This window comes from Podarcis vaucheri (genome assembly GCF_965113315.1).
Source record: "Podarcis vaucheri genome assembly, chromosome: 10".
NCBI lineage: Eukaryota > Metazoa > Chordata > Lepidosauria > Squamata > Lacertidae > Podarcis > Podarcis vaucheri.
The window spans coordinates 46,884,115-46,945,062 of record NC_138748.1 but is presented as its reverse complement, the minus strand read 5'-3'; the positions used below and the strand labels follow the sequence as shown (position 1 = coordinate 46,945,062).

At 44.9% G+C, this 60,948-nt stretch overlaps 2 protein-coding genes and 1 long non-coding RNA gene across 4 annotated transcripts in view; 1 reads left to right on the top strand and 2 right to left on the bottom strand.

Annotated features, from left to right (window-relative positions):
* Positions 1-1,051: 1,051 nt before the first annotated feature.
* PVALB (parvalbumin) lies at positions 1,052-44,511 on the bottom strand. 2 transcript variants are annotated; one of them, XM_082240289.1, is made up of 5 exons: positions 44,487-44,511; positions 11,628-11,696; positions 7,815-7,947; positions 4,071-4,180; positions 1,052-1,276 (listed from the first exon to the last, which is right to left on the bottom strand). In XM_082240289.1, the coding sequence occupies exons 2-5, from the start codon at positions 11,686-11,688 to the stop codon at positions 1,248-1,250; spliced, it is 333 nt and encodes a 110-aa protein (XP_082096415.1). In that variant the 5' UTR covers positions 11,689-11,696; positions 44,487-44,511; the 3' UTR covers positions 1,052-1,247. The 2 variants fall into 2 exon arrangements, with proteins under 2 accessions (XP_082096415.1, XP_082096414.1); XM_082240288.1 differs by lacking the exon at positions 44,487-44,511 and adding an exon at positions 20,696-20,852.
* LOC309541812 lies at positions 38,299-39,527 on the bottom strand. Its single transcript, XR_014223959.1, has 2 exons — positions 39,263-39,527; positions 38,299-38,555 (listed from the first exon to the last, which is right to left on the bottom strand). It is a non-coding gene; the product is annotated as an uncharacterized lncRNA (long non-coding RNA).
* Positions 44,512-58,732: 14,221 nt separating the features above from the next.
* Positions 58,733-60,948, top strand: part of NCF4 (neutrophil cytosolic factor 4) — a 14,568-nt gene continuing 12,352 nt past the window's right edge. Inside the window, exon 1 of the mRNA XM_082238666.1 lies at positions 58,733-58,927. Within this exon, the coding sequence (XP_082094792.1) occupies positions 58,902-58,927 (26 nt within the window). The 5' untranslated portion in view covers positions 58,733-58,901. The remainder of the gene's footprint in view (positions 58,928-60,948) is intronic.

The window sequence follows — 60,948 nt, the reverse complement described above, 5'->3', positions numbered from 1 at the left end:
TCCTACTGCCACCGTGCCGCCGGAGCACGATTTCTGTTCTTATCCTGAAGCAAAGTTCTTAACCTGAAGCACTATTTCTAGGTTAGCGGAGTCTGTAACCTGAAGTGTATGTAACCTGAGGTACCACTGTACCAAGGAGCTATGAGCCCTTGTGCTGGAGAATGGAAACAGTGGAGAAAATAATTCCCTTTTCCAGGTTTCTGACAATAGCACTTATGCTTTGTTGCTGCAGAACAGTAGCAAAGATCCAGGAAGAAGCTGCTTTTCAGCTTCAGAAACAGCCTTTATATTGGATCAGATTTAAAAGCAAAACCTTGCTTGTTGTCAAGGATAAAAAGAACCCTACATTATTTTTTCATGGGGCAGGAGTGTTACTAGTTATGCTGAGGTCTCAGTGAAGTGATTTCTTTTCTAATCTAAATTTCTTCATAGCATGAGTCACTTTATTTCCTGTCCTAAGTTACTAACTAGTACTACTGGTTGACACACTCTGTGTCCCATCCTGCATTACAGCCATTTGTGAAACGATATTTGAGTTTGATCGACACAGACTGATGTAGCTGTATGGCCTTTTTGTTCATATGGCTCCCTGCATTTGGGAAATGTAATGTGCTGAATGTATTGGGGAAGATTTACTGAGCATTTAAAAAAATGTTTGGGGGGAAATCCGAGGCAAGCCATTAAAACATGTTTTACAGCTTCAAGAACAGTTAAATCAAAGGAATCGGCTGCCAAATGAAGTTGTGTAATTGGTATCACTAGAGATTTGTCAAGGCTAAGTGTGCGCATGCGCATGAGTGTGTGTATCTGGGAGAGTATGAAATCAGTCTTGCCGCAAAGTGAAATGAGATGAAATCATTTGCCATTGGCATATCCCTACTGAAATAATTTCCTCGGTGCTGCTCACCTTATACCAGCCTGAGCTGCTTCGGCAAAGGGGTATCCAGATAGCCAAGAGGATTATATTCCTAACCTCATCCTTCTTTTCTTTGCCTTCCCTCCATCCTTTCAAGTCGGAATAAAATGAAACACATGTGAAAGGCAAGGAAAATGGAGCCCAGATTGATGTGACCTTTATTATTTTAACAGCATCTTTCAGCACAATTTACAGAGTTGCAGGGCTGCAAGGAACAGAGTTGGAGTATAAAATAACATAAATAAATAGAAGAGGAACCAAGGAGGTCAGCAAAAAACAGTTGGAATCAGGCAATGAAGGGTGCATGAAGGGTTGAGATTGGTCAATGCCTTTATGCTTCAGCCACCAAGGTTGAGAATTCTGGAGGAAAAAGAGAGAGGAAGAGGAGACAGTCAAGTTTGCACCCTATGAGGGCTGTGATGAAAAGGACCAGCCTCGTTGTTCATGTCTTCTGAGATCCAGTTGTCAAATCACCAATTTCACTGGTGTCAGGAGCACAAGCAGGGAGTAAATGAGTAAATGTTTTAAGGCAGTCTTCGCTAACCTGATCCCTCTCCGATGTTTTGGACTAAAACTTCCATGATCAGCCTCTGTCAGCATAGCTGTGGGGCCCGGGGCTGATGGGAGTTGTAGTCCAAAGCATCTGGAGGTGGTAGGTTTTATTTCTCTTTACTCCTTACTCTTTACACTTATTTCACTTCGTCGTTTCCTTACAATTCATAGAATTGTAGAGTTGGAGTGGACCGAAAGGATCATCTAGTCCCACCCCCAGTTAAGTTGCCAGGTTGGGATGCAAGAGATTTGGCATTGTTAGGTCTGTACACAGCTCCCACCCTGCAAGCCAGGCTGACCTGGGGGAGCCTCAACCTGAGGGCTGGGCTAATGTTTAATTAGGGTTCACAATTCAACATATGGTCAGGCAAGGAGCAGGGTGGGGAAGGAGGTGCAGCCTCTCCCCATCATCACCATTGTGCTGAGAATAGGTCGGTCAAATCCTGCAGAGTGGTACTTCACAAGTACCTTCTCTGCAGGGAAGCCACTTCTGAAGGAGTACCCTGTAGTCTACAGGATTGAATTTTTCGGGGGGCCTGCATCTCCACAGCACGTTCCTGTGGGTTTTGTGTGTGCCTCACTTTCTCTTTGGTTTCTCAGCTGCTTTCCTTTACCTCTATGGAATCTTAGGGCAGAAGGGTTCCTGCACATACCACCCAATTCAAAGCAACCAGGAAAAGGTTAGTGACCTTAGCTCCTAACAATATTGACACCCTCGTTTCCTAGTCACTATGCAAATCGAGAGGCCCATCTAGACTGACTTTTATTGGCTTGCTTAGAGATCTGTTTGGAAGGGCCACCTTAGTAGATCTCCATCTCCTTCTTGGACTCGTTTTTGCCTCTTAATGGCCATGGAAGACTGCCAGATCAGCACATGACATGTCTCTCACTGTTCCCATGGCCAAAGACACAACTGAAGTGCTGGCTCTGGGACACATGCCAACTCCTGTTTCTAGTACACCAATATGACCTAGATTTATGAATCATGCATTTCCCCTGGCATGCTTCATGGAAAGAGGTGGTGGCACAAGAATACAAACATGGTCACAGTAGAGCCAAAAGGGTGGAGGAGGGTGTCTTTTTTGCAATGTATGCGTATACCTAACACATATACCTACATGCTGTCCTGGCAGATTAATCAACAGCAGGAAGCTAAAGCCATGTCCCTTTGCCTTACTTCACATCCTTCACCCTCAGCTGTGGGTAGCAAAGGTGGCAATGATGCTAAATTGCCAACTGCATGTGAACTGGCATTAACTCTTTGCTCAGACCCTTTGGCAGCTGCTAGGACCCACTGGTGCTGACACCTGCCCTGGGCTGCCTGACTTGGTCTAGGAGCCACATTTTTAGTTTCCTCCAATGCCCATAATGTAACAGTGCTCTGTGGGATATTTTATGCAGTCAAAACAACAATACATGTTTTGCCAGATAGGCACAAGAAAGGGCTGAGGCTCACAGAGCTTTCCTGTAAACCTGCTAGAGAGAACTGCCTGAAGTCAGCTGTGCTTTTTCCCTGAAGCCTGCCCTTTCACCCAAGTCCCATCACTTTAGACTAGCATTTCTCACCTTCTGATAACTGTGCCCCACTTACGTTCTGAATTCAAAATGGAGATACACCTCACCCTTATACCCGGGAGACTCTTTAGACAATGACAGAATGAGAGGAAGTCACTCTCTGAGGTATATCTTTGCATGACTGACTGTTCTGCCCCAAAAGATGTGACCCCAAAGCCACGACTCTTGCAGAGATGCAGTGGGCAGCCTCCTGCAAAGAGAGGTGAGTGTCCTGCTGCACCTTTGCAGCGTAAATGATTGCACTTGGGAAGACAGGCAAACCTAATATCAGTGTACTGGAAGAAGCAAAGATCACTAGTGTTGAAGCAATGATTCTTCAACATCATCTCCGTTGGACTGGTCATGTTGTGCGGATGCCTGATGATCGTCTTCCAAAGCAACTACTCTATTCCGAACTTAGAAATGGAAAGCGCAATGCTGGTGGTCAACAAAATAGGTTTAAGGACTGTCTCAAGGCAAATTAAAAAAAATGTAGTATAAACATTGACAACTGGGAAACACTGGCCTGCGAGCGCCCCAGTTGGAGAACAGCCTTTACCAAAGGTGTCATGTGCTTTGAAGACGCTCAAACTCAGGACGCAAGGGAGAAATGTACTAAGAGGGAGGCACGCTTGGCAAATCCACACCATGATCAACTCCCACCAATGTCCCCACTGTGGAAGGACATGTGGATCCAGAATTGGCCTCCACAGTCACTTACGGACTCACTGTTAAGACCGTATTTATGGAAGACAATCTTACTCGGCTACAAGTGATCGCCAAAGAAGAAGAAGACCTTCCAGTGCAATGATGTGGTAGAATGACTGATTGGAAGGAGATTGCAGAGACGCAGTGGACAGTCTCCTTGGAAACTAGCAGCCTTGGGGCAACAGGAGTATCAAATTACTGAATTAACATCTTTCTTGTGTCTTGTTTCTTGTGCCCAGCATACATTTTGAAAATCATTCCTTTTCAATGCATGGTTGTTCTTGGTACTATTTCTGACCTGCTGGTGTTACATTTGAACTCTCCAGGGCAAAGCACCTACCATCAACACCGATTTTGCCATCTCCATCCTTATCTCCAGCGGCCAAGAATTCCTTGGTTTCTTTATCAGTCAGGTCCCTGGCGTCAGGGGTAAAGCCCTTCAATACAAACCTATCAATGAGAAGAATGGGGGAGGGGGAGAGGAAGCTAAGTCATGAGAACTCCGAGTTACCCAGTTTTTAAATTTCATGCATGTAGCACATATTTGCTATCTAAATGTACGGACAGCTTTTCCTCTGAAAGGTGCTCCAAAGTGGTTCAAAGCACAGAATAAAAACACAATCAAACATAATTTTGTTCAGTTTTTAAAACATTTCACAATAAAAAGTAGGGCAGCACTAAAAATGGTAGAAAAGGAATTAAGCCATATGTGAGGGTCAGGTAGAGCAAATGCACATCCACCAGATACTGAAAGGCCTTGGGGTTTGTACTGCAGGTCTATTTGGTGAAGGAATACCATACCTCAGGCATAATCATAAAAATAAAACAAAATACCAATTTTTGGCCACAGGTGGCATCACTTCAGATGATGGTGGCATCTGGAGCAACATCTCAATTTATAGGGGTGTGTGTTGTATATGTGACAAGGTGCTTCCTAAGTTTCAAAGGGCTTTCAAGGTCAAAACTAGTGCTTGAATTTAGCCCAGAAGCAGACTAGTATAAAGGTAGCCAATGTGGTGCCTTCCAGATGTCAGAGTACAACTCTCATAACCCCTGTCCATTGGCTACCCTAGGTGGAGATGATGAGTGTTGTTGTCCCACAACAACTGGCTACTCCTGGACAAGGAACTAGTGGAGCTTTCAGAGGATCAGTGTTACACCATCCCCCCCCCCCCGTGGATAGTAACATGTAAAGGTCACACTGCCTCCTTCTAGACCATCTGATGTTTCCAAATTGTCTTCAAGAAGAGCCTCGTAGAAGGTATGTTCCTATAGACAAGTTGAGTGGTTTACTATATAACATGCATAATGATGGCTAAGTCCCTGGTCTCCAGGAAAGGGTACAACTGGCAGATCAACCACAGGTGAGGGAACACACTCCTGGCTAGAGTTGTCACCTGAAAATCTGAAGCGCCCCTTAACCTGCAAACTTAAGGAGGTGTGCGACCCTTTTCACAAAGCAGCATTTCCCCCAAGAACCACCATCAACACCTCTACCTCTGCCTTTGCCTTGCCTGGATTGAGTTGATTTGCTCTCATTCTGTAGCACAACAGGCTAACATGGCCCTGTCCTGCCTTGTGAGGGTGACCTTCCTAATGTCGCTGAAAGAGAGGAAATTGTCACTTGAGGCTGCTTCAGGTGGAAGAGAGTCTCACAAGGGAAAGCTCTATTTCAGATGCTTCAGCAGTTATTTCAAGCCACGTTACAGATTCCTTCCATCCGTTCTCTTTTGAGAATACTCCTCTTTTTAAGTGCTTACTTCATGAGCTCAGCCCCTGCAAGCAGGGCTGTAGCTGGGTGGGGGCAAGGGCTGCGAGACCCCCTCGGGGGATAATCCAGATCCCCTTCCTTGAATTTTCATCTTTCATCTAAAAAATAAAAAGGCTAAAGCCCTCTTACTTGCAAAGATATAAGGGAAAATAACATGCAGGCAATATTTGATCCAGTAAGAAGGCAAACAACTCCAACCCAATCAGCACTTGACACTGACTTTTTAATTTTTTTCTATTAACATGAAATGTTATTAAAATGTTTAAATAAATGATATACCTTTAGGCTGCAGTCCTAAACAGTAAGCCTGATTTAACTCAATGGACTTACTTCTATATAGGCTAACTTTAGGCTGGAGAAGAAAAGACTGAGAGGGGAGACATGATGACACTCTTCCAATACCTGAAGGATTGTCCCACTATAGAGAACAAAGACTTGTTTTCCAGTACCCTGGAGGGCAGGACATACCTAATGGGCTTCTGTGAGATGAGGGTAGATTTTGGTTGATCATCAAGAGAAACTTCTAAAAATCAAGAACAGTTTGATGTTGAAACTAAATACTGGGGGTGGGAGTCTCCCTCCCCAGAAGTCTTCATGCAGAAGCTGGACATCCAACTCCTGGAGATGCTCTTGCTTTGGATTTCCAGCCTCAAGAAGGTTGGGCAAGATGGCCTACAATATTCCTCCAAGTATATGATTCTTTGACATAGGACTTGAATGGAGAACCTTTGGCCCTCCAGAAGTTCCTGAACTACAACTCCTATCAACCCCAGCAAGCATGGTCAATGGCTAGGGATGATGGGAGTTGTAGTTCAGCAACATCTTGAGGGGCAAAGGTTCCCCACACCTGATTTAGGATTACCCTTAGGATGAGAGCCCTTAGGATGACTTAGGATGTAACTTTAGCCTTTCTTCCCCCATGTCTGGCTACAGAACTGAATTTAAAATCACCGGCTCTTACTCTTGGTTGAGCTCTTGGATCTGCATTAGTTGTATTTCACCAGTCAAGAACATTGAATAAGCTTAGCTTATCCTGGTTGGACAAGTGACAACAATTTTTCATAAAGCAGGCCTTATCACAAAACAAGATATCTCTTTGGGTCCTAAAATGGCACTTAAACAGCTCAGAACCACTTGCAATACCTAAAGGATTGCCTCTCCCCATATAAACCACCCCAGACCCTGAGATCATCATCGGAGGCCCTTCTTCATGTGCCTCCTTCACAAGAGGAACATGAGTTTTCTGCAGTGGCTCCCCAATTGTGCAATGCTCTCTGCAAGGTTTGTCTGGCACCTTCATTATACACCTTTAGGTGCCAGGTAAAAATGTCCCTTTTCAGCAAGGCCTTTGGCTGATTAACATCCTACATCATTTAAATGTGTGTGTTTTTCGTGTGTGTGTGTGTGTGTGTGTGTGTGTGTGTGTGTGCTATTGGCTTGTTTTGTTCTTGTTTTTATTATGCACTTTATGGTTTTATTCCTGTGATCTTTGGATGAAGGACAGTATACAAATATAAACAAACAACTATTCAGAAACAGTTCCACAACTTTCCCACAAGGATCTCATTACTCACCTGATGACTGAAGTTTGGCTTACTATTGCAAGGTATTGGAAGACACTAAATGCAGACTTACTGCGTTTGAGTTCTGGATCTCACAACTCTGGGACTTACCGGTAATATTACTGGAGAAACTGACAACCCTTGTCCAAGAGAGTTGAACAGAAAAGAAAACTACTAGTTTCTGATTAACCCGGCATAGTTTTATTACATTGTTGTTGTTGTTTAGTTATTTAGTCATGTCCGACTCTTTGTGACCCCATGGACCAGAGCACGCCAGGCACCCCTGTCCTCCACCGCCTCCCACAGCTTGGTCAAACTGTTTTGTTACATATGCAACATCAATAGAACATTGTTATAGGCTTCCAAGGATACATGGCAACCTGTGGAATGTTACCTTTGATTAAAAACTGAAATGACTTAAAAGCTAAATGGAATTAAATAGACATTTGGTGCTTCTGCTGGGGGTGGGTGTGGTGCTTGATTGTTGATTGCTTCTCCTTGTTTAAATAAGTGAAAACAAAATATTTTGAGGGTGGGGAGCAAAAAGATCAATTAATGTTTAGGTATGGGGCATGTGGATTGTCTTTTCTGTTGGCTGATATTAGTCATATGATGGCTGGTAGCTTAACATCTTCTATGCATATATTGATATGACCAGATGCTGCAATGTTTAAGACCAGTCCATGCTGCACATTATTTTTACAACCCATATTTTAGTTGGTATATGAGAGGAACATGAATCTTTCCTTACTTTAGTTCATCCTCCTCAATGTAACCGCTTTTATCTTTGTCCAGAATGTGGAAACATTTCTTCACATCTTCTTTGCTCTTAGCTTTCAATCCCACCAGCTGAATGAACTTCTTGTAGTTAAAAGAATCGGCAGCTGCAGGAAGATGGAGAATTGAAGAGGGCACCTCAGTTTTAGAGTGGCTGACAAGGCACTTTAGCAACCTTAACTCTGTAAACAGGCCCATTCATCTTTCACTTTTCAGATGGCATGGGGTTGGTTAATTCATGCCTGCTCATTGCTAGTGACAGCAACAACACCAGTGGATGCTTGCATGTGCGAATGGGCCACCGTAGGTCTGGCACCACAAATCATTTCAAACGCAGTGCTTTCCAGTGGAGTCAGTTCACGCATTCTGTGGCAGGCAGCTAAGTACAGAGAAAATTATTATCTATATTGGAGCAGGAAATAGATCTGTTTGAAAGGCCAGCTCCTTGTCTCTCCCACCCTGTGGGCCTAGTTTGACAAGTGGGCAGCTCTGCTCACCTGTCATTCACCCAATGTCACAATGACATCAGGTGATCCATTTTGGCCTCTGGTGACAATCAGTTGATTGTCAGGCCTTGCAAAGTGCCTGCAATTTGTTGCTGGAGCTTGCAAAGCACCAGAGAATTCATATGTATAGATTCCCTTCTCTCCCTGTTGACGGAGGCGCAACTAAGTATCTGAGAGGATTACAACAAATATGTCTCCTTTCTTCAGCTATGGAGCTCAATAGCAGGATCCTTGAGAGTCCCAAGTAGTGTTCTATCCAAATAGTGACTAGAACCAGAGCTTCTAAGCTTTAGCAAAGTTGCTGCATTGTCTAACACCATGGACATAACTGGGAAACTGCACCAGAATGACTATGGTAATCTGGAAGGTAACTAGTTTCTGCCCCACACCCATCCCCCTTGGGGCTGTTGAGAAAATAATAGAATTGTAATGTTGAAATGGACTCTGAGGGTCATCTAGTCCAACCTCCCGCAATGCTGGAATATTTTTGCCCAGTTGGGGCTCGAACCCACAACCCTGAGATTAAGAGTTTCATGCTTGATGTGCCACAAATGTCTAACAGAGGTCTGTGTGAGCCGGGAACCTAGAAGAAATATTTGTGGGCTAGTCACTTTTGTGGCCGAGAGTGGTGGAAATTATTGATTTTATTATAGCATTTCTGTCCCATGTTTCCCAATGGTTTGAAGCAGTTGGACATCATGGGCTGGGTGGTGGGTGAGAGATACAACTTAAATATAAGCCAAGGGTGACTTTGACTTTATTTGGAAGAGACTCCCAGAGGTATTCTAGCTCCTCACCCACAACCAACACACACATTTCAGGAACCAAGACTGACATTTTTCTGGTCCTTGCTGGCTGTCCATGAGACAGGCACATTTGTAAAGCAGAGACAGGACAGGAAAGACAGGCTTTTGAAAAAGGGTGACTCGGGTAGCTCTGAATGTGGTATGACCTGGGAGCAAGGGGTGGTGGAATTCACAACATTTCAAACACACCTCCCTTCCCTAAGCATCACTGTAGCAGCCCTGCTGCCAGGGAAGACAACAGAGGCCTGCTGTTTTGCTTGTCATATTTTGAGTCTGTAACCTGCCCTGCACACCTAAGCAGCGGGGTGGTGGAGGAAGTGGAATAGAGATAATAAATAGCCCCACAACTCGTAGTCAGGTGTGCTGATAGATCAAGGTTTTCTCCAAAGGCTCCCCCCCTTATCATTCCTTGGTATGCATATTATTTAGGGCAGTTACCCAGAGACTGCTGTAGCACAGCACAGTTTCTTTTTCTCACTCTTGCAAATAAAGGACATCAGAAGCTTAAACGCTTCTGAAATGAAACTTCCAGACGCGTCTCGCCAAGGGCTCTAAATCCGGGGGAGGCGCTAGGGAAATCGAACGCAGTGACCTCTAAGAAGTGCTCTGATTAGGCCGGCCTCCTTTGATGTGGGCAGCAGCCTTTGTCCGCCGCTGCATGCAAATCAAGAGAGAATCAATGAATGAAAAAGAGGGAGAGAGGAGCGGGGTGGGGAATCAGCCTGGTCTTCATATTGGCCCGTATTTCCCGCGGGAGCCAGACTTGCGAGAGCAATGAAGTGCCAAGGACTAAAGTGATTTGCAGACGAGCGCGCCTTCCCTTCGAGTTTTTGGGCTGCTACTGCGATGAGTTTCCTTCCGAGCTCAGCCCTTGGCTTGGGCGTTCTCGGCAAGGTCGCCGCGTGAGCAGGGAGAAGGAGGCAAAGAGGACATCGTAGTGGTTTAGGGTTGGGGGGGAGGGGAGGTGGGTTGTAGCATGTCCATTCGGGTCGAGGCCAGAAATGTCCTGTTGGTTGGAAGTTGCTTAGAACACAGATAGCTGGGCAAAGCAAATATCTTGTGCAGGCGCTAAGCTCCGGAGAGCTACAGACACCTGGGAAAGGTGGATCTGGCCTAACTGGGGTGTCTCTGCCTTGTGATCCTGGTTTTGCATGCCCACATGTTTGAGGGTATCATGGATTGCAGAGTTGGAAGGGTCCCTGAGGATCATCTAATCCAACCCTCCTGCAATGCAGGGATATGCAGCTGTCCCATACAGGGATCGAACCTGCAACCTTGGCGTTAGTCTGCGTATGTGTGTGAACAGGGCCGAATTAAAGGTTTCTCTGTTCAGTTCTGTCATCGCAAGCTGCCTTACGGAGTCAAACCATTGGCTCAATATTGTCTACACGGACTGGCAGCGGCTCTCCAGGGTTTCAGACAGGAATCTCGCCCAGATTTACCTGGAGATGCCGGAGCAAGCACCGACCCTGGGACCTTCTGCAATCAAGGCAGGCACTCTAGCCACTGAGCTATGGCTCTTCCCAGGCCAATGATCTTCACTGACCTTTATTCAGACCCTCACCTTTCTTCCATAAGGGAACCCAAAGCGGCGTAGATGTGGCTCCCAGGAAGTCTCCTCCACCCCAGGCACTGGCCAGACCCTGGCTTGCTTAGCTTCAGCAAGGCGGTGACCTTACATGCCTCCAGACCCTGACTTGGGACCGAAGGCGTGCTTCCAAGGAGGGAGCTGCCCGAGTGGGAAATTGGAAGGTTGGTGCCTCACATCTAAGCAGTGGGGCTGCCAAATCCTGCAGCCGGGGGTGGGTGGGTGGTGGATCGAGACACTTGAGTTAACCCTGTCCTGCCCACAGTCCTGAACCGTGGACGGCAGCTTGCATGTTCAAAAAGCGGGAGGAAGCCTCTCTTGCAGGCGAAGTTTGGACCTTTGCAGCCACCACACCCGCAGCCCCGCTTGACTGAAACCCACGGAATGTCTTGAAAAAGTTATGCATCCTGAAAAGCAGACACAAGCAGAGCAAGGGATGCGAGTCCTTGGAAAGATGGATAAGGAGGGGAGGTCGTAGCTGGGGGTGGGGGGTGGGGTGCTGCCTTGCTGCCAGAAGGGCTCCAGATTACTCAGGGCTCCCTATGCCAATCTTTGGGGCTGTCCAAATGTGGGGAGTTCTCCGCTAGCTGCGGCGCAGAGCCCTCCCGCAGTGGATTCTCTTAGCAGTAAAATCAACGAAGCATTGCCTTGCCTTGCTAGAGGTGTTCCGAGGAAGTTAGCAAGCAGAGGAGGACGTGAGCCCCGGACTTGGACCGCTCAGCTTGGCAATCTGCGCTTGCAAAACCCCAGCCGCCCCCTTCTCACCGCATCTCCTTGGGCCGGACCTCGGAAGATATGCGCCCCACTCTCCGCAATGCCTCCCCCACCCCACCCCCCGGCCACCCCATCTATCCCGCCGGTACTTGGAAGTCTCCGGCGTGGCTCACCTGCAAAGGCTGCCACCGCCTTCTTGATATCGTCAGCGCTGAGCACGTCAGTCATCGCCATCCTTGCAACTGTTGGGAGGGAAAGTGCCAAAAGATTTAAGAAGAAGAAGACGGGAGAGGAGGGTGTGGGGAGGGGGGCGGAAAGGGAGGGAGGGAGGGGGGAGTGCCCTCCTCATCATTTCTGCTCATATGACCAAAACTGCAGTGCCGGGCGGGGATGGCACACCGGGAGAAGGGCTGGAGGGGTGCCAGCTACAAGCAGCAGCAGCAGCAGAAGGAAAAGAGCCACGAGGCTGTGTGTGTGTGTGCGCGCATCTCTGCCAGACGAGCACCAGTTTGCAAAAAAAGAGAGGGGCCGGTGCAGGCTAAAGGGGTTGTGGCCGGGACAAGAGGTTTGGGTACTTTCTCTGCACCCGCAGTCCCAAGCAGCACCTGGTGTGGCGGGAAAGAGTTGCAGGCAGGAAGTGAGAGACAGTCATGTCAAGGTCAACCTGCCGGCCGGTCCAGGGAAAGATAATGTGGTGGGACAAAAAAACTAGAGGGAGACAGGACTGCCTTTGGAGCATCTCTTGATGGAGATGAGAGGGACAGCGATGTCTATAGACACATCCCTATCTTGGATGGAAGGGTTTCTAGATTTATATCTAGGACTGGAGCGATATCTATCTATAGATAGATGAAAGCTAGGATGAAAGGGGTGGCTATCTATCTAGGATGGGAGGGATCTATCTACAGTGGTACCTCGGGTTAAGAATTTAATTCGTTCCAGAGGTCCGTTCTTAACCTGAAACTGTTCTTAACCTGAAGCACCACTTTAGCTAATGGGGCCTCCTGCTGCCGCTGTGCCCCCGGAGCACGATTTCTGTTCTCATCCTGAAGCAAAGTTCTTAACCCGAGGCACTATTTCTGGGTTAGCGAAGTCTGTAACCTGAAGCATCTGTAACCTGAAGCATCTGTAACCAGAGGTACCACTGTATATCTCTATATACGGTACATCTAAGATGGAAAAGAGCTATGTCGAACTATCATCTATCTATCAGCTATCTCTAAAATATATAGCTGCATCTAGGTTGGGACTGATACCTCTTGTCCTGGATGGGAGGGAGGGATGTAGGATGTATCTCTAGGTTGAGGGCCATAGATTCTCCTCTCCTTCCTTCCCAATGAATCCTCACAACAAATCCATAAAGTAGTTTTGTGGTGGAGCTTAGCTCTCCCCCCCCCGTTGTTTTTTTTTAAACAGAGCTTACTGATTGGCCAAAGTTCACTATCACTGTGAAGATTTGAACCCAAGCCCTCCAGTCAAAGTCCCCCTGCTCTAAGTAGGAGACTTTGTTTATTGATTCTAGAGAAAGGAGAGGATTTCTGCAGGTATAGCTTTCCCCCAGCCCTGCACACCTTTCCAAATCCCTCTTTCTGCACAGTTATATAACTTCCCATCCAGTCACCTTGCGGTGGTTCCACCTGTTAGCAAACCAGCAATGGAAACGGTAGAAAACCTACAGGTGAACAACAGCATCTCCTGTGTGATCTAGGATCCAAACTGCTATCCTGGACTGAGGCGTAAAACCCCACTGGATACAGTGTGGCTTCCTTCTGAGTAAATATGCATAGCATTGGGGTTCACAAGAGTCTACTACTTCATAGGCTTGTTGGATCATGCCAAGGGATCTATCTCATTCAGCGTTCAAACAGTGAATAAACCATGTGTTTCTAGGAAGTTCACAAACAGGGCATGGAGACATTTGTCTCGGTTGCCCTCCAGCAGCTGATATTGAGACAATTTGCTTCTGGTCATAGAGGATCTGTTGAGTTATTATGGCTAATAACCATGAATTTCATCCATGCATTTGTCCTTTTCAAAGCCCACATCCTGTGGCAGAGGGGTTCCACAGGAATCTTCTCACATTTACTTTTATTAGGTGTCATTGAGTTCTAATATGACAAGAAAAATGTCTCCCTATGAACTTACTTGCCAAGAAAACTCAATGGACATAAAAAATGAGAAGCTTTGAGAAGAAAGTGAGAGTTTCCAAGGCATCCTCTGGTTCATGGGGTCACAGAGAGTCGAACACGACTAAGACGACTAAACAACAACAAATGCACTTACTGCTCATCACTCAATATTTTAAAAATATTGACCATGCAACTACCCTAAACTTATACTAAAAAGCTCAGAATGGTTTAGCCTTTGCTACTAGGGGAGGTTCAGAAAAGGGCAACCAACTCCTTAATCATCATGGCTGTCCCTCTCTGCATCTTTCTCAGCTACAGGGTATCTATTTTTAAATTAAGTGATCAGAAGCCCATGTGATATTTCAGATGTGCTATAGATTTTTATAAACAAAACATGAAACACAGCATTTGATTTTCAGTCATTTCCTAATGACCCCCAACACAGAGCGTAACATTCAACTAATGTTTACTCAGAGTAGACCTATTGACATTAATAGACCCAAATTAGACATGGCCATTGGTCATTAATTTCAGTGGGTTAATGTTAGCTGAATACAACTCAGTATTTGATTTTTCAAAACACCTGCTGCTCACTGAGTGATGTATCCATCAAAACATCAGTATCTTTTTTCTTGATGAGTGTCAGCCAGTTCAGAACCATCCTATGTATACAGAATCATAGAATCTTAGAGTTGGAAGGTAGCCAAGGGTCATCTAGTCCAACCCCCTGCAATCCAGGAATCTCAACTACAGCATCCATGACAGATGGCCACCCAATCTCTGCTTAAAAACCTCCAAGGAAGGAGAGTCCACCACCTCCCGAGGGAGACTGTTCCACTTTTGAACAGCTCTTAGTATCAGAAATTTTTTCCATAAGTTTAGTCGGAATCTCCTTTCTTGTAACTTGAAGCCATTGGTTCGAGTCCTACCTTGCAGAGCAGGAGAAAACAAGCTTGGAAGTATAAATCATTGTTTTTTGACCATAGTTTCCTTTTCACCCAACCTGGAGAGCGCTTCCTGTCTGTTTGGTTATCTGATAGCAAAGAGCTCTCAAAACTGGGTGAAAAGGAAACAGAAAGGTACTCCCTGCCCCAACTGCAAATACAGTGGTGCCTTGGGTTAAGAACTTAATTCATTCTGGAGGTCTGTTCTTAACCTGAAACTGTTCTTAACCTGAAGCATCACTTTAGCTAATGGGGCCTCCCGCTGCCGCCACACCGCTGGAGCATGATTTCTGTTCTCATCCTGAAGCAAAGTTCTTAACCTGAGGTTCTATTTCTGGGTTAGCGGAGTCTGTAATCCGCAGACCTGCCCATCTCATTACTTACCTCATATCATATCATTTATAAACAGATTAACTCTTTTCTTTCTTTACTACTTTTATAAATTGCCCTTCCTCCGAAAGGAACACAGGGTAAAAGATAAAGCAGCAAGACACATCAGTAAGCAAAGCACATACGCACACAGCAATCACAGCTTTTCAGTGTTAAAACAACAAAATATTGATCTGCAAAGGTATCATCCCTAAGCCACTGTGGGGTAGTGGTTAGAGGTTCAAATCGCCCACTAGGCCACAAAGCTCACTGTGTGATTGGGCTGAAAAATAAATAAAACATTATTAAAGCTGGGTGACCTTGGGCCAGTCACTGCCTCTCAGTCTAACCTACCTCACAGGTACAGACAGGTAGCCGTGTTGGTCTGCCATAGTAAAAAAAAAAAAAAAATTCCTTCCAGTAGCACCTTAAAGACCAACTAAGTTAGTTCTTGGTATGAGCTTTCGTGTGCATGCACACTTCTTCAGATACACTGAAACAGAAGTTGCCAGGTCCTTCTATATAGTGAGAAGGTGGGGAGGGGTATTACTCAGAAGGGTGGTGGGAATGGGAGATTGGCAGATAGCTGAGATGAGCCTGTTGACGACTCTTAACGACTGCAATAGGTCTTACAGGAAAAGGCAAGGGGTGAGAAGGTGAAAAATGGCTTAGTCAGTCTAACCTACCTCACAGGATCGTTGTGGTGATTAAATGAAGAAGGGAAGAACTATGTATTCCACCTTGAGCTTCGTGGAGAAAAGATGGAATGTGCATTAAATACATAATAATTAACACTAAAACACTGTTTAGCAGTGATAAGTGGGGAAAGTGAAAGAAGCTGGGCAGAGAAAGGGGAGGGAGACACAATGAGTTTTAAGAAGCCATTTGAGCATGGGCAAAGGAGCAGCAGATCCCAAAACGAGAAAGGAATCACATTCTGGAAGTGATAACTGATAACAGAGAGGAGGAGAAACAAGGACACTTATTCCAGAAAAGAACGAGCAGGAACATAGCAGCCAAAGCAGAAGGTGCATGTAAGCGAAGCAATTGCAAAGATGAAAAGTAGAATTTTGTATGCCATGTTGAAAATCAGCAAAAGATAATGAAGCCCATAAAGCAAAAGAAAACATTTGCATTGCGGGAAATCAGGAAATAAATTGTGTGACAGCATTTGCTATGTGTTGACCACTGAGGGGAGTCATGTAACTCTTTCTATTTTCTCTCCCTCCCTCAATATCACCTTCAGAAATGTGGTCAAGGGGTGACAGTAGGCTCCCAATATTATATTACTTTTCTGAGCCTGCTGTTTCCATCCACAGTGATTCTGCATCCTTTCTATAGCGTTTATGTCCAGGGAAAACTGTATTCTGTTGAGTTCTCCTTGTTCCACCAGGTCTCTGATATGCACCACTATCCTCTTTTAGTACCAAACATTCCACTGTTTCCATTTTATTTTTGAGGCTTCTGGCACTAACACAGAAGCGCCTTTAAATTGTGTTGCTCTCCAAACAAAATTTCCATGTGCAGTTTTGCCATATCATTCTTTGGTCTCCTTTTGTTTTTATTACATTTATATTGCTCCAAGGAGTTCATTTTATCCCCACAACAGCCCTGCAAAGAAGGTTTGGCTGAAAGAGAGTGACTAGCTCAAGGCCACTCAAGTGAGTTTCACTGATGATTAGAGAAATGAAATCGGGTTTCCCAGGTCCTAGTCCAGTACTCAAACCACTTGGCCACTGTGTCTGCAGAAATATTTGGCTCTGTTTGTGTCAATTTTGCCTTATTCCAGAAGAATCAAGTAGCTGCATTCTACACTAGCCCACTGGCCTCTACATCACCTATGCTTGCAGCAAGGCAGGCCACAGATGGATCAAGCTGCCTTTCAACGGTACACAGTAAATATGTCCATCTGCTAGCAAACAGAGGAAGGTCCGGATGGGAGAATCTGCTAACGGGCATTACATGCCTCTCTGCAGTTCCTCAGTGGAGGGGCTGATCCCAAAACAAGAGAGTCTCTTGGAAAGGCTGCTCACAATGTGCAGAAATGCTTTCCAACACTGTGAAATCAATCCTTGGGGAATGAACGCCTCATTTATTTTATGGCTTCCAATAAAAATGCAATGTGGGGCTCCAAGATCACTGGGATCTAAAGAGATACCTATGTCAGCAGTAGGCCCAGGAAGAGAATCATAGGGCAGGGCTGTAGCAGACTGCCAAGGCTGTGGATCTGACAGCATAACCCTGGCTTTGGCAGTCATTTCTGTGCTGAAGTTAACAATATGAAACAGCAGAGTGACTCTTCTGCATCGTCTTGCAGCACCTTTTATTATTTTCCATGAGATTTGCAGGCAATGGCAAACGGGTGGTGCTGTGGTCTAAACCACTGAGCTTCTTGGGCTTGCCAATCAGAAGGTCCACGGTTTGAATCCCCACGACAGGGTAAGCTCCCGTTGGTTGGTCCCAACTCCTGCCAACCTAGCAGTTTAAAAGCACATCAATGCAAGTAGATAAATAGGTACCACTCTGGTGGGAAGGTAAACAGCGTTTCTGTGTGCTGCTCTGGTTTTGGTGTTCCGTTGCTCCAGAAGCGGCTTAGTCATGCTGACCACATGACCTGGAAACACTGTCTCCGGACAAATGCCAGCTCCCTTGGCCTGTAAAGCGAGATGAGCGCCACAACCCCAGAGTCATCTGCGACTGGACTTAACTGTCAAGGGTCCTTTACCTTTTAGCACAGCTATAGGTTCTTGCTTAGAAGAACCTGTGATATATGCATGTTTAATCTTAAAGGCAGGGCTGGGGTGAGGAACCTGCTACCCATCAAATGTTATTGGGACTACAACTCCCATCATCCTAGGTGATTGCTTGGGGTTGATGGAATTTGGAGTCCAACAATATCAGGGGGGGACCACAGGTTCTCCTGCTACACTTTAAAACATGACAGCCCCTTTTGCAGCTACTGTGGACCACATCACTCTTCCATGCTTTCAAGGATGAAGCGGTTTCAGAAGTACAGTAGAGGAAGCTGAGGACCGGGATTTTATCCATCCTCTTCTCCCCGTTATGCACTCTCATCCAGTCCAGGAGTTTCCAATCATCTTCATATGCCAAACTGCACCCAACATTAAATACCCCTTTAAAAAGTGCTTCAGCTGGCCACTTTTACTTTGAAGAAAAAACTGCCATGGAGCATCCAGTCCAGATCTGATGTGGTCCACACGAGTTTGCCTCTTGAAAACCCTCCCTAGCTATTGTCAAACACACCTAACTACATAGGAAACGCACCCAGGGAAGGTGACCCGCAATGGTTCTCCTCCTGCCACTGCTTGCTGTTACAAGGCAGAGGAAGAGCTCTGTGAAACTCCCGAACCGTGTGAAATTCGGGTCAAACATAACTTTCATGCTACCACCAGCTGTTCCTCTGCCTGGTATGAGGTTGCAAAATAGGGGTGTGTGTGTAAAACTATCGCTGCTTTATTGCGGATCTGTAGGAGAATGCAGGTTTTCCAGTGACACAGAACTCTTTGTCGGGCAGAAACGTGGTCCACCACAAATCACATCTCGAGATCCTATTTTAACAGAGAAAGGGCGTGTTGGGGATGCAGATCACTCACCATGGTTTGCCTCTCTTTCCCCAGTGCTTTACCCCCCCCCCTTCAGTACAGAAGAGAGAAAAAGGCTTGGGGTCTCCGCGGAAGCAGTGAGGACGCCCATGGGGACAGGGAGAAGTTTCACTTGCACCCTTTACCCGCGCGTCCCCTTTGCTGTTAAAACCAGAGCCCCCCACCTCGTTTCTTTCTACACGATCGTGTCAGCAGATCCTGGTTTAAACACAGTTTGACTTGTCGCCGTGGCGTCTGGTTTCCCTCCAAAGCACCCTAGGCTGTAACTTCGGTCTCTTTCTCTCCCACTCGCCCCCCACTGCTCTCGATTTGGAGAAGGCGGCTAAGTAGACCCTTGCTTGAAAACTCCGTCTTTCCATCCAGAGAAAGAGGGAGAGAGAGAGAGAAGCGGGAAGGAAGGAGCTTGGTGGTGTTGATACAGCAGCACCTGTTCCCTACGATACACCCGATACTTTCTGCCCTGGTTGCCGAGGCCCTTACTCAGCAACCCCTCGCACTCAGGCGCCGCCTCGGGTCACGGTGCGCCAGATCTTCCCTTGACCGCCCGCCAGACCGCAGAGATGCTCGGCTTGACGCTTGCTGCTGCTGCTGCTGCTGCTGCTGCTGCGAGCAGGACTCGAGTTTCGCACCCACTCCGCTCAGCTGAAGGTGCGATTGCCTTTAGAGGACTGCAACCCCAGGCCCGCCTCCAGCCTGCTCTGCTTTTGCTAGCCCATCCGCAAGTAGCCAAACCGGGCTGGCGCTCCTCCTGCGCAAGCCTTTACTTAACAGGAAAGATGGAGGTGATAGGAGGCCGAGGAGATGCCCTTTATCCCCCTGCTCCCGTTTCCGAGGTTAACAAGGAGTTACCAACGCCCCCAAGGGGGGACTAGAAAGAAAGCAAAGCAATTACATAAAGAAAAATCCAGCGGAAGGCGGGTCTTTGACATGAAACCAAATGATGTGGGCGATGGTTGAGCCACCTTTGCAGGCAAAGTTAGGAAAGCAAGCTTTAGGATTCTTCGTCAAGGAACAATCGTTTCTTTAGGCTTTAAGGATCTGGTGCAAGGAAAAATGCTGGACCTTACATTAATTTAAAAACTACATAACAACTGTTCTGGTAACCGTCTGTGCAATCTGCTCCAGTCCAACTTATTTTGGGGGTGAGTGGGGAAGCCTCTTTCAAGTAGGGCAACGTAAAGCGTTGGAAAAGCTAACAGGGTTCTATCACCTACGCACTCACGAAAAGCGAACATAAAGCATTGCTCTTCCTGTTTTTGCAAACTGAGAGCTGGGCTCGAACCTCTGAGGCTTCAAGAGGACCGCCGCAGCATGCATTGCGCTCCGCAGGCCCTCTGCGCTCTCTTTCTGTCTCTCTCTCGACACCTGAGCGCTCTTTGGTCCAAGCCGCAAGCAGAGATGGAAGAATACGCCTGCCTCATCTTTGCAGTTCTCAGTTTTCCTGCCTGCCTCTTTTGAAACCATCTCCAAACTTTGCACCCTTGACTTTAAACACATACACACACGCTTTTTCCCCTGAAGAAATGTGGCAAGTGCCGCTCACGTTTATATGCAGGGTTTTTACGAAAGAAAAATATATCCCCGAGAGCAAATCGGGGGCAAAACGCACCCAAAACATTCGGGTTGCCATCATCTTCGGGGTTACAAGAGAGCACGAGGGCCCAGCTAAACAGGCAGCCGATGAGGGCGCTTGGCAATCCCTTACTCAAAGCGATTGTTCGTTCCCTGATCTCGGACTTTCCACGCACAAATACGCACCGAGATCAGATGCTCGCCTCCGCCCTTCTCTCTAGCTTCAAAAAAGGTCCTTTTAAGGCACACCCTGGTTGAATTATTCCTCCCCTTCCCATGCTTTCTCAATAAATCCCGCTTCTCGCTTCCCCATGCCAGTTCCACCGCCCTCTCCTCCCTCCTCCCTTTGAAGTTTCCTCCTTTTTGGATTTCCCCCCTTCACCTGTTCCGATTGCCTTGCTGGGGAAGGAGAAAAAAGAAGCAGCCCCGAGCTGCTTCTAACGCGGGGGATACTTCTGTTTTATTGGGGTGGGAGAGTTGTCCCCTACAGGTAGAGAGAGACACCGCACCTTTAGAGACCCACCCCCTCGTCCCCCAAACCCACAGATGAATCCTTCTTGGAGTAACGGGATCCACTCTCTCTGCCTCCATTCCTGAAACTTACCTGTCTAATGTTTGTGCCAGGCGAGCTAGGAAAGGCTGGTGGGTTTTTGAAGGTGCTCACACAGGAAGGTGTAACCCCGGGTGGGCACCCCACTTATATAGGCTCCTTGCCTCTTCTATTTCGGGAAGGCGATGTCCCCCTCCTCGCCGGTGTCAGATACTCAGGGACGGTGATGGCAGTATCACATTTACCTTTCCCTAACTAATCAAGCGGCACTATTAATAATCCTTGGCACCCACCTTCCTCTCGCTCCCGAAACCTATTACATCGGCAATCTGGCGGGACGCTCTGATGAAACTTCCATTTATTTGTCCCCGGAGAATCGAAATGACATCCCGTCCCCGCGCGGCTATTTAAACTGTGTGCCAAACGGGAGGGAGGATGGGATTGATTGGAGGAGCCCCCGCGCAGAGCGGCCACACCTGGGTGGGGAGGAAGGAACCAGGGCAGAGCCGCGCCTCTGTCAAGGCAGGTACGGTGGTGGGTGTATTATGGAGCCGAATCTGAGCTCAAAACACTCACCCCCGGATACTGGGCATCAGGAAAAGCAAAGATCTGTGAAATAATAATAATATAATAACAACAACAACAACAATAATAATAATAATGAAAATTAAGCTAATTTGTATGTATTTGCTTAATTGGCTTCTACTAGACACCAGGAGGGTCAGGGAACACCATCTCATCCCATGGAACTTTCCTGTAGAAAGAAGAGAATTATACAAATATTACATGTTCTTGCCTGGTGCTTCACGACATATATTTAGTTGCCAGGCTGAAACGTTTCTTTGTAACGAGGCATTTGGCCTTCTATGACCTTTGAAATTGGGGTTTTTTCGGTCTTGTTTATGTTTTTGGAGAGGGGCTTTTTAGTTTGTTTTTGTTTTATTATGTATTTTGCGTTCTCATTTCGTATTTTTATGTTGTGAACTGCTCAGTGATCTTCAGGTGAAGGGTGGTATACAAATTACATACATACATGCTATTGCTTAGCACTTTTTTGGCTTCTGAATTTTTTTTAATTGTTCAAGTTCATTTCCCCAGTCATAAGGACTAGGAACTTTTAAACAATGGAGGGGAAAAAGAAGTCCTTTTAGGAAAGTGGGAAAGTGCTTCCTACCAGGATCGGACTGTTTGTCCCTCTGCCCTGAATGGCACTGGCTTTCCAGGGTCTCAGGAAAAGATCTTTCCCCATCACCTGTAACCCAATCCTTTTAACTGGAGATTCCCAGGATTGAACTTGCAGCCTTCTGCTTGCAAAGCACCTGCTCCTGAGCTGTGGTCCTTTCCTCCTAACCCCAGTGTAAATTGCAGACATCTAGTATCCTCATAATCCATGGTAAAGATGAATGGCCAGAGGACCTTTGCTCCCTTTGCCCTTCTCCAAAGTGTCTTGCTTATCCCTGTTTCGTAGTCATCATGCACCAAATACAGAAGTCTGCCTTTACTCATCTCTGTTGGTGGTCTCTTGGACATGTGGCAGGCTTGAGCCCAATACTAAGGAGCAGACCATGCACTTCCTGTTACTGAGAGTGTGCTGGAGTGCAAAACAGGAAGTGGAAGTCGCCTTTGCCTTCTTTTTGCCCCCCAGGTCTCCAACCATCTGAAGCCAATCTGAGGATTTTAGCATTAGCTTTATAAGTCAAAAGAGCTGTGAGTCAAGAAGATCAGAGTGTTGGGACATTCCTGTGATAGCAACAATGCTGGAAGATGCTGCGATAGGATCTACAGCCTCTGTTCAGAACTGGGTGAGTGTGGGAGAGTCACAGTACGCCGTAGTGTGTTCAGATGAATGAGTACTGCCATGCAAACAATTTCCCTCTATTGGGCTCTGTGTCCGCAGGAAACTGCTGCACATACACCTGATTAAATAAATGGTGCCTGTAGACCGCATTGATTCAAGGCTAACTAATCTAGTCCCTCATGCGGCCCTCAAGGACTTTTGGGTGGCCCTCGGCAATATTTGACATTCCACCTCCTCCCCCGCCAGCCCTTGTGCTTCTTTCCCAAAGCTGGGTAAGCAAGGTGCTGGGCTTTGGGGAGGAGGTGTGAGGGCTCTGATAGGGTCCTAGAGTCTTCCAGTCTCCTTCCCAAAGCCTAGTTAGTACTTTCCCAGTTTTGGGAAGGCTCTCAGACTCTGCCAGAGCCCTGTGCATTCTCCCAAAAGTCTGTCACCTCCCTTATCTGGCTTTGGGAAGGCAGCATGGGGAGGGCGTCAAATTTCGGCTTCACTTCCTTTGCCCCCTACATGACAAGGCAGTGTGCAACCCATGGGTTTCATGTTCAAGTACTCTTGCGGCCCATTTGGTATGAGGACTGCCCTGTTCAAGAATCATAGAATCACAGAATTGTAGAGTTGGAAGGGATCCCAAAGGCCAATCTAGTCCAACCCCCTGCAATGTATTATGATCAGAACTCAAGGGCACCTTCTAGTCAGGCACCTTGACTGCAAAGCACAGCCAGTGAAGGGGGTGGCTGGGGGAGAATTCCGAGGGCCAGACAGAGATGGCTGCATTTGGCTCCTGGACATGAGTTTCTCTACCTCTGCTCTGTTTATTATGTCACACACCCCTGGACCTCGTCACATGGACCTGCCACAAAAACAAGCAGCTTAAACCAACCCTCTTTATATGTGTGCACTTTGATTTCTATCCCTAGGGCAATGGGGAAATTTGTTTTCCTTTGGATTAGGGAGGGATATCGTGGAGAGATCCTCTATTACTTACAGGTGATTGCTAATCACATTTGTCTGCAGGCTGTTGTCTTTGACAACTCGGGGAGGAGGGCGAGTTCCAGTTCCCCTCTTGCAAGCCAATGCAAGATGTATCTGTATAAAATCAATGGCCTTCAAGCACTGGTTTCCTTGCTACTTAGGACAGCTGCAGCGATGGCTACGGCAGGCACATCTGGAAGTTCCAAAGAAGAAAATCCCAAAGCCAGGATGCAGGGCTTGCTGCTCTAATAGAAAGCAGCATTGCTCAGTGAGAGTTTTGTTGAGCAGTACATACTACACAAGCACACAAAACCCACCCAAATCCATGGGTAATCAGAGGAACAGACTGAAATAGTTCCTTACCCTTTGAAAGCAGTCCTTCAGTGTGGCTTATCGGCAGCGCAGCTCTCTGTGAAGGAAATAAAATCTATAACTTCCATCAGCCAGGGAGAGAGGGAGAGGACTCTGTCAAATGCTAATTTACCTGGCAATATTTCACGAGCCAGCAAGCACTTTTTCCACCTGGCAGGACTGAGAATGAGATGCAGAATTTGACATCTCTAGGTCACCCTTATGAATCCAGCTCTAGTTAGGAGTCATTGAAAACTGTCTCTGACATCGGTCTAGGTGGCGACATTAGATGGACATGGAGGGAGGAGGTCATTGTACAATGGTTTACTGTTCGACGCTTCTCAAACTTCTTGGTACTGGGGTCTTGTCACATGAGCAACTTTAGGACTTTGTAACCCTTGGAGGAAACACTACCACATTCAAAGGGATAGGAGTACCACATTCCCAACCTAGCAGATACCATGGGGCAGGGGCAAATTCAGGAGGAGACAAGAGTACCAGGCTCAGGGTGAACCAGGCTTGGGGGTTCCTGGTACTTTGCCTTCTATTCAACTATCCTGTCAGTAGCAAGAAGAAATAATACCAACAGTTAATCTTCATCTTGAACTTTGTGACCGGTGTTAATGTATTAAAAATTATTTGCAGGGCTGGCAAAAGGTTTAGGGTATTGCAGTAGATGGTGGCCCGTTATGATTAATGGGGCACTGCCAGACTAACTCAGTTTGTCCTCAGTCCTGTAGGAATATGCACCCAAAATCTAACAATGTGTGTTTGCTAATAAGGATACAAAAGGGTTAAGACTCACAGAGTTCCTGATTACTAGAGAGGGCACTGTGTGACATCACTTCCCTTGAGTTCTCTGGTAGGAAAAAGACAAAAGAGTTTAATCTTTTCTACTGTCCCTGCCTCAGAACTCAGCCTCTTTTTCACAAGGCTTCTCAGGCAGACGGATGTCTGTATGATCTCCGCTCAAGCAGAGATTTCATTTTGAAGTCAAATATGAATTTTATAACCTAGTAGCTGAATTTGCCCACCTTGTTTTCATTAATGTTACTGCTGGCATCAAGTGCAAGTAAGTAAACACTATTTGTATGCTTAATCTACTGTCTGTTGCACTATTCTTTTAATTAAGAGGGAAAGGGGGGATAATCCAGTCTGTTACAGCAATAAGGCTACACGGCCTAATCCCAAAATTTCCACTTTAATGCTGCCTATAAACCCCATCCAAAAGCTCCCACCCATCTGCCTTCTTACTTCCATCCAGTGTCTGCCAGCTACTTCCTCCTTAGTCTAAGGATGGAGAGAAAGATGCTCTGGCTCCACTGCTCTGCCCTATGTGAGGATGGCACATAGCACCAGAATCCAGTAGATTGAGGCCAGGTACAAGCCATGTGTACCCTGCGATATATTGTCATCTGTCCACCACCCCACCCTTTTATCTCCATTAAATACTACATGACATGAACACAAGCCTCCTGTCTTTATTTGCAGCAGAACAAACAGACAATAACACTGGCAGACTTGAAATATGGCCCCGTGATGTATGCCTTGACGATTTTTTTATCTAGTCCTGGCTAGAAGTTAATTTCCCCCGATTATAGATTATTCATGGCAAGGCTAGGAATAGATCAAGGGATTGCTTATTGAAAAACATGTTAAGGCATCTGAAGTGAAGCTGCACATCTACCCAGGGGCATAAAAAATTGAACCTTAAGGAGAGTATTGTCTCATCATGGGTCAGCTATCATTTGAGGTCACTAAAGAAACCCTCCCTCAGGCACACACAGCTAGCTATAAGAGGTAAAAGTGTATTGAAGTGGTTAGTCTTTGAATTGTTAATTAGCTGTTTTCCTTTGAATTGTTAAATAGTCTTTGAATTGTTAATTAGATCCATCATGCCTCTTTCACTCTGAGCACAAGGGCAGCTTTTGTTAGATTCAAAGCCAGGCAGCTTTGGAGAGTGGTTTCTGATGCTTCAAGTGCAGAGCTGAGAAACACAGAACCTTCTGGTTGCTTCTGGTTAAGCCCTCTTCTGCACACTTGCATCCTTCCAGTGGCAAGGAGTTCCTCAGTGAGAACCAGAAAAAGGTAAAACCTAACTATCTGTCTTTATTTTCTGGGAAATTGTATGACACATATCATACTCCCAAACCTCTCATTATCCTCCTTCTAGCATAGGGCATTTCAAAACCTTTAGATCTATAATCTAATGCAACTGCAGTTTTATTTATTCCTGTGGCTAGGCGTAGTTTAGTCATAACACTCCACTGTGTGACTTATATGCTTTATTATTTAGTTTCAATAAATGAAGGTTTCATTTTTCAGTCTTGGTTTGCATGTTCTTTCTTGGTTCACACCTCACTCAGGCACACTTAGAGAGGCACGCTTCTCATTTTCCGTTGAGGTCCCATCCTTCTCTGTGAGATGGGTTTTTGAGGGATCCAGTGAGCAGTGGGTGAAGTCAGACATTCCTAATGCCCACCAGTCTCAATGAGCATCGGCCTCTGTTGGGCGATTGCTGACATGGCTCAATAGACATCTCCCCTGGCAGAAGTGGCTATGGGAAGCCAGCACCAAAGTACTACAACTTGCAGGACAGCAACAAACCACTTGCCTTTTTAAATTTTCCACAGTGCCCTGATCACAGAATCACCAGTATGTTTCCGAGCACAATTCAAAGTGTTGGTGCTGGCATTTAAAGCCCTAAACGGCCTCGGCCCAGTATACCTGAAGGAGCGTCTCCACCCCCATCGTTCAGCCCGGACACTGAGAGTTCAACTCCAAGGGCCTTCTGGTGGTTCCCACACTGCAAGAAGTGAGGTTGTAGGGAACCAGGCAGAGGGCCTTCTCGGTAGTGCCATCCACCCTGTGGAATGCCCTCCCACCAGATGTCAAGGAAATAAACTAGCCAGTGTGGTGTAGTGGTTAAGAGCAGTAGACTCGTAATCTGGTGAACCGGGTTCAATTCCCTGTCCCTCCACATGCAGCTGCTGGGTGACCTTGGGCTAGTCACACTTCTCTGAAGTCTCTCAGTCTCACTCACCTCACAGAGTGTTTGTTGTGGGGGAGGAAGGGAAAGGAGATTGTTAGCTGCTTTGAGACTCCTTAGGATAGTGATAAAGCAGGTTATCAAATCCTAACTCTTCTTCTATCTGACTTTTAGAAGACATCCCTGGGAACAGTTGCTGGATTTGCGAATAAGTCCCTGGACAAATTCCATCCCCAGAATGTCCCCGGATTTCATCTCATGTCCCTGGGAAATGCAGCAGCAGCAGTCTCAGCAGCCTGGAGCAGTTGGCTCTGGCTGGCTTCAGGAGCAGCTCGGAAGTCCTCATATGATGGTGGTGCAGGGGCTCAAAGATGCAGCTTCCGGGCTGCCTCCACCTTTCCTGACCCCAGCAACTATGCTGTGAAAGGAGGCTTCATGCTGCCTATCGGAGCAGCCCCATCCCAACTCCTACTTGTGTGCAAGCAGGAGGGGGTAGGGATCTCTCACTTAGGCAATGGGGAGCCCGCCTTCCCAGCTGAGGGATCCCTGCCCCCTCCTGCTTGCACGCAAGTAGGAATGGGATTGTGGTTACTCCGATGGGAAGGGAGGCATCGCACTGCCCAAGCCTCACTGCGACCGCCGCTCTCAGCTCTCCTTCTCTGCCTTGCATGCTTGACCCACTGCACACCACTTCCCCACCACCACCACTGAAGAACCAACAACTCAGGGGCTGCCCAGGCTAATGGAGAAAGGAGATAGAAGCCTCAGAGGAAGGGGAAACGTGGCGGTTGAGGTCAAGGCAGCAGCTGCTCCTCTGCCTCCACCATCGCTGCAGCATCAACGTCCTGAACGTGTAGTAATTAATTAATTAAAGTGTCCCCGGATTCATTGAAAAAAACTCTGGTAACCTTAATCTAGAATATATCCAATAATGGTCCTTTCAGCCTTGCTGAGCATTGCCTTCCCACTGAAATCATGCTGCTGTCAGATCGCCTCATTTGCCTGTTTCTGGAAATGCGAAGAAATCTAAGGCCCAAGAAATTGAATGTCTTTGCACCTGTTCACAATGAGATACCCCCCTCCCCTGTCTGCTACTCTTAGTTGTGGTTTTATGCTTTGGATCATGTGAGGGAAATGCACACCGTTATGCAAATGGCTCAAATTGAAAGACATCACATGGCTGTTAACCTTACAGCAGCTTAATTTCTTTGGTTGAAACATTTCGGGTCCACCTTTCAATAAAATAACAACCAGCGATAAAACAACGCAGAAAGCCACAACAAAAAATGAACGCAAAACGTAAGTTTGGCAAACCGTTTGGAGGTTTATTTGTTTTTACAATCAAGCAGCATATAAATTTTCTGAAATAAATAAATAGCCAACAAATAACCACTTTGAACCCAAGTGGCAAACTAAGGTTGCAGCTCCAACAAGCAAATTCAGGATTTGCAAGCTAGTCTGAAAAGAAGACTTTGAAGTTTTGCGTAAAGTGTCTAATATTCCTCTTTGCCCAGGCCTTTAGCTAATTAAACAATTGATAGCATTTTAAACTCTGTGTGTATTATTTTTGTTTGTTAATATGTGATGCATTTTTGTGGTTTTTTTATATTGTAAACTGTCCTGTGATCTTCGGGTGAAGGGCGGTATAGAAATTTAAATAAATAAACAATAGACTTCTTAGGGTTGTTCAGACTCCCCACTCCACATTTCGTGAACATGTGAGGAAGAGGAAGCAATTGTGGCTACCAACCAAGTTCTGTTTGAGGCTGACACACTAGTGATGACGCTCTGTTGTGGCTGAACGTTTGTTAATAGTATGAAGGGAGCACTGATGTTAGTGTGAGGGGGCATGACAATTCCATTCATGACTCAGTTCACTCATTCACCACTCAGAGTTGTCAGTGGTGATGGATCCATAATTTTAGAATTGTAACAGAAAAAGGCTTCATTCACATGGCAGCTTATTCTGTTTCCATGAAGTTTCCCTAGCTTTTAATTTCCACATTTGAGCTTCTACACAATGTAAAAGCCACTTCCAGAACTATGGTGGGTGTATAGTAGAATAAAAGTCAAGTTGAGCACTCATATTATTTGCAAATGGATTCTGGAAGCAAATAATATGGAAATTAAACTTGCACTATATTCTATTATAGTTCCAGAAGTGCCTTTAATGTCATGTGGCAGTGCAAATATAATACTGAACTTAACAGTTAGGGGGAAAATTATGAAAGTAGAATAAATTGCCATGTGAATGCAGCCTAATACTATATCATAGAAATCATAGAATTGTAGAGTTGCAAGGGACCCTGAAGATTATCTAGTTCAACCCCTTGCAGGGCAGCTGGAACATGCAGCTGTCCCTTCTGGGGATTGAACCTGCAACCCTGGCGTTATCAGCACCACATTTTAACCAACAGAGCTACCCACATCCCTGTGCCCCCCCAGAAAAAAGCACTGCCCACATCCATATTGTTGCTGCTATATCTTATTGCATAGGAAGGTATAACAAGGTACTCATGGAATGAATTTAACCTTGCTGTGAATGTCCTGAATCATGGAATTTTTTTTTGCATTTTTAACTGGTAGTATGCAATGCTTCTCAGGAAGTCCTGACACTGAACTACATCTAGCCTATTTTAATATTCCGAAGCAGTGCTGAGGAAAAACATCAACAACTATTGATATTACTTTAGTGGCCTTGTGTGCAATGCTGCTGTATATATACTGTGTTCAGATATAGATCTAACCTTGATTTGTCATAAACTATCAGACACAGGCAGCTGTCACATACTGTCAAATATCAAACATTAAAATCAAACTGCAAAGTCAAATATCTAAATCAAAGCATGATTAGTTGTCAAATAGTGACACCAGATATTTTGTGAATATTCAGCAGACACCTGAACATTCTGAGAACATCTCATGAAAATTTGATGTCCATTTGCAGAGGAGAGTACAAAGGAGATAATTTGCAAACAAAATAGTTTCCATTGTATTTTGCAACCATTCACTATTTTCTCAGTCCTTCCCTTCTTTTGTTCTCTCTTTCTCTCAACACTCTGCAATATCATTCCCCCCCTCTTTCTGCAAGCTGTAGCCTCTGTGCTCTTTGGTCACACCATCTTTCTACATATAAAAAACAGTCACAGAACATAAACATTCACAGGGGTCATCTAGCCCAGACTTCAATCCCTAGATGTTCTTGGACTCCAACTCCCATCATGTATGACCACTGGCTAAGCTAATTCGAGATAATGTGAGTTGTAGTCCAACGGCAGTTGAGCATGAGACTCTTAATGTCAGGGTCTTGGGTTTGAGCCCCACGTTGGGCAAAAGATTCCTGCATTGCAGGAGGTTGGACAAGATGACCCTCGTGGGTCCTTCCAGCTCTACAATCCCCTGATTCTATGAGCAACTGATGTTGTCTATTTCTGTTCCAAGAATCATCTTCCCTGTGTTTGCTTGAAAACTTGCAAAGTGGCAGATCTCTTGCATTCCATTCCCTATATAAATATGGCTATAAAAATTATTTCCCCTAATATAACCTAATTCTACTTCAGGGGTACAGAACCTGTAGTCCTCCAGGTGTTGCTAGACTACAATTCCCATCATCCGTAACTTTTGGCTGTGTCTGATGGAAGTTGGGGTCCAACAACATTTGAAAGCCTACTGGTTTCCCACTCCTTTTCTACTTTCTTGTATGTAAGGTGCCAGAGGACTTAACCTGGGGTTTCTTATAACCAAATGTAGGTAATTTACTCTCTGCACCACCATGACAGCCTGTCATAAGAGGGAGCTGACGACCTTCCCTTTGTTGCGCTTTGGTACTATAGCTTCTATTTCAGCAGGTGACAGAAAAAGGCAGATGAGGTTCCACCTGGCACATTAAAAAGCCCCAGAATCTGATTTGGCTCCTCAGAGTGAAGACTGCCTACAGTATTTGCCAAACTACCCATGCCTCTGCCTGCTGATAGTTTGCATTGCCTTCAGATAGACAGCCCTGCCGCTGCAATGAAAAAACCCCAATAATTTGCCATACACCTAGCAGAGAGGGAATGTGATTGTGTCTTTCTGAAATCCTTGTAAGGCTGCAATCCTAGGCACGTTTACCTTGGAATAATTCCAAATGAGCGTACCTGGACATAGTTCTGAAAAAGCATGCATAGGACTGGGTTGCATATTTAACATCATCAACCGCTAAATATACTTTCATCAGAATAAGTTCCATCAATCTTCCCCCACAGGATTTCCATTCAAGACCCATTCCCTCAAGATCCTTTCTTGGATGATTATGATGCTCACTTTTCAACATGAGCTTTTCCCAGTAAGACTATGTTCTTGCTACCTTTTTATGTATGATTCAACCTTTAAGTCCTTATGATTCTTCCTAGGCATTTATTTCCTATTTTATATTCTGAAAGATTTATTGCTTTATTACCCTCCTGGAATCTGATTCAAAACCTGATCATGAAATGTGGCTGTTCATATGAGGTCACCAATGGGTCACTACTGTGATGGGAAATTTGTTTCTTCCTTTTCATAATTCATTTTAAATCACAGAGAGTGCTGACCCAGGCATTGGCGGGTTGTTCTCAATCAGCACATGGAAAACCAGCCTTCCCCCACCATACAATTCTTTTTGTGAACTTTCCCCCCATGTGAAATTTTCAGTGTATGACTTTTGACACCGACCCTTCACCCTGAGCAGTTGAAACAATTGTGAACATTCTGTAATATCATCAATAGCTGGGGGGAAAGAAACAGATAACCCTTGCCTTTTGCCTGTTAAATACAAATTCATTGATAGCTTGCAAGCACCCTCAGGGTCCCTTCCAACTCTACAGTGCTATGATTTTGCTATGATTCTGCTAAGCATGGATGCATACCATTCTCCCCATTTTGCAGCTGCTTCAAGGGTATGAAGGGGAAACTTTTACAGCTCAGTATTCTGTCCTGTCTTATGCCTTGATCTTGTACAAGTGCTGGCTGGAATGATGATGCAGCTTCCCCAGAAGGGGGGTTTTGAGTGTGGGTGCAGCCTCTGAGGATCAATAGGTTAGGTGATCTATGAGAAACAGTTAGTGAACCTGATGGTGATGTTCCATAGTGTGGTGTTGATGTGAAAAGTAGGGATGTCAATAACTCTTGTAACAGCTAGGGTTCATTCAGTGAACTATAGTTGGTGATGGGTCAGCCAGAGTATTTGGGTGTCTCCTAGTTTGACTTGTTTTTCTTGTATCAATATAGGATTGCCTTTTTGCAGAAGTCTGTAAGGTGGTGAAAACCTTTGGCTTGCCATTTCTTTACTTGGAAGCTTTAGAATGCATTGTGGAATGGTGGGTGGTGGACATGGGGAATTAGTGGGGATAGGGTTGGGGACTGTTTCCCCACTTTTTCTTTCCATGCTTTAAACATGGCCTGTGTGAACCTTTTGTTGTTGTTGTTGTGGGGGTTTTCTTTAGTTTGTTTTGGAGAAATGGATACACTGTCACAGGGGGTGTTTCCAATTATATCTGTCTCCATTTATGCCCCCCCCCTTTGCTTCATTTTCTAAGATGTATGGAATTAGGTGGCATACTTGGTTGGGGGGTGCAGTATAAGTCTATATTGGGGGTGCGGGTGGCTCTGTGATCTAAGCCACTGAGCCTCTTGGGCTTGCCGTTTGGAAGGTCGGCGGTTCGAATCCCCACTAAGCTCCCGTTGCTCTGTCTGAGCTCCTGCCAACCTAGCAGTTCGAAAGCACGCCAGTGCAAGTAGATAAATAGGTACTGCTGTGGTGGGAAGGTAAACAGCATTTCCATGCGCTCTAGTTTCCGTCACAGTGTTCTGTTGCACCAGAAGCAGTTTAGTTATGCTGGCCACATGACCCGGAAAGCTGTCTGTGGACAAACACTGGCTCCCTTGGCCGGAAAGCTAGATGAGCGCTGCAACCTTATAGTTGCCTTTGACATAGTTGCCTTTGACCGCGTCCAGGGGTCCATATATATATATATATATATATATATATATATATATACACACACACACACACACACACACACATACACACACACACACACACACAGAGAGAGAGAGAGAGAGAGAGAGATATGATTCCCCAGCCTCCTTCTGAGGAAGGGAAGTGCAGGAACTTGGGAGCTTATCGGTTGCTTTTTATGTGAGAAGATAAATGAACGGAAAAGAGCCAGTTATATAAGCAAAAAGGAGCTATGTGTCTGCCAGATGTTTGGTGTAATTGCCACTGTGGCTTTATTCACACCAGGCTAGAAAAGCCCATGTAATTATTGCTGCAGGGGTTTCCAGGCCAGGATAAACTAGCTCAGCAGAAGCCAGCTACATTGCTTAACCCCCTGCCTACTTGAGACTGAGTGACGATTAAAAAGATTTCAATCGGGGGAAATATAGTTGGTTGGGATTTTCTCATGCATCCATTTTTTGTGACAGGTGGACATGGGCACTATGAGAAAATGAATAGGCAAACTTTGCCAAAAGTGTCCCCTCCCTCCATGCTGGACTTTATTATGCTGCTATGACCAAGTGGGAACCTGTTGCACTGGTCATTAGAGCTGTCTGCCAGTTCTTCTGCACTTCCTTTGCCTTCTAATTAATGAGGACCAGTTACATCAAGCATATTGAGGCCACCTCATGGGGGGATGACAATGTCAGTGTGATATATTAGTTAGTTACATCTGGAGGGTCACAGGCTCCCCGTTCTTGTGGTAGACAATGCTACAGTACACCATGGATCCATGGTCTGACTGGATGTATGCAGTGCTCACCCCCCAAAAATGTTTAGGAGTACTCTCATTTTGACTCAAGAAAATCAGCATTTTATAGTTCAAATCGGGAAAAATAAATACAGTAAATGGACAAAAGTACAAAGATTCACAAAATGTTTAGGGATATGTGTACCCCTGTATCACCCCAGAAAAAAGCACTGGATGTATATATCCATGTAGTGATAAAATGAACCTACAAAATTGAGATGGAGAAAATGATCACGATTAATTAAAGCCTCTCTGCTATTTTACATGATCTGTTCAAAATCACTTTGTCCAGCAGCCAACTACTGAACTTCATATAGCTCAAGTCACAGCAAAGCATGGTTTGACTACCCTTCCCTATGCATTCACTGTAATTTTTGAATGTACTGTATTTTTCGCTCTATAAGACACACCAGACCACAAGACGCACCTAGTTTTTGGAGGAGGAAAACAAGAAAAAAATATTCTGAATCTCAGAAGCCAGAACAGCAAGAGGGATCGTTGCGCAGTGAAAGCAGCAATCCCTCTTGCTGTTCTGGCTTCTGGGATAGCTGCACAGCCTGCATTCGCTCCATAAGACGCACACACATTTCCCCTTACTTTTTAGAAGGGAAAAAGTGAGTCTTATAGAGCAAAAAATACGATATATTCCTCAAGGACAGAAGAGCTGGATTATGAAGTGTGCGCACAAGATCAGATGCTAGTGTAAAGTGGAATAAATTATTTCATGCCACCCCAATCCTTGAGTGGTGCGAGATTCCAGGGGTTCCGGGCATTTCCCCAGGGTTTCCTTTGGAATGAGGTACAGTGGAGTCTTTGTGATATATGGCTAGCATATAAATAGCCTGCGATGGAGGAATAATGCTCGCAGCATTAACACCCCAAGAAGCTCTTGCTTCTCCCATAGCCACAGCCTTGGATTCAAGCAGAAATCAGGCATGACTCCATCTCTCAGCTACCCAACCAGCTGCAGGCTTCTTACTTCTAGCTCACACACCTCAACTCTGACTCTTTGTCATTCTAACTACCAGACAGTTGAGGGAGGGAGGCCCACCCATTTGCCCTCTGACACAGGGCTACTTCCTTTGTTACCTTAAAGACCCAAACTTAGGGGGCCATTATGGCCCTTGGCTGGCTAATTCAGCAACTGAATCCCCACAGAAGGGATTCTGGCATGCGGCCAACCCCCCCCCCCCCAACTCATAACAATATCTGTCACAACCCTTTTAGGTTTGCTGAATGCAACTGCCATCACCTGGATTGATCAGCTTCATAGTGGCAGCTAATGGCATCTTCAGTCAAAGAGTTAGCATAGGCCTGGTGCCTTCCAGATGTTTTGAACTACAACTCCCTTCATCCCCAGCCAGCAGAGCTTATGGGTCAACACCATCTTTGTAAGGAAGAGAATGGCCGATGCAAAATGGGCTTGGCAGAGTATGCCCTTTAAATAATGGAGAGGAAATAAGATCATCACATAACATTAATTCTGAGAAGTGCTGGCCGATTTGGACTATCTTGCTGCTTTTTCACATTACAGTAATGATGCTTTGATGTGCTTCTGTAGATTTCTACAATTCCCATCAGTCCCAGCCAGCAGAGCTACACAGTTGTAGTCTGAAACATCCGGAGGGCACCAGATTGGCTACAGGAGTACTGACCAATTCAAGTTCCTTTGAAAACTAGGTATTTGTGAATATGCATATCATGGCCACCTGCATCTTAAATAAGAGTAAGAGAAAACAAACACCAGAAGCTTTGAGAAATTAAATCATAGGAAATGAAATAAACAGAAAGGGCTGTAAACTTTTCCAGTATGCAGTAACAGCGGCAAGAATATTAATGGCCCAGAGATGGAAACAGGAACAAGTACCTACTTTGGAGGAGTGGAGAATGAAGCTGATGGACTATGCAGAACTTGATAAAATGACAGGGAAGGCCAGATACCAACGAGATCAAAAGTTTATTGAGGACTGGGGAAAACTAGTCGAGTATTGGGGAGGTTTAAGTGATAATGAAATAACGTTTGCAGCATTCAAGGAAGCTCTGTAAAAACTTAAGAAATAGTGTAAGAAAGAAAAACAGGTGTGAATGGGTTTGTTAAAAGGCGATAGGAAATGTAGGAAATGTGTAACTAAAAAGTTTAATTCGGATGATTGTCAGAATGGCTGGTGGAAGTCCAAAAAACGAGAAAATTTGTAAAGTGGAAATGTTTATCTATTTTTCTTTTGGTGAAAATTAATATTTTTTTATTTAAAAAAAGAGAAATTAAATCAAAAGGAACTTGCAACATTCGAAAGTGGTACATACCCTCATTACCAGTTATGTGGAACAGGGAGCATAACTTGCAAAACATTCGTTTGGTCCCAAATGCTATTCATAGTACAAAGCAAAATTGGATTGATTATAGATGTTTACAAATATTCTGTGGTTTTTTTTAATGCATTCATTTTATATCTCTTAAAAATGCTGTAAGCCACCTTGAGCAGTGCAAATGCATTTGACCATGACTGCAGCCTTTAAAATCCTGGTGCTTCTACAGGAGATGGCTGGAGCTGCACTAAGGAGAACATCATAGCTCTGATCCCAGAATTTTGATCCGGGGGATTTCCTGCCAACATCCCAAGTGAAAAGTGCTGGCTAAGAAAGTCTAAAACTAGCATGAGGCAATGAGTGAGGATTCCGTCAGCTGGCAATGCACCTTAGCAATATTTCACTGGTCAACAGTTCCCCCCCCCTTAAGTGACAGGCTCAAGAAAGTGGGCTATATCAGCCAAGCGTGCAGCAGGTTTTGCAACAAGGGCATGCTACTTGGGCTCAGCCGTGCGATTGTTAGCCCATCCTCCTTGCTGTGCCCTCCCACCAAACACTTGGGAGCACTGCAAGGAAGTCATATGACAGCTGGCGCTGGAACAGAAGTGATGCAAACAGTGATGACTGGTGCCCATTGTAAATGATTGTGCAGAAAGCACGGAGGTCAAGGGTAGGTGGAGCAAGAACCAGCTACTTCTAGGTTTGTTCTTATCCTCTTCTCTCATGAGTTCTACAAGGGCAACACTGAAGAAAGAGTAGGAAGCCTACAACCAATGTCACCCACCAATCCCGGACTAGTCCATAGACTCGTAGAATTGTAGAGTTGGAGGGGACTCCCGAGGGTCATCTGGTGTAGGAATGCTGCCCACAGCAATCCCCGGGTGGGCTCAAACCACCAACCTTCTGGTTAACAGCCAGAGGCATTGACCCATTGTGCCACAGGACTAGTTGTAACTAAGAAGGCAAGCAGGTGGGTGAGGAGAGACTAAGGTTGGTAGACAAAACCCCGTTTGCTTTAATGAACCAGCTTCACTGGATGCAAATACAGTGGTACCTCGGGTTACATACACTTCAGGTTACAGACGCTTCAGGTTACAGACTCTGCTAACCCAGAAATAGTCCCTCGAGTTAAGAACTTTGCTTCAGGATGAGAACAGAAATCGTGCTCTGGCGGTGCAGCAGCAGCAGGAGGCCCCATTAGCTAAAGTGGTGCTTCAGGTTAAGAACAGTTTCGGGTTAAGAACGGACCTCCGGAACGAATTAAGTACTTAACGCGGGGTACCACTGTAGTCTACTGGATGAAAATGACCTGTTCATGCAGAGGAGGAGCTTATTGCCAGGACACAACTGAGATTTAGAAAGAACGCCCCTCCCCAGTGTGATCATTCTCCATTGTGTTATTTTTGGAAGTCTTAATCCATCCTTCTTGCGGATCCACTGAATGCCAAAAGCAGCAGAGAAGGTGTATTAGGGGTTGCACTAGGTCTAGCTCTGTGGCTCTCTCAACCATCTGTGGTTCCTTGGCAGCTGTGGTGCTGGTCTAGCATCCTTTGGCCGTTCACTGCTTTGCATCCTGCCTAAGCTGATGGTTACTAAAACATTATATTTAGCATTATAGGAGCCAACTCCTAGGGCCCGAGGTCCCTTTGGCCCCCTCAATAAAATATTTGAGGTGGCCAGGCTCCCCCAAAGTGCATCAGCATTGCCATTCAAATGGTGTGCATGCACTGCGCCTTGTGATTATGTGGGGCGGGGCTTATCTGCCCACCCCCTATATTATTCAAGTTGTCAATCCTGTTTAGCATATATGCCACACTTGAGAATGCTCAAAGCCATTTGCACACATTGTCTCAGTAAACCTTGCAAGAACCTAACCCAGATTTTGGGGCTATAAAGCTCTCCTCTTTGAGGTAGGTTGTTATGAGTCCCTCCAAATTCCTTCCATAGCCCGAGATCAGAGAGCCTTTCTGGCAGCACTAGTTGATTCCATGCATGCTTTCCAAACAGCAGCAAGTCTGGAATCATGCTAATTGGATTGCAAAATGTCTGGCCTTCCTGGAGACATCACATTATCACCTTTGAAAAGGGGTGGAGCTCAGTAGCAGGAGGTCCCAGGTCCAATTCTTGGCATCTCCAGGTAGAGCTTGGAAGCACTGCCTGCCTGAAACCCTGGTGAGCTGCTGCCAGTCAGTGTAGACAAAACTGAGCCAGATGGACCACTGGTCTGGCCCAGTACAAGGCAGCTTCCCATGCTCCTATTGCAACTCCAGAAACAAGGGACCCTCTTTAAAAAACAACAACAACAACCCTAAGGTGTATGTGAAAAATCTCCAGCAGGGAAATACATATGTAGAGTTTGGAAAACTAGTGATTTTTCCCCTTGAGTGCTGATGGGCCAACAGATCTTTGTAAGGCAGAGAATGGCTGATGCAAAATGGGCTCGGCAGAGTATGCCTTTTAAATAATGGAGAGAAAATAGGATCATTACATAAGGTTAATTCAGAAAAGCCCTGGCAGATTTGGACTATCTTGCTGCTTTTTTGCATTACAATAATGATGCTTTGATGTGCTTCAGTCTTCTGTAGATTTCTCAGTAGTGAATTACTTAGTTCCTCTGGCAGAAAGCACTAGCGGGCGTCTTCTGTGATATGAAATCTCCATATTCTTTGAGTGTCCATGCAAAAAATCAGATATGCAATTCTTTTTCTTTATTTTTTCACCCCTTTGTTGTACCTTTTGACAGGGACAGAAAACGATGCGCCTGTTATTACAACATGCAATTTTGCCTCCTTAAGAAGCATTCCTGCTCTAATCATGCAGTTGCTTTCACTGTAATTGCAAGTTTATCCTAATAAAGGATCAATCCATCTTGTTTTCTAAACTACTTTCTTTATGACATACAATTATTGGTGCTAGTGGTTTCCATTGTTGGTTCCAAAGATATGACTAATAGTAAGAGTAGCAGCAGCTATCAGTCCACTGTCATGACCCCAGAGCAGTAGCAGTTGGTTGGACAGGGTGGCCGTCCTTGTGGTGTAGTGGGAAGGTGAGGGGCTAGGCAGCAGTGTGGATGGTGTGGTGCAAACTCACCAACAGAACAAATCTGGCAATGAGATTTATTCTCCCCTTCTCCTTGATTGGACAGTGCATCACACCAACAGTGGTGATGGGAAATTAGGTAAGCAGTGTTCCTTCAGCCCACCTATAGCTACTGCCCCAGAGTCCAGCACTGAGTCAGAAGCTCAGTATCACCAACAGAGCAGCTACCCCACATTTCAGGTTATATCTAATACTGGTGATCAGGGGAAGACAGAACCTGAAGCCGGCAGGCACAAGTTCATTGAACCAAATCCTACCTTACCAAGGCCCATTGAACCCTACCCGGACCTTTCTGGGTGCCTTTTTTCCAGATCCAAAGAACTGAGTGCCTCCTACATTACCTTGCCAGTCTAATGGGACTGGGAGTGCACCAGGCAGGTCATGGAGCATCGGAGAAGTGCCCATCTTCATGCCAGAGAGTTGGCCCTTTAAGAGAGTCTATTTCTTTAACAGTGGGTGAAGCCCAAGAGAGGTGGACTGGAGACAGAGGTTCAAAATACCTCAGATGACTTCTAATCCTTGCCAGAGCAGGTTGCTAACGAGGAGCTCTCGTTGGTGCTGCAACAATGGAACTGCCTTGCCCTGTGGGCTCCTCTGCAGGACCAGAACTGGACACCCAGAGCAATTGTGATGCCATTGATGTCACAGGAGTGTGGACTGCATGACATGCATTTTAGAATGTTTATTTTGCATGGCCTTCATACAGCCCTGGGTCAGTCTGAAACCACAAACATTGGCAACCAAATGAGCAACAAGCCAGACTTGGTATATGACTATTGGTATGACCAATTAAGGAGGGAAATTGGGAAGGGAGTAGGATGTCAAAATATGCCTAGCTGATGATGAATAGATGTCTCCTCTTCATAAGTTGATGCTTTTCACCTCAAATAAATTGATGGACAATTCTACAGTTTTTCTAAAAGAAATGGACAGCTCATAATTACGAACTATCCCTAACCATAAAGAGAGGGTCCACATAGCTCAGTGGCAGAATGCATGCTAGGTCCAATCACTAGCAATTCCAGGCAAACAGCAGCTGGATCAGGTACCAGGTACCTGAGATAATGAACTGAGCCTGGAAAAATGAAGGCAGACAGTGCAGATCCTTCAGAATCGGTGTTACGTGATTCTAGCAGAATGAACTGCTCAGCATTCCGGCTGCACCAGTTGTAGTTTCTGGGCCATCTTCAAGGGCAGCCCCATGTAGCAGGGACCATTTCAGTAATCAAGTCATCAGGCATGGATTATCGTGTCTGGGCTATCTCTGTCCAGGAATGGCTGTAGTTTGTGAGCAGACTATAGTTAGAAATAAGCACACTACCACTAACACCACTTGGGTCTCCTATGACAAAGCTGGATTGAGAACTACTGCCAAGCTTGGAGTGTCTGCTCAAAATGTGTGCAACTCTGCCAAACCAATTCCTAGTTCTGAGAATCACAACCCCAAAGTGCCTCCACCTTGTTGAGTTCCAGCCTCAGTTTATGGGTCCTCATACAGTCCACTACAGTGGTACCTCGGGTTAAGTACCGTATTTTTTGCACCATAACACTCACTTTTTTCCTCCTAGAAAGTAAGGGGAAATGTCTGTGCGTCTTACGGAGGAAATGCCTACGGGTGGCATGCCTACGGATTTTCCTCTTCTAAAAACTATGTGCGTGTTAAGGTCGGGTGCGTGTTATAGAGCGAAAAATACGGTACTTAATTTGTTCTGGAGGTCCGTACTTAACCTGAAACTGCTCTTAACCTGAAGCACCACTTTAGCTAATGGGGCCTCCCACTACTGCCGCCCCGCCGGAGCACGATTTCTGTTCTCATCCTGAAGCAAAGTTATTAACCTGAAGCACTATTTCTGGGTTAGTGGAGTCTGTAACCTGAAGCGTATGTAACCTGAAGTGTATGTAACCCGAGGTACCACTGTATTGCCTCCAGACCACAACAGCCCCACTGAATGCAGTGGAATATTGAGATACACAGAATTACACTGCACATGTCCCAATTGCCCAAGGGACTCAATCAGCCTAGTGCAAAATATATTTCTGCTTATTGGATGGAGAGGCATCTGTTTCAGTGGACAGGCTGGTCATTTTGCTCTCAAGTTACTCACACTCCTAATCCCTCTCAAGCTTCACATGTAGACTCTAGCAAAAGAAAAGTAAGCACTATCCAAAAGGCCTTCTCCCCCTCCTGATTCTTTTTTTGCTTTATGGACACAATTTATTACTTTTTTGGGGTAAATCTGAATGACCAGTTAGCACATCCTATTTTCAGAGATAGACATTTCACCTGCATTTCTGGCTAAGGAGAGGAGGTTCCTCCATTCTCCAATTGCTGGTCTATTGAGGCCATAGAGTTTCTTTTGGAGGTCACTACTCAGTCTAGAAAACCATTTCAATCATAGAATCATAGAATCATAGAGTTGGAAGAGACCACAAGGGCCATCGAGTCCAACCCCCTGCCAAGCAGGAAACACCATCAGAGCACTCCTGACATATGGTTGTCAAGCCTCTGCTTAAAGACCTCCAAAGAAGGAGACTCCACCACACTCCTTGGCAGCAAATTCCACTGTCGAACCTCTTCTCACCCAGCAATTCTCCAGTCAAATATGCTGTTTCAGTTAGTGATGCAGGTTCAGTTAGTGCGTATTGGGACATTGATCCCAGGAAATGATCGTTCTCAGTTCTTTCTAGCATTTTAAAGGTATTCCATTAAAAAATAATGATGATAGTGAGATCACTATGTGGTCAGTGGCATCACCTTCACGTTTGCTCAGGTAAGCATAATGCATATGCAAATTCTAAAAATGTTAGTTCCCTTGCTGATTTTATTTACTATCCATGGAATTACGCAACGTTAGAAAACTGTCTTCCAACTCTAAACCTAATGGTTGCAAAAGACCCGCTGAGACTGCTCCAATTCAAGCACTGAAGTCCCCACAAAAGAAATATATGTGCTTTGCAGAATGTGAGATGAGTCCATTCCAGTAGAAATCTCTCCATATCACAGCAGTCACTGGGAAACAATTAGTAGGGGGGAAGAACCATTGAGACTATGTAAGAACTCTTGCCTGGAGGAGAGGAGATAATAAACAGAACAGCGCCACAAGACCAGGCACCAGTGCTTCTGCTGAAGCCATTTACTGACCTGTGACTAGCATGGGGGGGGGGGGCTCTGGCATAACTCCCTCAATGTGACCCTTACCATGGAAAAGGCAGGATATACAAACTGGGAATTCTCCTAGGCTGCATCTGATTATCTGGGACATTCTGTGCAAAGTGGGAAAGGTAGTATTATGATTAGGACCGTGGGCCCTCTGCTGGTCTTGGGGCTCTGACGAAAGCCCAGCTTGGCCACCCTTCAGAGGCAGATCAGGAGGGTAGCTACAGGTGGAAGCAAAGTCTTTGAAACCAGGTGATCTGATTTATTCTTGATGGCCCCTGCCACTGATTTTCGAGAACAGGTGATTTACTTAATTTAACTAATTATTGTAATATTAATAAATAGTAATAATAATAATAAAGAACTCTACAGCTTTTCTGCAGTTCTCACCTCAGCGTGGAGCAGGGTAGAGTGCAAGCTGGGAGTCACCCTTTTGGATCATTGTTAAGGGCCAAATTAGACTGAGAGGGAAAAAGAGAGAAGGGCAGAAGGGCTGCCTTTTAATATTTAATTCCTTTGAACAACAACAACACCAACACCCATCCCATCTGGCTGGGTTGCCCTGGCCACTCCAACAATTAAAAGTAGGGGTGAGAGCTCTTAGCCCAAAATGTCATAAACTATTTTTCAATTTTTATTGGACTCATGGAATAAATTACAGTATTAAATTGAAAAAAAAATCAGTTGTTTAATATGGAAAAATATACATCTGCAGAGCCAAAATTCAGTGCACAGAGAAGCAATCCATTGGAGAATCTACTAATATATTTTACCAGCCTTTTTTCAAAAATAAAATAAGTTTTTAGTCCTCATGTGGTCAGTATATCAAAAGTTCAGAAGGCATATGTCTGCACACTTCCTCATCCTTTCCAGGAGCCCCAGACCACCTCCCTCAGATATTAGAAATACATTCCCCACTTAATATCTCACAAATCCTTTTCTATCCTCAATCCTTGTTGAAAATTAAGCAATTTCACATATGCTTGGAATTCACTGTTGCTCTTAAGAGGAAAAGAGTCATAACTGGTGATTTCTAGTTTCAGAAGCAGAGCATTTCAATGCACAGATTTCAAGCCTCCATTAATTTTCCCGCGAATCCCTTCTGAGGGAATCCCTTCTGCGAATCCCTTCTGAGGGAAGGGGAAAGATGTTTTGCTGCATGCACTGGAAGTCAGGTGTTTGTGTCCACATATGCTCACATGTCGGGGCCACTTTTTTGCATTACACTTTCAGGTCTGTGCCTGTTTTAAGCGCAGATCTAAATACAAAATGTATGAATGTGACAAACACATTTCATCTAACCAAGGCTTTTCCCCCAGTCAGAACTCAGTTCTGGCACCTCTCAGGCGGGGACCATTGCCTTTATAAGAGAACAAGGGAGGCATTCATGGTGAGTTCTGGCACCTCTTTTCGTAGAAAAATAGCACTGCATCTAACACATGTACAACACAAGGACATTAATCTGCGTATCTGCCTGCAGTTTCCTATTGATCCAGCTTTGCCCCTGTCTAATGTGAGAAATGGCTTTGGATAGCAGAGGATAAGTGTGTGAGAGACTACATCTGAGTAAATTATGGGAAAGGGCACAGGCATCATCTTTCTTATTTTTTTATTATTAATTGACATCCAAGGATATCATACACAATCTTAAATACATGTACACAGAAAAGGTAAAACTAATAATAATATTAGTAAAAATAAATAATTATACCATTAAATAATTATACCATTAAATAATTATACCATTAAATAATTATACCATTAAATATTGATTTAAACTTGTACTTATACGTGCTCTTTTCTTATACTTTCTAACTAGACAAAAATAAACCAAAGTAAAATCCAATAAACTAAATTATGTCAAAATAGACTTCCCGTCATTTCCCGATGTAAGTTACATTTACAACATTGAATGTACTTATACTTCTTACCTTACTCTTACTATATTTTCTAATACTTTCTTATAACACACCGTACCATTTTTCCTTATTTCATAATATTTAATTTACACAAGGGTCATTCAAATGCTGCCATAGATGTTATGTCGTTATTGTATTTTTGTAGGTTTTTCTTGAACATCTCCCATTTTTGCATGAATGACTGTTTTGTATTTCCCCCTAATCTTTTTGTCAATCGAGCCATTTCTGCATAGTCTAATAACTTATTCTGCCATTCCCTTACTGTTGGTACTTCCCCCCCTTTCCAGTTCAATGCAATTAATAACCAGGCAGCGGCTGTCGCATATAAAATGATTTCTCTTACATTTTTCTCATGCATGCACACTTGCTATCAAAGACCACAAATTTGTCGTTAGATCACAGTGTCGCACATGCAAACATGCAGAGACAGATCAAACCTTGCATTCCATGCCTGGCATGTGCATGTCCAGACACGATACTCAGACACACCTGCTGGACAGTAGGTGTTTTGATTGGCACACTGCACCCCTGGATCATTTTTCCGTCATGTCAAAGCCACCAAAACTGTAACAGGCTTGAAGAGGTGAGAAAGAAGCCTCTGGTGTGAAGGATGGCTCCCCTGGCAGCTTGTAATTAGGACACTCGCTGGGTTGCAGCTCCACCTCCCCTTAACTCAAGTGCATCTGATACACTCTACATGGAATTCCAAAGTTTAATTTAGCTTAACTCTTGGCTAGAATCAACAGCTGATAAATTTAGTTGGAGGGATTAAGGATTAAGACTAAGACCTCCATAAAAGGAGCCCAAAACCAGGAGACAGCAAAATCCCACAACCGTCACAAAGCCCACCATGAAAAACTGACGCAGAAATGCAGTTCCTGCTTCAGGCTAGGATTGGTGTCAAGGCTTGGCCTGGTTGGGCCACAATCTAAGAAGGAGCTCTCTGACAAGAGTCCTCAATGCAATTTCAGACATAAATAAAATTGATGTTTGTGTGGATGGGAAGTATGTTACTACATCATGTTTAGTACTCCCTGGTAGCCTTATCCTCCATGAGTTGATCTTACAAAAAGCTAGGGTGTTTTTTTCCAGCCAGAACTCACCGGAACTAGGTTCTGGCACCTCTCAGGTGAGCACCATTGCCATTATAAGAGAACAAGGGAGGCATTTGTGGTGAGTTCTGGCAATATATCTTCGCTGACCAGTTTCTACTGGGGCCTAGCTGGTGAAGACTTGTCCAATAAAAAAGCCTTCCTTAGGCTGCATCTCAGGTTTCACTCAGAAATTTATTGAAGGAAAGACTTTTGCTGATGAAGCTCTCATTTCAAATGGGTTTCTCAAGGGTATTTTTTATTCTCTTAGCAGAAAGCATGCTGATAGAAATGTTTTCAATACTTTCAATACAACCAAGGTGAACGTAGAGACCACCTGGTATACCCATTGTGCTCTTGTCCAAAATAAAACTGACAATACACATGATCAAATGTATACGTTCACCAAGCCTCATGGAACATGTGCACATACTATTTCCATGAAGAGGGAATTGTACACATTAACTGGCCAACATACACTGTGTTCATAAGGCTATGGGGAATGTGCGCATCTAGGCTGAATTTTGTACATTCTCCAGCCATTATACATGATCCCCAGCAGGCCTTGTGGAATATGCATCTCCCCCCACCTCACCATCCCAGTATAGCTTAGGGCACCTATAGACTGTCAGAATTTTGTAGGATTGATTTAAATACATGCTGAGGAATTTAGGGTTGTCCATTTGCAGTAGATTAAAGTGTTCTATCTTCCTAGTGCAACAGATACAGTTAAGAAAAGAAACAGAGTTTTGCAGTTAGGAAAGTAATGGGGAACTGCATTGAACAGTGTGAAATGAATGAATGTTTAGCAGGCAGATGTACAAGGACTCAATAAACAAATTAGGATGAATGTTCATAGGCTGCTTTTGATCCTGGCCTTTGATGCTAGAGAGACATATTTTTAAGACTTCCAGTCTAGTGGTGGTTGTAATTTGTTTTAAAGTGTTTTTAATATTGTACTTTACATTGCTGGATCTTTCAGAATGAATTCTCAGTAGAGACCAGACATTGTGTAACCTCCACATAAGCTTTGTGCAAGCAAATCAGGACACATGCTCAGTAAATAAATGCTCAACAAATAAGTCATTTGGAGCAGCCCTTAGTCACAGACAGTGTCAAATAGCATTTCAGAAGGGGTATTGGCCCAAAGAGATTTCTGGTGCTAAATCCTTGCTGCTTATTTTACAAGAATCATTAAGGCAGGCCTGACTTCCCATGGGATTACCGGGTCAGTTCCTGCCCTGCATTCCAGAGCTTCCTGTCGTGCCTCACATGCCACTTGATTAAGCGGGAGCTGAAACCGGCAAGCCAGGGGCCAAAGCCAAGTCATTAGCTGCCTTGAGGAATTCCATTCTCCTTCTTTCAAGGCCAGAGATGGATGGACAGGGGAAGGAATGTGGGAGGTGGTGGATACGGAAGGCGGCTATGCCTGCACAAGATTTTGCAGAGGGATGGATGCACTTCACCAGTACATCTTTGAATTAAGCCTTGCCTGCATGGCCCTAGGTGTTAACACAATAGCATTTAGATAAAACTTTTAAACTGAGTGGACACATCCCAGCCAACTGTAATCCTAAGCAACTGCTCTCCTTCAAACTCTGGCCTTTGTTCTGCTAACTAACTCAGACCTGGAGTTGGGGCATCTCCCAAGGGCCGTTTGGCAGGGTCCCCTCTGTCTGGCTTTCCTAATGGCCCATTACCTTCCCTTGGTCTTTGGTTAATGACTGATTTCATGAACATGGAAGTTTGGCCTGTATTTTAGTTTGGCCTATATTTTACACTTTGCTAAATCTGGCAGCTAATTGTATCACTCCAAGCCTTGATTAAATTCTAACACCTATCAGACTCAGGAATCAAGGGGAATCTGGTGTTCACAAATGCTGGCACCCACAACTCAAAGCACTATCATGCAAGGTGGAATGTTTGCAGTATAGAAGATATGTTGTATGATTTTGTGCCTCTTGTGCAGTGAGTCTCCTAGTAGTTGGATATCGCCTCAATGTATCTCTGTAAGTTTCTGAACCACGATCATGTGTGTGTAGCAGACACAAGAGGAGTAGTGGGCTGGAATCTTGTTCAAGTCATGCATCCCAACCCTCCTGTCTACATGGCTTAGCCAAGAGGAAAGATTTATGGCTAGCTGCTGACTAGTCCATCTTAGTGCTTCCCATAAATTAAAAAGCAGGACATATGTGGGTCAGGTTTTGGAGCTGTACTGTATGTCTTTGAAGACCGGGTTGGAGACTTCCACTCTCCCCACTTGTTTGCCCTTCTCATTCGTATCTGCTGTGGTGTGGTGGTAAATTTTGAAGTGCAGGAACTCATCAAGACAAACTCCAAAAATGCAGACCCCCCCTCTCCCACCCTCCTATATATAGGGATGGAGAGGAAGCTTGACCCCCCCATTTTAATATGAAACTACCAAACCTATACTTTTCAAAGCAATGTACAAGCTGAAACACAACTATCATTTCAAATTCACATTTCTCTGAATTTTGTGATGCAGGTCTCCAACCAGACAATATTAGCATAATGTGTGTACATAGGAAGAATAATATAAAAATACATTATAGAATGAGGCATTACTATCGTCTGTCTATCTATCTATCTATCTATCTATCTATCTATCTATCTATCTATCTATCATCTATCTGAAAATTCAGCAGCATTTTAGTGCAAATTTATCCTAAAAAGACATTTTTGTATGATTTTGACACACACAGTCAAAACCATACAAAAATGTGTTTTTTAGGAGAAACATGCACTAAAATGCTGCTGAATTTTTATGAGGATTGGGGCGGGCGGGCGGGGGGAAATCACAGATTGGTACAGAAATGTGAAGAACAGGAAGGAAGATGGGGAAAATGAGAAATGCAGAGAACCAAAATTGAGAGATTTGTCCATCCCTACTTATATGCATAGACATGTGTATTTAAATGTTTGTCTCATATATACAGAGGGAGGGCTGTATATAGCATAATTCCCAATTTACAGAGATCACCATGACTGCCACCCTGTGCATGGCTTCCTGGGTGTACAGCTCCATTAAACGCTATAGTGCTTACTTCTGACTGCATTGGTTCAACTTGTCAAATAAATTGAGCTTAAACAAAAGGTCTCCAGCCTTTCAATTTGATGTGCAAACAATCTTGCAAATAAAAGTGTTAACTTCTAAACCAGTAGTATGAAACAGGAACTTCATCAAAAGCAAGAAAGGCATATTCAGTGCATGCTTGGCTATTCCCCTTATCCTCCGACTTCCTCTGTGCTAATCTGTCACAAATAAACCTGAAACCTCATTATCACCTCATTCACTTACCAGAACATGGAGGGTTCATCAGAAAGAAAGAAGTCCCAGAGCTGTGCTCCTTAGCACCTTCCCCCCACTACACCACTGTAAATAAATATTTCATTTATTTAAAATATTTTACCCATCCTTCATCACAAAGTTATATTAGGGTCGGGTGCAATAACATAAGTCACAATAAGAACTTTCAACTTCAAAAATGAAACTAACAGATAAAAGGAAGAGATAAGAAGCATAGCAAAGTCATCAGGGTTGCCTCCCATGAGGCAAGGTGAAGTGACCGCCTCAGGCGGCAGGATCCACAGGGGCAAAAGACCCAGCCTTCAGGGAATTCATTGCCGCCTGCTGCTGCTGCAGTAGTAGTAGTAGTAGTAGGAGCCAGTGTGGTGTAGTGGTTAAGGGCAGTGGACTCGTAATCTGGTGAACTGGGTTCAATTCCCCACTTGTCCACATGCAGCTGTTGGGTGACCTTTTTTTTATAATAATATTTATTAGTTTTCCACCAAATTGAACACAACACTACAAAAAACCAAAAAAGAAAAAACATAGAATAATACAATCCAATACAAAAAACAGCAACAACAACAACTGCAAAACACTAACATACAACTAACAAAACAAAACAAAAACCATTTAAAACACAGTCCAGTTTCAATATCTTATCTTTCTTTCACTAATTTCCACGACCTCCTCACACCTCCCTTTTTGTATTCCACTTCTATTAATTGTTTCAGCAATTCCTTTCCATCTTCCTCTGTTTTCTATCCTATAATTGTCTTAACCCATTCTAACCTTATTTTTCCCTTTAATGTTCTAATAATCTATTTATACTTAATTCCTTATAACATTTCTACTAAAGCCATATAACTTCATTCATTAATTTTACAGTATTTCTGTAAATAGTCTTTAAACTTTTTCCAATCTTCTTCCACCGACTTTTCTCCCTGGTCTCGGATTCTGCCAGTCATTTACGCCAATTCCATGTAGTCCATCAACTTCATCTGCCATTCTTCCCTGGTGGGTAAATCTTGTGTCTTCCAATATTTTGTGATGAGTATTCTTGCTGTTGTTGTTGCATACATAAAAAAGTTCTATCCTTCTTTAACACCAATTGGCCGACCATGCCCAGGAGAAAGGCCTCTGGTTTCTTCAGAAAGGTATATTTAAATACCTTTTTCATTTCATTATAAATCATCTCCCAGAATGCCTTAATCCTTGGGCACGTCCACCAAAGGTGAAAGAATGTACCTTCAGTCTCATTACATTTCCAACATTTATTATTGGGCAAATGATAGATTTTTTGAAGCTTAACTGGTGTCATGTACCACCTATAAATCATTTTCATTAAATTTTCTCTTAAGGCATTACATGCCGTAAATTTCATACCTGTGGTCCATAACCGTTCCCAGTCAGCCATCATTATGTTATGTCCAACATCTTGTGTCCATTTAATCATAGATGATTTCACTGTTTCTTCCTGAGTGTTCCATTTCAACAGCAAGTTATACATTCTTGACAAATTCTTAGTTCTTGGATCTAACAATTCTGTTTCCAATTTTGATTTTTCTACCTGGAACCCAATTTTTTTGTCCAATTTGTATGCCTCCATTATTTGATAGTAATGGAGCCAATCTCGCACTTTGTTTTTCAATTTTTCAAAGCTCTGCAATTTTATTCTCTCTCCATCTTATTCCAGAATTTCCCAATATTTCGGCCTTTTGGCCTCCATATTGAGATTTTTTCTGTGCCTTCACTTTCATTGGTGACAACCATCTTGGGATTTCCCCCCCTAACAAATCCTTGTATCTGTTGGGTGACCTTGGGCTAGTCACACTTCTCTGAAGTCTCTCAGCCTCACTCACCTCATAGAGTGTTTGTTGTGGGGGAGGAAGGGAAAGGAGAATGTTAGCCGCTTTGAGACTCCTTAGGTAAGGTAAAGGGTAAAGGGACCCCTGACCATTAGGTCCAGTTGTGGACGACTCTGGGATTGCAGCACTCATCTCGCTTTACTAGCCGAGGGAGCCGGTGTACAGCTTCTGGGTCATGTGGCCAGCACGACTCAGCTGCTTCTGGCGAACCAGAGCAGCGCACAGAAATGCCGTTTACCTTCCCACCGGAGTTGTACCTATTTATCTACTTGCACTGGTGTGCTTTCGAACTGCTAGGTTGGCAGTAGCAGGGATTGAGCAACGGGAGCTCACCCCGTCACAGAGATTTGAACCGCTGACCTTCTGATCAGCAAGCCCTAGGCTTTGTGATTTAACCACAGTGCCACCTGCATCCCTTGAGACACCTTAGGGTAATGATAAAGCAGGATATCAAATCCAAACTCCTCCTCCTCCTCCTCTTCTTCTTCTTCTAGTAGTGAAGGCTGCGGTTCACTCCTTGGAGGCTGGATCCGTACCTCCTTGGCAGTCCCCCAAATGGCACCTCTAAAGGGACCTCTGGGTGAATTGGAGGCACAGCTGGTCTCCTCCCACTCGCAGGTTTCCTAAAAAAAGAAACCTGTGCTATAGTTGTAGTAGATATGTCAGGGAATTATGTTCCACAACCTTGTTAAATATAATTAAAGTCAACAATAAACTAAAAGCAGATTAAAACAGATGCAATGTCCACGTGTTTGGGAGGGGAATGGGGTATTCCTAACAACTCTCAACACCCTTCACAAACTACAGACCCCAGAATTCTTTGCAGGAAGCCATGGCAGTTTAAAGCGGTACTTCGTTGCACACTGTGAATGTGGCTAGGCCATCGGGAGGGTTGAGAAAGGGACTGAGGGGGAAGAAGGAAGAAATCTGTGCGGATGCTGTTGCACAAGGCCAGGAGTTATCCAAACATCCTGAGGCCAGCTTAGACATTTGCCTGATATCTGCCCTCCCTCCCGTTGCTTCTCGGCAGCACAGGACGGGTGTGTGTGCCTGGGTTGGCAGGCTGCTGAGAAGAGTTTCAAATTACAGAGCATCAGAGCCCTGGGCATAAAATTAGCAGCAGAGCTTTTTGGAGTGAGGCGCCAGCAGAAAATGTCACATTCAGCAGAAGGAGAAAAGCGGGAGACCTGGAACCTGAAGAATGATTTCTCACTACAGCCACCTTGCTGTTTCCCCACCCTTCCTCTCCCTCCTTCTATAGTTCTGTGCTTCCTGTTCCTGGGAGACCCCAAAGCCTACTGGCTTCTTGATAACAGAGGTTGGAGGCAGAATAATTAGATGGCGTGGCCTCCAAAGCATCATCATCAAGGACTTTGGCTCACATTTCATTTCCCTCCTCTATTCCTATGCAGCCCCTTCCCTCAAATATGGCAATAATTCACATTCTCCCTTCCAAGAATTTGCTCACAAAAAATGCCCCAAAAGACTAAGACGAGAGCGAGGCAGCCTGTGCTTTCATTCCTCCAGTGTTTCGGCCTAATTCCTGCTCAGCCGTTTCTTCCTTTGAAGGGAGGACAGCAGGTCACAAATTGTCCATAGATAGGAAGCATCAAAATCAATGCAAGTTTTGGAAGCAGAGGTGAGGAGCAGAGGTACCAAGGTTGGCGGCTTGCCAGCAACGTGTTCAGAATGACCTCTCTTCACACCTGAGTTGAGGGAGTGGGAGGACATATAATGGAAATCTTGCTCTCTCTTCTCAGCCACCCCACTCCTCCTCTAGGGTGACCACTAGAGAGGGAGGAGAAATATTTAGTTCACATTTAAAAGCAAATCTAACAAATGTGCAATTTTTGAAAGGATGCCACCCCCACCCCCTGAGTAAAGAATGATGGGAAACATAAGACAGTATGAAGAAGGGGGTAGGACTAGGGCCCTGGCTATTACAAGAAGCAGCACAGAAATGAAGGATCTTGAAGGAAACGTTGTACAGAGTTCCTTTGCTTTGGGACTGCTTAGCATAACCTGACCACATGTGTTGTGTTAGGGAATCTTTCCCCCCCAGCCTGAAAACACAGTATTTTTCCAAAATAAAAATAAAACCACAGTATGATTCTCATAGTTATTTCCTCTTTCTGCCAGGGGAAAGGAGTAATTTATTTTAATTCCTATTTAAAGGTGAATCTAACAAATTCACACTTTCTGAAACAATACGAAGCTTAGCCATCCTCTGAAATTTTCACTTCTCTCAATTTTGCAATGCATTCCTCTAACCTTGTAATCTGTACAAAAATGCATACACTAGGGTGAAGTGTGCAAAAAATGTATGTGTTAGAGAAGACAACGTACAAAAATGCATTATATTAGGAAACATTGATTTGCACAAATTTGCATATCAGGGGGGGAAATGCAAGCAAGTGTGTATTTTAGGAGAAAATGGCACTAAAATGCTGATTAATTTTCTTGAGGACTTTTTTTTTAAAAAAGCAGACTGATGTGGAAATGCAAAGAGCTGAGGGTTGAAAAATATGAGAAAATGAAAGAAACTGAAACTGACAGATTTGCCCATCCTTACCTTCTGCAAGATAAACGCCAGCAGGAATCTTGCTTATCTGAAAAGAGAAGCGTGTTTGGTATTCATGACAAGTAACTCTAACAGTCGCTGGCACACCTTGGTGCTGGCAGATACCAGGTCTCTTGTTCAATATCCATGCAGTACAATCCTATGCACATCTACACATGTGTAAGTCCCACTGTGTCCAATGGGGTTTACTCCCATGGAAGTGTGCACAAGATTGCAGTCTGAGAAGCCTGGGGCTTAATGGTTCAGATGATTTCCTCTTCCTTCTCTCTGCACCCTTTGTACTTTTCACCATTACTGACATGTGAGGTCCAGGGTTATTCTCCATCATCACTGCAACACTAAAAGAGACCCTATGAGCTCCTAACAGGGCTCTTTCCTTCTTTCTTTTTCTTTACACATATGTAAGGGCTGGATCTACCAGCTGGCAGAGTGAGACAGCCAGCTGATTTGGGGTGGCACAAAGGGGCACTAAACTATATATTATGAGTTAGTTATTTAATTAGGAACACATGAAGCTGCCTTATACATACACCAGCATTGTCTACACTGACTGGCAGCAGCTCTCCAGTGTTTAAGGCAGGGGGCTCTCTCAGCCCCACCTGGAGATATGAGGAATTGAACCTGTGATCTTCTGCATGCAAAACAGAAGCTCAGCCTCTGAGTTATGGCCATTCCCAAATAATTTCTTGTTATCTTTTTTTTTTTTACAGCCAGGGAGGGGATGCTTGTAGAATCTGCTGTCTCAGCTGCCAAGATAACTTATCTGGCCTTGGGCACCACGCACCTTGACTTGGATAGATGGGTGAGTGTGGGGTACCATTTGCTGTTCGTGCTCAGTGTCAGGCGTCAGGGAATCCGATCCCCCTATGGTAGGCTTCCAGGAATAGATAGACAAGGAAGGTTCTTACCAATGCCTTTTATTCAATATTCACAGAGAGAGGCTTAGAAATGCAACCTCTTGGAGTAATGGCGTTGCTCCGAGTAATCCCCACCCCGCTTCCCTCCTCAATCATCAACAGCACCACCCACCTTATGGTGGCTGCTTAGGGCCATTTGTCTCTGAGCTCTTTGCTCCCCCACTTTCAATGCTTGCCAGGTTCTGGGACAAGGGGGGGGGGGTCTGGAATATTTTCTGGTGATAGCAAGTCAGCCAGCTGCTCCAGCTCTGCTTCCCCCTCCTCTTCTCCCATTATTTCCCAGCTTTGCCCCTCATCTACCTCTGAGCTGTGACCTCCTGCAAACCACTGTGGTAAATCTATACTTTCTTGCTTTTCTCTGGAAGCTTCAGGCTGGGGGTGGTGGTGGTCTCCACTATTCCTTCTATCTGTCCAGTCCCTGACACTCAGGCAGTAAAATGTTGCTGCTGTTGTTGTTGTTTTACAGTGTCTCCAGCAGGTTCAGTCCAGAGGCATTTTGCTGCCTGAAACCAAAGAGAAGATGGTGGCTGAATCTTACTTGAGCCCTGGAAAACAGGACCACACCCTCTGGCTGCCTGTGACTGTGCCTCTGACTGTGAGATCAGGATTCTGGACTAGATGGGACATTGGCCTGATCCAGCAGGGGGCTTCTTCTGTTCTTATCAGTGGCTTTTTGAGCACAGGACAGGCATTTCACACACAGCTCAAGACCTCGCCACCACTCCATGTCCTGCAGCATCTGCTGCCTGAAGCTGCCACCTCCCTCTGACAAAATGGCAGGGCTAGCCCTGGCCTCCAAGTTCCTTTCAAAAGGAAGACATTTGTCTGACGATAGGTGCTCTAGCCTAGGCTTTTAGTGCTGCTCAGGAATATGCTGATGGTGTTTCGTGGCATCTCATTCTTCAACAATGTCTCTGAAGAGCAGCCAAGCAGCTCAAATGCAACATCCATTAATCTGTTCCTCTAGAGCAGCTCAATCTGGTGCTCAGAGAGGGGAAAACCTTGAAAGGAGATTTGTGGACTGTGTGCAGCAGACCTTGTCCAGCTCCCTTGTCTTGTCCTGGTCCAATGCCAGAGGAAGTGTGGGGCTCGTCAAAAGCTGCAGTACCCCGGAGAGCTCCAAGTAAGCAAATGGCTCCAGCCAGAGGTTGAGAGCAGAAGGAGGCCTTTAAAGTCCTAGTCCCCAGACTCCCTCCTCCAGCCTCTACCCCCTGGTGGAGAACTTCAGAGGCCAACCCTCTGGCCTGAAGATAGGCACTCCTCTTCCTCCTCCTCCTCTGTTCTGTAGCCTCCTTCCCGATGCTGTTGGTGCCAGGGGGAATCCACATTCTAGCCCTACAGGACCAAGTGGTTCTTCTGGGAGCTCCTGTCCAGCAACCTCAGGCCCACTGGTGTCCTGGTCTCCATTGGTTGGCTGAGAGCCTTGAACTTGATCTGGCTCCTTAAGCTCTACAGCCTCTGGCTCTATGTCTGGATTGCTGGTGGGTTCAGGGGCCATGTCACATCCAGACACCCCAAAGGGTATGCAACACCCCCCCCTTAAACAGCTCACATTTTATTTTTAATCACTGTACTATAAAACATTAGTATATTGTATGGTCTGTATTGCAAAGAAAAGGCACGGCTAGTGTTGGGGTTGTGCATAAACCTTCAGGCTCCAGTCCTCTTTGGGCTGTGAATTTCAGTGCATTGCCACAGTCAAGCCGTCAGCACTCATCCTGATCTAACCTACATCACCCTGTTCTTGTGAGGATACAATGCTGCTCTGCCCTCATCAGAAGACGGCCGGGGTTCAGGTGTGCAAGAGAAATAAAACGCGCTCGCGATCTTAAGAGGCTGGGAAACCATGGCAAATCCCACAATGTAAAAGTCAGTGTGACAAAAGATCTTTGAAGTGTGTGGGAGATCCAGAGAAAGATGCTGTTTCTAAGGCTCAAAACAATTAATATCTGTATGTGCCCTTGTTAACCTGCACAGAGGCAAAAGCACAGAGCTGGTTCTTTAAATAGGCTTAAGCCCACAGCTCAAAAAGGCAAGCAATTAACCTGTGGAGAGGGCACAGCGAATACTGAAGAATTTATTTAGCGCCCCTTTTATAGCATTCCCTGGACAAAGAGAAAATACTTGAAAAGCTGGAGAAGGGTACCTCGAGGAGACATGACTTTGCATTACAAAAATCACCTGGTGTTTCATAATCCTTACCTTTCCCCCCTTTGAATAGATATGGTACCTTATCTGGGATTGTTATCCTGCACACCGGATTCAAGTGTCTCTGAATTCAATAGGATTTACTTTTGAGCAGATATGCACAGGGCTGCACTGGCAACTTGGCTCTTGTGGATGTGAAACCTTGCACTGGTTTAAGGTGAAACCAGAACACACAGGAATTTCAAATAGATCTTAAGAACTGCTGATCTGATTCAGAAATAAATACTTTGTGACAAAACTATGCTATATATCTGTGCTGTCTCAGGAACAATGCTCATGTCCTCTCCTGAATTCACCTCTGTTGGGAGATTTCCTTTTTTTTTTTTTTAACCAGAAAAATAAAGTGATGGAGAATCATATTGCTAAGCACTGCCAGATGCATTTAGAGCTGGAGATGTAATGCAACGTTGCCCCCACCAGAGATGTAAAATTTAAAGACAGTTGAAGTCATGGGGGTTGGTGGGAAGAAAATTGAACTGTAAGCAGAACATTTCATCAAATCTTAAACTTCTGTTAAACCACTTTTAAGAGTGTGAAATGTTTGAAGGGTAACATAGGAAACACACCAACACCGTTCTGTGGTTCAGCAAATTTTTGAAATATAAATACCTTAATTTAATTAAAATTACTATTGCAAATATATAGATCTGCTGCACCCCAGGTCCTAGTCCTATATTCTAACCACTACACCAAACTGGCTCTGCATTTTTGAATTTCCTGCATCTCTAGATGAAACGTAAACCCTATCTTAGCTGAAATATGGATATGCAATCTAACAGAATTTGTTTGTTTTGACCTCAGGGTTATACACACAGTAGATGTAGGGGTGCCTCTCTCTTTCTTTCATCTCTCCCTAATTAACAACATTCATGTATGCAGGCCCAGAGCATGTGGCTTCCTCAAACGCTTTACATGCCATGTGTAAAAATAATCTCTCTTCCCCTTTCCCTCATGAACCAACAGGCCGGATCTAGCTTTTGTGCATGGTGATCTGGCCTCTCATGTCCCTCGGGTTTTCTGAGGAGGAAGCACAAGGACTGTGGTTAGACAGTTCTGTTAACAGACACCCCGGAGAAAGGAAAGGTGGTGCTGAGTCTGCCTTCTTGGGTTACATGAGGACTGGACACAGTCAGCATTGCTCGAGAAACAAAGGCCTCATCTGTGCTACACATTTAAAGCAATATCATGCCACTTTTAAGCAGCCCATGGCTGCCCTGCCCAAAGAATCCTGGGACCTGTAACTTGTTAAGGTTGCTAAGAATTGTTAGGACACCCCTATTGCAAGGCTGCAATTCCTAGAGTGGTTGAACAGTCAATCCTTCTCTGGAATTTCTGGGAAGGCAGACTGCTGTGGTTCCCTGGAGGGCAACAAAACCAGCACCTGGAATGGTTTTTTTTTTATTATTATTTGTTAACTTTATTTCTGTTCTTTAGGAATCGTGAATTTTATTCTATGATTGTGTTTTGTTTAATACTGATTTCTCCTCACCCCTCTGCCTTGTTTGGTCATTAGGGTTGCCACCTGTCCCTAGAAAAACGGGATTGTCCTATTTTTGCACAAAAGTGGCCCCTGTCCTGTTCGGATTTCAAATGGGACACCTTTCCCGCCGTATTCAAGCTTGGTGGGCCCCAAATGGCGGTTGCATCGCTGTTGGTGTGACTGACAAGGAAAATTTATATTTGCGGCTGTTAAGTTGTGGGCGAACATAGCAGACGACATAGCGATTTCTCCAGAGCAGCTCTTTATTTGTAAGCTGGACAGAACTGAACAGCAAACAGCTCAGCCAGCCTGCTTTTATAGGCAGCCGGCTGTCATCAATGTAGCAATAACAACCCAGGGTTTCCCACCTAAAATAACTGACGTGGACCTGAGTGAAAACTACATACACAATACTCCTGGTGGCCAGGGTGAGAACTTCAATACATAACAGCGGCTTTGTCCCCTTTGCCTCTAGTGCCCTCCAATATTGGCATGTGAGCCCTGGAAGGCTCATTGAAAGGAATGTGGCCCTCAGTGGAGACTCTCTGTCCCCTCTCTGAAAATATAAGTGTCCCCTCTTTGCAGATATGAGCTCCAAGGTTCCCCTCCCACCACTCTAAGTGGCAGCACCACATTTTAAGGCCACTTTACATACAAGAAGGGCCTGCAGATGGGCAGGTGGCCCGTAGAAAGTGTGCTGCACCCTGGAGAAACTCAAAAGCCATCATTTTTCTGAGCAGTCTGACGAGCGAATATGCTCTCATTTTCACTTTAAACACCTTTGCATTTAACATGCAGGTTTCAAAAACCAAAACAGCATCAGAGGGACAGGAGGAGGGGGCTGATAATCAATAGGATCAGAATAGGCATGGAGGGGAGGAATTAACCCTTTCCTGCCAATTTAACCCCTCTTAAATGCAAAAATGTGTTTAACATCATCTGTCCTCATTTCACCCTGAGTGTATTCTCTGCCTGGCACATCCTGACTCAGTCATTTTACATTTGTGCAAGTGGGTTCTTCAAAAAGGGGGCTGGGTGGGTTGCTGCCTTTTAAATGCTCCAGAGCCCAAATCTCACAGCTTTGTTCAGGTGTCAATATTTACTTGGGTGGGAAACTGGCAGTTTAGCCTTACTTGTGCACGTGTGTGTTTTAAAATAGGGTCAAGCATTTTTGACACAGGCATATGCACAACTCTTCTCTCTGTTTCAAAAGCCCCGTTCTTTCAGTTGCACTTCCTCAAATTGGACGAGGGAGGGGAAGGCCGATAAAAGGCAGACTCTTCTGAAAACAGAGAAGTATTCGGAGGTCTCTGAAGCCTCGTAGAGAGTTTGCAGCGCACATTTTAGGCCAAGGCAGGGTGCTGAGTTTGCCTTGCCTGAGCTGTCTGAGGTGTGGAGAAGCTGAAGGACCATTAATCCCTTTGGCTCTCGTGCTGACAAGGAACTGTAGGAATGTCTCAACAGCTGCGAGGCGAGAGGTGAGTCCCTCAGACACTTTCTTCTGGATACTCTAGCTTTTGCTTGAAAGAAAATGTCAGGAGCAAAGGGGGACGGGGGCTCTCACACCTTTAATAGTTGTGTAGAAGAGGGCAGTGATGGTGGGCACCCATTGGAACTGGTAGCACAGAAGGCAGGCAGCCCAGCAATAGGTGGAGCCAGAGTCAATGACAGGCAGAGGCCATTAATCCTGGTTTTGCTTCTATCCTCCTCCCTGATGAGTTCTGCAAAGAGGGGGAAGCTGCCAGGGCCACCCAGTGGACTGGATGTAAGTAAGAAGGCAGGCAGGTGGAGGGTGACTGAGGACAGACTGAGGTTGGTGGGGCACTGCCCCATTAGCTTCAGTGAGGCAGCCTCCACTGGAAGAAAAGATTGTCAAGCAATCCTCTTCTGTAAGACCAGGGGTCAGCAAACTTTTTTAGCAGAGGGCCGGTCCACTGTCCCTCAGATCTTGTGGGGGGCCAGACTATATATTTTTTTGGGGGGGGAGAGAATGAACGAATTCCTATGCCCCACAAATAACCCAGAGATGCATTTTAAGTAAAAGCACACATTCTATTCATATAAAAACATGCTGATTCCCAGACCGTCCGCGGGCTGGATTTAGAAGGCGATTGAGCCGGATCTGGCACCCAGGCCTTAGTTTGCCTACCCAGGTACAAGACTGTTGGAAATGCAGGAGCCTACACTCCTCTTCTCATTTGGCCACTCTCATTTGAACAGCTCTCTGGAAAGTTTGTCTACTTGATCCAATGTTTGGATCTGCCTCTAGAAAACATAACAATGCACTGGTGAGATAATAATAATAATAATAATAATAATAATAATAATAATAATAATAATAATAATAATTTATTTATACCCCACCCATCTGGCTGGGCTTCCCCAGCCACTCTGGGCGGCTTCCAAAAAAAATATCAAAATACTGTAATACATCAAACATTAAAAGTCTCCCTAAACAGGGCCACCTTCAGATGTCTTCTAAAAGTCTGGTAGTTGTTCTTCTCTTTGACATCTGGTGGTAGGGCGTTCCACAGGGAGGGCGCCACTACCGAGAAGGCCCTCTGCCTTTTGTGGGAGAGAGTCCTACAAGACCTGAGCAAATACTAAGGTGGCTCTGGTCTTAGATGCAAAAGAGGGCAGGACTCCTTTTGCAAGGGATACCTGGTAAAATTCCTTCTTCTGTACAACTATTTGAGGAGTGAGAGCCCTGTCCCCTTTTGCAGCTGGCCCCTCTAGTTTTAAATTATAAACTGTTTCAATTCTTCAATCTTCAGCCTGCAGGCCTAACCAGGCCAGTCATTTGGTCATCCTCATTTGGTCCACGAGGCTGCTTGGCCGAACCATCGTCACCTGCCCTTCACCTGATATCATATAAGGTTAAGGTAAAGATGTGCTTGGGCCAAACTGGAGGTTAAGCTAACCCCTTTCCAGCCCCGTGAGGAGTGCGGGGAGCATTCGTGCAACACACCTACACACTGCAGCTGACACACTAATGTGTCACCACACAAAGTTTGGAAAGCTCTGCCCTAAAGTAACCTACTGTCCTCAGGTGCAGTAGGGAGCACTGACCCATCACCATGGGGATTCGAACCACCAACCTTCTGATAGGCAAGCCCAAGAGACCACAGTGTCATCCATGTCCTCTACTTTTACCTTTTTACTTTTTCCATCACCGCTGTTCAGTTGGTTATTTTAGGTGGAATGGAACAGGTTGCCATCTTGTCCTTTGCCTCAGGTAGCAAAATATCTTGCTTGTTTCATTCATTCATTCATTCATTCATTCATTCATTCATCTGATTTCTTACCCATCCTTTACCATAAGGCCCAAGGGCAGGTTACAGCAATATACTGTAGTATGCAGTTTTAATTGTTTATAACAGTTACAATTATAAGAACAAGTGAAACCATTTCAACCAAAACAGAGCAGTCTAGATTCAACAAGAGAGATGGGTCCTGCAAAAACACAATGCTTTACTTGCCAAAGGGGAAAGCTATTCAA

Excerpts from the sequence above, each read along its gene's own strand:
- PVALB (XM_082240289.1), bottom strand. The coding sequence starts at position 11,688 with ATGGCGATGACTGACGTGCTCAGCGCTGACGATATCAAGAAGGCGGTG. Across the intron at positions 4,181-7,814 it reads ATTGAGGAGGATGAACTAAA|GTTTGTATTGAAGGGCTTTA; the intron begins GTAAGGAAAGAT and ends TCTCATTGATAG. Across the intron at positions 1,277-4,070 it reads TGGCAAAATCGGTGTTGATG|AATTCTCAACCTTGGTGGCT; the intron begins GTAGGTGCTTTG and ends TTTTTCCTCCAG.